The sequence below is a fragment of the Neofelis nebulosa genome, chromosome 8 (assembly GCF_028018385.1).
Source record: "Neofelis nebulosa isolate mNeoNeb1 chromosome 8, mNeoNeb1.pri, whole genome shotgun sequence".
In the NCBI taxonomy this organism is placed as follows: Eukaryota; Metazoa; Chordata; class Mammalia; order Carnivora; family Felidae; genus Neofelis; species Neofelis nebulosa.
This window is the reverse complement of record NC_080789.1, coordinates 16,903,350-16,975,438: the sequence shown is the minus strand read 5'-3', so window position 1 is coordinate 16,975,438 and position 72,089 is coordinate 16,903,350. Positions and strand designations below refer to the sequence as shown.

The following is a 72,089-nucleotide window of genomic DNA, read 5'->3' as shown; positions in this document are numbered from 1 at the left end:
TAGCTGGTGACTGGCAGGGCCAAGATGTGGTCCCAGAGCTACCTGATTTTGGAGTTATGGTGCTTCTCTCTGTAAACTCAAATGGAATGCCTTTGCTACACTTAGCTGTTGCCTTATTTAAAGAGGATCATCCTCTTTTATCTTTTTAAACCCATGTTGGCTTTTCAAGTTCTATGTGCCATCATATAGTTTCCTAGTTGTTGATTCTTGGGTATGGGTGTAGGGCTGCGGGTTTCTCAGGACAAAACTGGAGATGGTTAAGGTCTACCAGTTAGCTTCAGAGAGTTTACAATTGGTATTCTTTGCTCCATTTTCTCTTTCCATTTAACAACTTTTGTCTCAGATGGAAAAATTTATAGTTTTTTTTTAAATGGCTTTTGAAAAAAAAAATTGAGGGCTGGAGGTGATGGGTGGAAAAACAGGCAAGGGGAAGGAGAAGGTCTTTATTTTTTAGTCTGGTCTCATTTAAAAAGCTCTTTTTGCTCTGTCCTTAACATTTTGGCTTTCCAATTTCTCTCTTGTTAGTGGTTTTGCCCTGTCTCTGTTTATTTTGTGACTTGTGCCTGAAGGGATGTTTTCTCAAAAGAGAATTATCCACACTACATCTTGTTCTGGTCACGTGCTGACCATTCTCTTGGACAAGGCCTTCTTTGTGCAGGGGAATGGAGGGTTTATTCTGGTTAACGGGGATTTGCCATATAGAAGCAGCAGTTAGATGGGGCTTCCACTAGATGGGATGAGCTTCCACTAGAATAACCAGACATTTGAGCTGTAATACCCATGTCATGATGTTTTTCCTGGCACCAGAGCCCTTAGGCAGAGGTTTGGTGCACTGGATCTAATGTGGGTGACTGAAGCTCATCAGAATTCTCGTTGTTTTAGTCAGAACTCAGAACAGAAAACTTCACTCAGATGAAGGGGGATCATTCAAGGACTTCACCAGGTTATTTCACTTGGGCCTCCCAGGGCCTGGAGTTGGACATCAGGGTCACAAGTCACACTCTCTGGTTTTTGAGCCCCTTCCCCATGTCCCCCTACCCAATTTCTTGGAGCTGCAGGATCTTCCCTGGGCCTCAGTTTGCTTACCTGCCTAATGAAGTAGTCACAGAATGGTGAAGGATATAGGCTCTGAAGCACAATGCTAATCTTCATTCCTGCTGTCGCCACTTCCTAAACCTTTGGCAAATCAGTTTATGCCTCAGTTTCCTCATTGGTGAAGTCCTGCCAGACTCAGGGGTTGTCATGAGGTTTTAGTCGGTTGCTACTTGTCAAGCAAAGTGCACAGTGCCTGGTGATGGGAAGTGTTCAACCTGCGCTAGAATTGTTGTCTCTTGTGACTGGCTTCTTTTGCTCTCATGTGGCCAAGCATGGTCATAGCCAAGGGTAGTATTAACCCTGCTAGTAATATTCATGATAGCTCATAGTTATTGAACTTTTACTATAGAAGTATTTTTATAAACATTTGCACTCTATCCTTGTGAAATGCACATTGAAATAGTTACCTTTATTACTCCCACATTATCGAAAGGAGAACAGGGGTTCAAGGACACCAAAGTCACACAGGTAAACTGGAGCCAAACCTACATACATAGGTTTGTAGTTCTGTTCAGGCTGCTTTAATAGAATACCACAGACAGAGAAGCTTATAAACAACAGAAGTTTCTGGAGGCTAGAAGTCCGTGATCACGGTGCCGGCACGGTCAGGTTCTGGTGAAGACTCCCTTCCAGGCTGCAGACTGTCAACTCCTCTTTGTGCCCTCACATGGCAGAAAGAGGTGAGGGACCTCTCTGGGTCTTTTTTAAAGGCTCAAATTCCATTCACGAGGGCTCCACCTTCATGACCTAATTATGTCCTAAAGGCTGACCTTTAAACACTGTCATGTTGGGGATTTGGTTTGAGCATGAGTTTTCAGGGGACAGAAAAATTCAGTCCATTGCAATGACCTTATAAGTTCGATGCCTCTATTGTGTGATGGTGTGGTTCGCAGTTATTAATCTTGGTTTCTAAGTTTACTTGTTCCAATACTTGAGTAGGAATGCGGTGGACTAAACTCAGTCCATGAATTTTTTCCCCTTTGGGTTAGGTGTGCATTCTTGGAACAGTCAGCTGTGGCCAGAGGGGTGGGGTCCTGTGGTTCCAACATGGCGGTCTCAACCACATGGAGGCTGAGAACTTTTCCCAGAAAGAGAAGGTAGGCAACCAAACCTTTCTGTTATGTACTTCCCCATTCAATCCTAAAATTGTCTCAGTGGGTTGAGGCACAGCAGGTACTACCGTCTGCCTTTTTCCTGCCAAGCTCAACTGTAGGCATGGGGGACCTTTGCTGGCAAGCTCAGTCCCGCCCAGTTCTGGAATCAATCTACACAGTGTTGGCAGTACATTGAGTGCCCTGTGTCTGCCAGCGGGTGGGGTCTGGAAATTAGTCTGGCAGCCATAAGCAGCAAGTGTCTATGTGTCTACTATGATGATCTCCCCCCACCTCTCTCTAGGTCTTTCTGATGATGTTCCTGCCTGGTGCTTGGGACTGTACTCCAGTTTTAGTGCTGTTGTTAGAGCCCCTCAGTGAGCCTGACCATTTACCTAGTGCTTCCTTCCCACTTCCTGGAGTTCCAACCACTAGCTGAGGTCCTGCCCCAATCCAAATATAAGGCTGTGAAGCACAAACTCTTTATTGCCACAGTTTACCCACCCACCAAATCAGTTCCCTTTGAATATTTTTCTTTTAACTTTTATTGTGGAAATTTATAAACATTCGCAAAAATACTCAGATTCATATAATAAATCTTCAGATACCATCACCTGGCTTCAACGATGATCAAGTTATGGCCAAGCTGGTTTTGTCTATACTTCTACTTAATCTCCCCCAATATTATTTCGAAGCAAATTCCAGATCATATCCTTACATCTGTAAATATTTCAGTGTCCATCTCTAAAATATTAGAACTGTTTGTTTTTTAAAAAACACTTAACACAGTTAACAGATAGTTTACACAATCACAATCCTACTATCACACCTAAATATGTTGACAGTGATTCCTTAATATCATCAAATAATACACCAATGTTTATATTTCAGTTTGTCTCATAAATGTTTTACAGGTTTTTTTCATTAACTGTTCGTTTGTGTCAGAATCCAAATAAAGTCCACATATTGTGATTTGTTGATGAAATCTCTAGAATTTTGTCTCCATCTTTATTTCTTCTCCCTGGAACTTATTTCTTAAAGAAATTGGTTTGTTTGTCCTGTTGAGTTTCCCAGTTGGGCCTCCCTAATGGGATATTCCTGTATGAATTAGTTTTTGGATAAAATGTCTTGATCATGTTAGATTTGATCTCTCTTGTCAAGACTTCTTCATAGGTAGTGTTGTGTTCTTCTACCAGAGGTATATGTCTGGTTGTCTTTTTTTGTGGCTGTAGCAGCTGTTGAGGCTTCATGAGGAAGTTTATTAATTTCAGGGCTTGCAAAATGATGAGGTTTTGAATCCTATAATCCCTTCTTCACTTATTAGGTGGGATACTTTTTTAAAAAAGAGGTTTTGCCTCATCTACTATTTGGTTCCCCAGTGGCATAGTCCATATAGAAAAATTAGAATAAATGCTTGATACTTTTTCTTTATTTACCAGCTTTATGAACATGGAGTTTGTTCATTGGCATCCTCCAACAGTGAGCAATTAGGGTTTTCTGAGAAGTATCACTGAAACTCACAGATTAAATATAGGTTTCAATCCATTTCAGTTATTGTATTTATTTATGCTCAAACAGTTCCATTTTTGGGCAGAGGAAGCCTCTTTGAACTGGCTCCTGGGTCCATTTAACATCCTCTATCCCCTTGGCATGTTGACAGGAGCCCAGGTTGAGCCCAAGTTTTTCAGGCTATTTGTTTGTTTAGCACAATGTCTGGCACATAGTGAGTGGTCAACAAATGGTAGATATGAATGTTATCTTAATCTCCCCATCCAGGACCAGTACTATGACTGGGTTTCTTGAATACCTGCTTCACCCATCCCTAACTTCCGGCAGAGAAGGGAGCTCTATTTCTGTCTCTTTTGATACATCTATGTCCCAGATCTCCATTTTTTTTTTCACTAATCCCTCCCCCAGGGGGAGAAGGGACATATCTCATTGGTGAGACTGAGACCAGGGAAAGTGAACATATACAATATAGCCCTTCCTGAACTCTCTTTCTCAGAGGTGGGCTTTGTCCAAAATGTGTGTGTGTTCTGTTTGCACCTGCCTTCTCCTTGAGTGAGCAGCTCAGGACAGGTCTGGCATCTGGGAGGGGTTGCCTGCATCTGGTGGTGTTGAGGCGGGGGGGGGGGGGGTGCAAGAAAATTCACAGTTATACCTGAGACTGGGTGTGTAAACTGAATTCAGGAGGGAAGGAGTAAAGTATTGCTTTTGGCTTCATGCCTCTGCTGGTCTCTAATCCAGCTACAGCAGCCAGAAAGCCGATAACATTGGTCCTTATCAGACTCTCCTTTCTACTTCTCAAATGGCATGTCATCCAAAGAAAAAAGGAGTGTGCTAAATCAGCACCTTGGAAATGCCACCCACTGCCTTCCTTTCTCCACCAGCCAATGGCTGGTGGGGTCCTGTCCCTCCTCCTGGCAAACTTTGCCCAAGGTAACACAGAAGGCTTTTGTAAAAGTGCAGATGTCACCTGGAAGATTGGCTGTATGTAGTAAGCTGAATAAACACGTCATCTGGCACATTTCTTAAACAGGTGTGGCTAAGGCAAGTGTTTTAGTAAGGAGCAGAGAGAGACTTTCCATCTGTAAACCTTTTAGACATTTGGGGTACAGAAGACTTTGTGCAGCTTCTATAGAGCTTTCTGGTCAGCCCTGCCTGTGGGTGCATTGGGTGTGCACAGGGAGGCTGAGGTTGCTGGTGCCACATCCCTGCCATACTGGAAGCCCCAGTTCTGTTCCTTTTCGGTTGATTTGAAGTAAGCTCAGTTCTGATGGTTAGAGTATGACTTAGTCCGTTTGGGCTTCTCTAACAAAATACCATAAACTGGGTGGCTTGTCAACAGCAGAAATTTATTTTTGACAGTTCTGGAACCTGGCTGACCAAGATCAAGGTCATGGTTGAGCTCTGGTGAGGGCCCTCTTCTGGGTTCCAGACTGCCACCTTCCCTGTGTCCCTGCATGGTGGAAGAAGTGGGGGAGCTCTTTGGCTCTCTTTTATAAAGACACTGCTTCCATTCCTGAGGGTCCCATCCTTAGTAGCTAAGCACCTCTCCAAAGTCCCACCTTCTGACACCATCACACTGGGGATTAGGGTTTAATACATGAATCTGGGGAAACACAGACATTCAGTCTAAGCAGGGTATGACTTGGACTAGACATGAAATAGAACCCAAATAATGATACGTTAAATTAGGTAGACATTTATTTCTTTTCTCATGGAAAAAGTCTAAGCTGACATCGTGGCTCTGCTTCACAGAGGCATTAGGAGCCCAAACTCCTTCCGGTTTTGGGTTCCAATCTTTGGCTGCAGTAGATGAGCATTTCTTTCTATGGTGCTAAAGAGGTCCTTGTGCTTTTGTGCATAGATTTTAGTTGACTTTTACTTACTATCAGACATTCGTTGTCTTCTTTCAAAGCATACATTGTTCTCCAGCAATAGTCCTTTACTTCCATTAACTTTATAATGACAGTTTCCTCCATATTTTTCAAAAGCCTGTTAAGTGGCACCCATTAGTGCCTTTTCCTCCACCAGGATCACCACCCGTGGCAATTTTACCAGTTCCACTGCCAACTTGCATCAGGGGCGAAACACACTGCTCATGTCAACAGAAAGAGGGTTCTCATCACCTGTCAGCCAGCAGGTGACACAACCCTAGGTTTCCCTCTTTGCAGCTGCTGGGACAGAGATTAGATGGCAGTAGGTCTACTGGGGAGTGTGCTCAGGACCGACACCTGTGGTGGAAGGGGAGGGAAGGAGGATTGGGCAGAAAATGGAGTTAGGTTGCAATTTGGGTTCAACAAAAGCCAAACTGTTGGGGAGCTCTGAGGCTGACCTGACTCCTCAGACTCGTCTCATCTTTGGGCAAGGAGCTACGCTGCTGTGTCTCTGTATTGACCAGTTACCACTGCAGACTGCTTCTGGGAAGAAAGGGGAATGTCCTTGAGAGAGGTGGCTTTCTTTGGGGAAAAAGGAACAATTTCTGGGGAAGGCTGACAGTGGAGGTTCCTCAGCCTGTAAAGCTCCCAGCATCCGAGGGAATAAGAAAAAAAAAAAATGGTGGCAATATTTTGTAGACCCACCCATTAAGAAGTAGAGTCTAGGGGCGCCTGGGTGGCTCAGTCGGTTAAGCGGCCGACTTCGGCTCAGGTCATGATCTCGCGGTCCGTGAGTTTGGCCCCGAGTCAGGCTCTGTGCTGACCGCTCAGAGCCCGGAGCCTGTTTCGGATTCTGTGTCTCCCTCTCTCTGACCCTCCCCTGTTCATGCTCTGTCTCTCCCTGTCTCAAAAATAAATAAAACGTTAAAAAAAAAGAAAGAAGTAGAGTCTATTTTTGCACCCCTTGGATTTGACTTGGCTTTGGGCAACGGGACAGTAGAGTGAAAGAAGAGTCTTGAAAAGTGCTTGTCCTTTGGGACTGGCCCTCACTTGCTATTGAGAACCCTTCATATGTATGTGATGAGGCCCAGCTGTCCCCTGAGAGGAGACAGGCCCCATTCAGCATAGGTGAGTCCCAGACATATGAATGTGGGTGGCATCCTAGACAAGGCAGGCCTGGCCAAAGAGGCCCATACAACCACCCAGCAGACACAGGATCAGGATTGTGGGAAATGATGTATTTATTATTTTCAGCCACTATGTTTTCGGGTCATTTGTTACACAGCAAAAGTTTACTGATGAGTAGACCAGCATGAACCTGGCGCTTAGTCTGACCAAATGGGGGATAATGTTTTAGGATTTGGCAAACGTATATGGTTTTGTTCTCTTCCTTGCCTCCCCACTGCCCCTGCCCAGGTTTCTAGATTTCTAATAAAACTCAAGTCGAACTCATGCTTTTTCAGAGCCTTTACAAAGCAGCCTTTCAATTACTCTCCTCAGCTCAGAAACAGGAATCTAAGAGGCCTTCACTATTCATATTTGCTAAAGAAAATACATGCTTCCAGACTTTCCCGTGTTACTGAACAGAAAACACAATTACAACTGGAAAAAGCCAAGGACTGTTATTTGATCATAAATGTTCTAAAGGTAGCTGTATGCTGATTATTAGTTGAACTGAGGTTTTGAAGGACCATTTGAGGACCTGATTCAGTGAATTAAGTGGAAATGCACTAAAATGAACAAGAAAGGTCAAATCAAAAGGAAATGCAAATCAAGCACCTTCCGGTTGCTTATTGGAAAAATATTTTCATAGTACACAGTTCTTGGCCCTTGAAAGATGTTTGCTGAGTGAGCAAATGAGTACACAAATGGTAGCAATATATGCTACTGTGCTAGAAAAATGTGCTACCTTGCTGCCCAAGCCTCAAGATTGGAAGGATCTTCTGACATTAAAATGGAGGATCTGGATAGAGTCATCTTAAAGATTTCTCTTCCCAGGCCCCATAGAACTCCACTCAAATTCCATCACTTCCGATGTATGTTGAGCCCCTCTTCTTTGCTCCCCTTCCCCTTCTGAAAACAGGATCGGACCATCTAGAAAGCCTCTGTTTGGGATTCTCCACGGGGTAGTAGAATTTGCCTGGAGAAAGAGCGATTTGGGTTTACTTCCTTACTTGGCCTTTTGCCAGCTGTGTGTGGGACCTTGGGTAAGTTATGCAAACTTTCTGCCTCACTTTCCTAACCTGTAGAATGGGACAATAATAGTAATAGTACTTGCAGGGTTGTTGGGAGAATCTGGGGTAATAGATGTGAAGTTCCTGGAGTGTGGGTACCAAATGGCTGGAATTTATTTATAATGGGTGTAGATGGGCGTAGAGCAGGGAGAATACAATTTGTATATTCTAATGGGCCTTATGAAATCTGGTATTTCCGATTTTGTTCATAACTGTTAAACATGGGGGAAAGCCCTTCTGGGCCCATTCAGCTCCTCGTCTTCATTTAGAATTCTGAACTTGTTCTTTCTGACTATTCCTTCCTCCAACTCCCCCTGGGGACAAGTCACATTTCTCAAGCTGCTAAGTCAAATGACAGCTGCCTTTTATTTCATATGTTTCTCATTCCAAAATGTTGTTTCAAATACTTTCAGCTACTAAGCATAAACTCTGGTCGCCTATGTTTTGCCTTGTAATTTCTTTCTTTCTTTCTTTCTTTCTTTCTTTCTTTGAACATTTCAGATGCCTGCTTTTGGGTTTTGTATGATTCTGTGGTTTCCTACTCATTTGCTCCGCCCTTTAATCGCCCCACCAGCACTTAGTCTCCCCGCCTGCCACGGCTGTCTCCCCCTTGTCCTTATATCCCTGGCTCTCCCTGAGGGCTGTCCTTAATCCAGCGGGCTCTCGAATGCTTTGCTAAATTGAAAGTCCTCTGTTTATCCTGCCCCCTCCCCTCCATGTTCATGGCAGTTATCTCCCTTGGGCTCCCGTTTCCTGCTCTTATTCTTGGCTCCCTGCCAGGCATCACACGTTCACATGAAATCCTGCCTCTCCTCACAGAAGGAAAGGCTGGCAGTTTCCATTCATGGAATGCTCCTTCGCCACAAACATGCTACACCCTGGCCACAGTCAGGGTGTTCTGGGTTTCCTGACGTGCCCAGGGCAAAGTTGGAGGGCTCAGGCCCCAATAGTTATTTCCAGTAATGGCGAGTCAGGCTGGAGAACAGTGTGGTCTTTGTGGCAAAGAGGATAGAACATGAACTGTTGATTCTAACTGACCTGTGTGTTGGTCCAGGTACCGTACTGAGCCTCAGTTTGTTTGTCTGTGAAATGGGAAACAGAATTATCCTCACCTTATCACATTATTGCGAGGATCGTGAATGCAGAGGGCTTTGCACAGTGGAAAATGGTATTTGCTCCTAAGTCTTTTATTTTCTCTCCCTTGTATTGGTTGCTAAGCTCTTCAGTCAGCAAGAGTCCCAGCAAGAAAGAGAATGGCACCTTGAAGGAATTAATTGAAGAAAGTATAAGGAAGGGGTTATGTATAGATTTATGGAGGTGTGGGTAGGGAATGAGAAACACCCTGGGACGCTAGAGCCAGAAGCCACAGCACACACTGAAGAGCAAGGCAAGAGCCTGGGCCGTCCCTGCCTGGTGAGAGCAGAAGCCATGGCACAGGGTCAGGGAAGACTGAAGCTTGGGAAGTGGTCTGGGGTCTTGCAAACTTAGATCATATCCACCCCTATTTCCCAGGATTTTAGATTTCTAATAAAACCTAGACAAACCAAGTGTTTCCTCCCTCCTCCCTTCTTTCCTCCTTCCCTTCCTTTTCTCTCTTTTACTCCCTCCCTCTTTCTCTCCCCTTCCCTTCCCTTCCCTTCCCTTCCTCCCCTTTTCTTCCTTCCTCCCTTTCTTTTCTTTTCTTTTCTTTTCTTTTCTTTTCTTTTCTTTTCTTTTCTTTTCTTTTCTTTTCTTTTCTTTTCTTTTCTTTTCTTTTCTTTTCTTTTCTTTCTTTCTTTCTTTCTTTCTTTCTTTCTTTCTTTCTTTCTTTCTTTCTTTCTTTCGTGCTTGGATAGGGGCCATGGCTTAGGTGGAAGAATGCAGCCACTGCTAACAGTAGATCCACCAGAGAGAGAGAGAGAGAGAGAGAGAGAGAGAGAAGGGGCCTAATACCACTTTTCTGTCTTCCTTCCCATGCCTTCCATTGACTGACTGCAACCAAAGCCACAGCATGAGGGGCCTGAGTGATGAAGTCCAAGTCCAGTAGTGGTGTCTTCTAGGTGCAGAGACAGGCAGAGAAACATGGAGAATGGACCTGGAGAGGCAGAGAATTATCTTATCATTTGTCACTTATTCTCCAGTCATTTTGTGCTGGGCTCTGAGCTTCAGTTTCCTATTAAGTAGGCATTAAATGAACCTGTTTATCCATCTTACAGGACTATCGTGATGGTCAAATGAAGCACTGTGATCATTTACTTTGTAGCGTGCTCCCCTTTTCATCTGCATTATTTCCAACCTTCCAAAGGCAGAGGGAAGCTGGGTTCAGGGGTGGGTTGTCAAAGGCGGCTTGACTGAGCTTTCTCACTGTGACATTACAGGCAGGTGACCAAACTCTCTGGGTCTTGGCTGCTCTTTTATGGTGGGTTCCCCCACCCCCCAAAACAGATCCTGAGACAAGTGTTTGAGTTCAAGTACTTTATTTGGGAACTGATTCCAGGAAACAATATAGGGGAATGAGGGGTGAGGCAGGGAAGGGAGGAAAGCCCATAGGGGGGTCTTGGTCCCACAGGGGATTCTGGGAGCGTGTGTAGGATACACATCCTTGGATTGTTCTACTGCAGAGGGCGGGTGCTGGGGTGTTTATCCTCCAACTCACATCCTTCAGTGCCCGAGAGTCACTCCTCGGGCTCTACCTCCCTTCCAGGCTGCCTGTTTGTAGATAGAGAAGACTCAAGCAGCCAGAGACATACAAGAAGCCATGTAGATGCCTTCTAATGAGCCAAGAGATGGCTTGGAGACCCATGGCATATGCTTTGTTGTCCTAATTTGTATGATGGAGATGTTGCCTATCTCACAGGGCAGCTGGGGAAATGAAATGATTAATGATAAAACAGTTGAATGTCTGCCAAATGCCTGGCCCATCGTAGGTATCTGGTAAATAGGGGGTACTCCTAATAAGGTGGGTAAATATTATCGGTGTATCATGGGCTGGGGCAAATAGCATGTGCAAAGAGGTTGAGACACTTGCGCTGAATCTCACAGATAGTTTTTTAGGGGCCAAGTCAGATCTGACTCCCAATTTGTTCTCCTTCCGCTCTGCGTAACAGACTATGCATGCAGAGTACTTTTGCATCATAAAGTGTGAGAAGCTCCATAAATATAAAATGTTTGTAGTCCCAGATGTGCTAGCTCAGATCCAAGTTAAATTGACCCTGGGTAGCTCTTCCCTCGGTCCCGATTCCCACAACCTCAAATATATATTTTCTTAGTCCCTCAGGGTCTTCCATTCTGTGCCCTCACCACCCCCAGCCCTTCATTAGTGATGCCTAGGTGTCTCCACATATTTCAAAGGGTGCCAGAAAGTCTCCAGACAAAATAAAATGTGCTGTAAATCACTAAGAGCATAAAACTCTAGACACCTTGTTCTCCATGTAATGTTTCCTTTTAAAAACAAATATTTGGAAATGCCCTCTTTACTATCCTGCTGATACACACATAAAAACCAACAAAACACATAACTCTTTTTTTAAAAATTGTAGTAAAATATACATAACATAAAATTTACTGTTTTAACCGTTTTAAAATACAGTTCAGTGACATTAAGTACATTGTGGTGCAACCACCGCCACTGTCCATTTCTAGAACTTTTCCATGTCCCCAAACTGAAACTTTGCACTCATTAATAACACTAACTCCCCACTCCTTTCTTGCCCAGCCCCGGGAACTCACCATTCTACTTTGTCCCTTTGTACCTGCTTTGTGAATTTGACTACTAGGTCCCATACACAAGTGGCATCATACAGTATTTGTCCTTTTGGGACTGGCTTATTTCTCTTAGCATAAGTCTTCAAGGTTCATCTATCATGTAGCAGGTGTCAAAATTTCCTTCCTTTTTAAGGCTAAATAATATTCCAGTGAATGTATATACCATGTTTTGTTTTTCCATTCATCTGTTGATGGACACTTGGGTGGTTCCACTTTTTAGCTATTGTGAATAACGCTGCTATGAACTTGGATGTACAAATATCTGTTTGGGTCCCCACTTGCAACTCTTTTGGGTATATACCCAGAGTGGAATTGGTAATTCTATGTTTGATTTTCTGAGGAACCTCCATACTGTTTTTTTTTAAGTTTATTCATTCATTTTTTGAGAGAGAGAGAGAGAGAAATAGAGACAGAAAGCAAGCAGGGGAGGGGCAGAGAGAAGGAGAGACAGAATCCCAAGCAGGCTCCACACTGTCAGCACGGAGTCTGACGTGACTTGAATTCACAAACTGTGAGATCATGACCTGAGCCGAGATCAAGAGTCAGACGCCCAACCGACCTCGCCACCCAGGTGCCGGCATACTGTTTTCCATAGCGGATGCACCATTTTACACTTCCACCGGCATAACTGTTTTATGAAGGACAAAAAGAGGAAAGAAAGATGTACTTAAATAGCATTGGTGTTTCAGCGTGTCCTCGCTGGGCTGGGGTGCATAGAGACACAACGCAGCGATTGCACATCCGCATGAGTGCCCGTCTGCCATAAAGGCAGACCAGTGTACAGGTGTGATCCTGGAGCGCATTGAGGTTAGTGGTTTTCCAGAAACAATGAACAAGTGAAAACCACTGCCACCTGCATTTGACTTGTTACATTCTTTGTGTACAATATAGATTGAATGTATATTAAAAATGTGCAAACAGTGCCTTGGTGTGTATACCTGAAACAAAATTATAATCAGAAAATTATAAAAAGGCTTTTAATCTACATACCTTTCCAGTAGGACATTTAGAAGTCGTATGGGATGGGGATGGTTTTATTGTAAAGAACTATTCTTTGCCTCACCTAGCAATTTCCAGTAGCAAAGTTCTCCCCAACATGATAGCCAAAAATGCCCCTCCAAATCCTAAACGCTCCCTAGGGAGTGAGATACAGCCCTCGTTTAGAAATGCATTGTCACGCTCACCTAGTGTCTTGAACATGTAGATGGGTGATTTTGGTGGCTGAGATAATACAAGCGAGAATTGTTGGAGCAAAGGAATTTGAAAGTATCCAAGGAGTCCAAGATCTTGGTAAAAAAAAAAAAAAATCACCTAGAGTTTCTTTCATCCTACCGGAACTCAGTTGTTCTCAAAATCTGTTTTCGGTGCCCAGCCCACAGATCAGAAGGACAGAGGGCAGGAGCACGAGTGGCCTTGGTGGGAAGGAATGAAAAGGGCAGATATGTGGGATGTTTTCAAGGCTGACTGTCTAACACGAAAGTGACTAGATGTGGGGAGTGAGGCTCGAAGGCACACTCTGGAAGGAGAGTGTGGACCTAACTCGAGGTTTCTGCTCTACCATTCATAAGACGTGAGATTGGGACAGACTGCTCACAAGTGCCAGTTTCCTCATCTGTAAAATGGGGCTAATTCCAGCCCCAGCTTACCTCCCAAGGGCATCTGTGTGTGAGCATGGTCTTCTAGGCTTTACAGCTTTATCTGACACCTGCCACTCCTCTCCCTCATACCTGAAGTGCTCACAATTGCCCTGTGTATCAGACAGGGTCCTCCAGAGAAACAGAAGCAATAGAATGAGTGTATTATACACTAAGAGATTTATTTTAAAGAATGTGTTCACGTGATTATGGAGCTTGGCAAATTCAAAGTCTGTAGGGCAGGCTGGCATGCTTGAAACTCAGACAGGGTTTCTGTGTCAGTCCCGAAGGCTTGTGAGGTAGACATTATTAGCCCTACTTTGTTGTGTGTTCTGACCATGGCCACACAGCTAATACACGAGGGGCTTTTTATTCCTTTACTTTGTACTGTGTCCCTCTTAGAAACCCAGGACACTGGAGCACAGCGTCTGCCTGTAACTTAACTGATCGACTAGAAGTAGTGATGCTTTTCATTTACTTCTTCACTGGCTTATTTTTTTCATTTACCCTGCACGTGAATACATCCCAAGTGCAAAATTTGTTCCCTAGGGAGCGAGTTACCGGGGCCCGCCACACAGGGCGTGAAGTGGTTCTGGGCGTTTGTACATGGCATCGTCAGGAATGCGGAGCTGGGCAGGGAGGTGCAAAAAAATGCTGACCGTGGGCTCAGCATGAAACAGCCCTTCCCCATAGCTCCCAAGTAGGAACACCAGTGTCTCGGAATGTGTTACTCTTAAATTCCATCCCAGCTGCACGGCCCACATTGGCCCCACCCAGGCTGGCAGGGAAGGGGTGGGCTGGGGCCAGCCGCCATCTTTCCAGTCCCACCTCAGGGCATGGGGGTCAGGCAGATGTCTGTGAATGTTGGAAAGCGTGGTACAAATCTAAAGAGCTGTCTGGTGTGACTGTGCCTGCCTCCCGGCCTTTGGCTGCCTCTGTCTGTGTCACCCTCCCTTCTCTCTCTTGTGTAACGGAATCTGCTTCTCCTTCTCCTGGCAAGTGATTTTGGAGCTCTGGTAGCCACACTGTCGCTCTCTCTCCCTTTTCGCAGTGTCACGGATGTTTTGTGGCTTGTGCCTGTGCTATGTGCCTTGTTTCCCAGTGTGGCTATAAACTCCCTCTCAGGCTGCCCAAGGCCTGAGATATTGGAGGTGCCTCTCCTGTCTCCGCACATTCCTCTCACTGGCTTCCTTTCTCTGATTCTCTTGTTCTCACCCAACAGGGCCCTGCACTTTCGTGCATTGCTGGTCCCCACACCTGACTGCCTTCACCCTCCCGGGAGAGAGTTGTAGCCTCTGTGCAAATGCTGCCCGATGTAGCAGCCGAAGGCTGTCAGGCACCTGTGCCCCCCGGCAACGGTCTCCTGAAGGGAAAGGGGAACAGCCCACCTGCATGCATGACACCGAGAAGCCAGTGCGTTGGATCCAGAAAGATCCGACTGGCTGGTCACATGACCGCAGGTAACTAAATGAGGTTTTTTGGATTATTTCAGTTACCTCTGGCTGACAGCTGGATTAAATGAGGTAATGGATATAAGATGGCTGCCATGGTTCAGTTCCTTAAAAAGTGAGTTAACATCCCTTTTTTGGAGTCAGTATAAAATAGGGGCGAGCAGGACACATCCCGGGCACAGGGCACTTGGGTTCGAATCTCATTTCTGCTGCTTGTTAGCTGTGTGGTCTTGGACAAGTTACCGTTCTTTGGAATTCAGTATTCTCCTCTGATAAACAGAAGTCATAGTAGTTCTTAATCTCATGGGGCTGTTGTGAGAATTAAATGAGATAATCCATGTAAAAGAGTCAAAACATAGTAGCTGTTGTTACCTGCCTGAATTCTGGTCAGGCTTCCCTCTTAAAGGGCCATGCATGGCAGTGGCCTCCAGAGGGCAGCATCCCCGCAGTAATCAGGCTCTCCTCCGGGCTAACGTCCTTGGGCCATTCCAGTTTAGGGCAGGCAAAAGCAAGGTATATACAAAGCGCAGCAGACTGACCAAATGACAGAATGTATGAGAGTGATGCGATGGCGTGGGAGAAAGGGCAGAATTAAAAAAATACGTATATTTACAGGTGGGCAGGTGCAGTGAGACAGAATGGAGAAAAAGACCCAGAATTTAAATAAAAAGCCCGCGAAGAACTTTAGGTTAGCACGCAGAACAACACATGTGCTCTCTTTGGGCCTGTCTTGGGGGACCTCTGGAGTGTGGTGACCTGTCCCTAGTTTGTTCGTACAGTTTGTGCCTGGAGATCAAGACACTCTTTGAAAACACTTGGAAAGCAACTGAAAGATCAACGATCCAGAGTTGACCACACTGAGAATGGAATATCTCTGGACTTAACCCAGGGCATCCATCCGGTGTCTGGTGCCACCTCAGTTCCTAACTGGCTGGGTGACTTTAAATGACTATTGGGGCAGCTCTCTGTAGGATGAGGGCAACCTTTTGAATAGTCAGGAGAAAAGGCCAGGGTGGGGGTTATCATTATTTCGTGTTCCATGCCACCTCTCCAGAAGTCCTTGATTTGCCTCCATGTTATCTGGCAGGACATTCTTCTAGTATCTCTAGCATCTTGGATACAGGGGGGCATTTTCCTATGCTCCAAGCATGCCAGTGACTCTCTTTGCTCCTGGTGACTAATTGTAACATCTACTACCTGGCCTCTTAGGAGTCTCTTGGGACCATCATTAACCATCTTATTAAACCCAGAAATCCCCACAGCTAATTGCCATGGAGCCTTGCTTCATGTACAAAAGTACTGTTTTGTTTTATGTTGTTTGAAACCTAAATGTTTAAATACCTGCCTCATTCTGTACATAGCATTCTGCAATTCGCCCTTTTTTGCATAGCCCTGTACCTTAGAGAATTTCCCATACCACACGTAGAAGTTGACCTTGTTCTTTATAATGACTTGATGGTAATCCATTGCGTGGATATGCCAGATTTAATTTAAGAAGTCTAGTGTCAATGGACATTTAGACTCTTTTCAATTTCCCTCTTTCAAAAGCAGTGCTGCTCGAGTGTTCGGTGTGTGTCTAGTCGTCCATATCTGCAAGTTCTCCACTAGGATGGATGCCAAAAAATGGAATTGCCAGATTACAGGGGGCGAGTGTTTAAAATTTTGACAGATACTGCTGAGTTGCCTCCAAAGGCCATACCTATTTACATTCCTGTCTCTAACACGTTTTTTATTATAGCCCACATAAGACAGGTAGGTTCTAAGTCAAACACGGATGGACTTGAGTGGAAGTAAAGCCTGGTGGTCAAGTGCCAGATACTGCATTCGAATCTTAATTCTACCTCACAAAATTTATGTGAATTTGGCAAGTCACTTAACCTCTTACGATCTGGTTTCTCCAGGGTAAATGGGACTATAAATTGTACCTAAATCACAGGTGGTTGTGACCATGAAATGAGTTAATGTATGTAAATCACTGAATCTTGTTACACTGAATCTTGAGCCATTTCCAGTGTTCTCCACTCTTTTGCTTCATGCCTGTCTTTCTGGTGTGTCTTTGTCTTTTCACGTTCGTCACGTTGTAGTCAGTTACAAACCCAGTTTGTGTTCCCACAGCAGCTCCTTTTAGCAAGCTGAAGTGAAGAAGTGACTTCAGATCTTGGGTTGGTTATTAATAAACCTGTAAACTTGTACAACTTAGCTGATCTTTTGGAGCCTTGTTTACCTCAGCTAGAAAATAGGGATCATTTCTGCATCAGGTCGGAATCCTTCTGTTGCAAAGGTGAGGGAATTCATCCCAAACAGAATTTAGTGGCTCACAGTAAGTGGAAAGGCTGCAGATTCCCATTTTAGGCATATTTCTATTAATGACTAAAAGGCCATCCCAGGACCCGATTTCTTTTGCCCCCTTTTGATTCTCCAGTTTTGACTCCATCCTCAGACTTCAGGTGGTAGCGAGCTGCCTGTAGGTGGTCCATACCTTACACAACTCCGGTTTGTCGTCCCAAGGAAAGCCCGCCCGCTTCTGTCCCAGCATTCCCCGCAGCCTCACTGGGTCTCCCTGAAGCTGATTGGGTCTTGCACCTGTGCCTGAACCAATCACTAAGCGTAAGGGAGTGAGAGGTGCTGATTGGCTTAGGCTAGATCACATGATCCACACTTGCGGAAACGGAGCTGCCCTGGACGCCTTCGACTGAACGTGGGAGGAGCACACCCCATAGTGGAGATGTTGGGTGTTGTTAGAGAAACAGAAAATAGATGTTGGGAGGCAGACGACAAATGTTTGCACTCATATCTCTTCTCCAACAAGTTTGTTGTGTGGGTGGTGAGGCGTAATGATGACTGGCGCAACTCCTGGCAAAGTGACACCTGCTGTACAATTAATGTCTGTATCCTGTCCATGTCTTCTGTCTGGTGATACTTTGGGTATTGCTGCTTTCTCTTAATGGTCTATTCTTTTGAGATTTTGTTCATTTTGCAACAATCCCCCAATTTATATTTTTATCCCCAGCCCTAAACTCTCCACAGTTTTAATCCTGTATCTCTAGTTGACTTTTTATAAAAATTTACGTGTTTACTTTGAGAGAGAGAGAGAGAGAGCACACACGTATGAGCAGGGGAGGGGCTGAGAGAGAGAGAGAGAGAGAGAGACAATCCCAAGCGGGCTGGGTATCATCAGCACAGAGCCTGATGTGGGGCTTGAACTCATAAATGGTGAGATCAAATCAAGAGTGGGATCCTTAACTGACTGAGCCACCCAGGCCTCCCTCCAGTTGACTTTTGATCATTTTCACTTGGTTATCTCACTGCAGCGTACAGTTAACACATCAAAACTCAACCCATCTTCTTGATCCTTAAATCAGATCCCCATTCCCACTTCTGCTCTTGGATCCCATACATGCATTAGTAGGTGCTGGAACTGCTTCGATTTTTGTTCCTTTCCGTGTTTGCTTGATGTCTGGGTCATAAAAACAACCTCTTCTGCTATGTGCTTGCTCACCCCTCTTGTGAATCCCGGGTCACTGAAGATGAAGTGATACACAACTGCCTGGGATCATTATTTGGTTTAAAGTCTTATAAACTGCCTGAACTTGAGCAAATAAACTTTTGAAGCCTCAGTTTCCTCATCTGTAAAATCTATTTTGCTTTTTTCCGGTGTCTTTTTGACTTAAATCACATGTTTCTTTGATAATGGATCTAACTTTTAGGGCAGTCTACGGGCAGTCAGGTTTGTAGGTATGGTCTACTGGCTTGACTACCCTAAATGATCTTTCCTATCCCATTTTATTCTAGTTTATGATTCACTTCACCTTTATTATTTTTTTCCCCTTCAGCAGCAGATATTTTTGATTTAGAGAGTGTTGGCCAACCCTATAGAAATGCTACTTTCACACCTGTGGAATATCATGTTGCCTGACATTCACTTCTGTAGCACTTCTAATCCTCTCCGGCTCTGGGATATGTAATTATATACACCCCTTCCCAGCTCTGGCTGCTGCAGTCCCACTGCTGGATTGCTTGTCTGTTTCCTCTTCACCTTCCAGTGACCCCTGAAAGGGTTGTACCTGGGAGGTGGGTTTCTCCAGGCAGAGGCAGATGCACTAGACGCAAATACAGGCTCATCTACAGGAACCAGTGGGTGTGTGGGGAGTTACTCGTGGGGCTGGACTTGACCGTGAGTGGCTAAGCAACGCTACGTGAGGTGAAGTGCTGTCTGGGAGCAGAGACACAGGGAGAGCACCTGGTTGTACGTGCATTACACTTGCACTGTCCAATATGATAGTCATTAGCCACAGCCACATGTGGCGATTTAAATTAAAATTAATTAAAAATAGTTATGGGCGCCTGGGTGGCTCAGTCAGTTAAGCATCCAACTCTTGGTTGCAGCTCAGGTCATGATCTCATGGTTCATGGGTTCTAGCCCTGCGTTGAGCTCTGCACTGATGGCAGGGAGCCTGCTTGGGATTTTCTCTCTCCTTCTCTCTCTGCCCCACCCCTGCTCATGCTCTCTCTCTGTCAAAATAAATAAAGAAACAATGAAAAAAGGTTATAAATTTCTATTCCTTAGTCATACTTACCACATTTCAACTTCTCAATAGCCACTCGTGGCCACTGGCTTCCATTTTGGGCGGCACAGATCTAGAACAGTTCCATCACCCAGAAAATTCTGTTGAGTGGTCCTGCTCTGAAGTGTGGCAACAGGAGTGGGTATGCTGGGATCTCAACCAAGGTTGTCAGGAGGGAAAGTAGAACCCTGCCCCCTTGGCTGATAGGATGTGGACTGAAGAAACTGGCTTGGTTTCAGACGTCGCCGTGGACCTGGCAGTGTACAGCATCCAAGGAGCTTACAAATCCAAGTGACTCTCCAAGGCTCTGCAGGGAGGGTGGTCTAAGTGCAGTCTTGAGGGATATAGGCAGATGGGAGCTTCCCCCTCCCCCACCTCAGGAGACATGCCCTGTGCTGAGCACTTTACATAGATGATTTCATTCAACCTTAGGAGGAGATAGTATTACCTCCATTTCATAGATAAGGAAACTGGGCCACATAGAAGAGAGCCTGTGTATAAGCCCTTCTGTACTGCTCCATGCTGCCTCCAAGTCAGGCAGGAGAGACCCGAGCTCTGGGGGAGCAGGGGGTTGAGCTCTTGGCAGGAAGCCAGCTAGGATCAAGCAAGCTCAGATTGGGGTTGGGGCCAGCCCTCCTGCTGTCCAAGAGAATAAGGCAGAGAAGAGGAGGCAGGGCAAAGTTATGGCACAGGACAGACCTAACTTTGGGGGTGGTGATGTTCATGGCTTGGGGTGCATGAAGACGCTGTAGTAATGTCTTCTGTAGATCGAGAAGAGGACTGCTCGTCCTCCAGGGCTAGGACTGTGTCACAGCGCTGGCCTGACCATGGACTCTAAGCATCACACGGCCCTTCTGTAAATCCCACTTCTGCTGTTTATTTCTTTGCTGCTGCTGAGGTTGCCTCCCTGAATTTCAGCCTCCTCATCTGTAAAATGAATATGATAAGATGACATTTATTAGTATCATCATCCTTGTAGCCTCAGGTATGAATACCATACTTAGCATAACCTCAGTAAAAAATGGAATAAAATTGAATCTGGTGATGAGGGCTGGAGAATGTAAGGGCTGAAGGAAGAGTCCACTTGGATGGGAAGAAAGAGGCCTACTCAAGTCTACACTAGGGCAATAATTACAGGAAATTACAAAATCATTTCCTTCTGGCCCAACAAAGGCATTTGTTTCCTTTTGCTACTGGGAGTCTCAGAGATGTGTTCATCCATTGTAAAAATACCCATTCGGTGCCACCATTTTGTGACCATTGGCATTATCAACATTATGATCTATGTTTACCTGGTGAATTCCTTGGTTAGAAATTACCAAATTATCATTGTCCTCTAAGTGGGGATAAAATGCTGTACCTCTATGCACAGAGTGGTTTAAAACCATTTGGCTTAATTTAGTTAAGCAATAAATTATTTTGAAAGTATTCAGTTTCCAAATATTAAAGCCAAATTTCAAATTAGTTTGTCTGTGTAGTCCTAAGAATTGGTGCATGGAGGCTTCCCCAGACCCATATTCTGGCTGCCTGGTGATGCTGGTGGGCTTTTGGCTTATCCTATGTATATATCTTGGGGTTAAACTCAAGATCAGAACTATTGTGATCAAGGTCTCCAGCATTAACAACATTGTCAACAAATACAATTGTATGCCTGTCATGGATATGGATGCTAGCAACTTACCTACCAATACCACCTACCCAATACATAGGTGTAATCCTAACCCAGTTCCCAAGCTAAATACCAACTGCTTCCAGAAAACCCATTTCAGGGAGTTTAGTTATTAAATCACACAGCCTGATAAACTGAGCATTTGACCTCGCAAAAGGTGAGGATCCTTGCAACGAGTCCCTCAGTTGAGCTCTCCAGGCATAAAGCTAAAGACAGAAAATATAGATCCTGGATCTGCTGTCTGGTGTGTGTTTGTGTGTACACGTGTGTGTGAGATGTATGTGTGCATGCATGCATGTGCATTAGCAAGGGAGAGACGCACCTGTCTCAGGACTCAGGCTTGGAGTCTAACTGAGTTGCAGTTCACACAGTCCTTTTACCCTATGACTGTGTAGATAACCTTTCATGAAGAAACTGAAGAATTTAACACCAAAGGTGTTAAACTTCTTAAATATTTTCCAAATAACTTGAAAACCAAGTTTTAGTTTTCCCTCTGCCTGAAAGGATCATTTCCGTTAAGGTTTTGGGGAAAGAAGATAGGGTGAAATTGGGCTAGGCTGTCCCTTATCTGCTCTGGAATTGTCTACTAGTAACTGTATTCTTCTGCTGATTCCAGTCATGCTGGTCCCTGCCTGAGCAACAGGATCCAGGGCCCTAGCGAGGATGCTGCTGTGTTCTTGCAATGGCAGCTGAAGGGTGAAAGTGGGCAGGCCATGTATCCTATCCCTGTCTTCTGCTTCATTTTATAGAAACCTGACCATTCAAAGCTCTATCTGAGCATCAGACTGCAGTGCAGGACTGAGGGAAACTAAGAAGAACATTCTGGAAATTATGTGCTAATTTTAATGTTCCTGTCCTAAGGAAAAGTCCCCCAGGGAGTTCAAACTCTTTACATGCTGTTGATCTCTTGTGGGCATCCCTATTTCCTAACATCAATCCTTTGTCTCAGGTCAGGGCCTCTCTGTGAGTACCTTCTTCCTCTGCCATGTGCTCTCTGTTCGACTTTCAGAAAACCTCTTTCTACCCATGGAATTGATCTGTCCTCTCCAGCTGAGTCATTTCCTAAGTCTGACTTATTGAGATAAATTGGCCGGAAGTGTTGCTGCTGTGGTCAATCCACAGTTGTCCTTTGCTATTGTGTTTTTGGTACAGTCTGGGTAAGAGTGGGGTTGTAGGGTTGGCTGAGTCTGAATACTCTAGGACTCATGGTGAAGTCCTTGATGAACCCTGGGCACCTGAAGGGAAGTATTGTTGAAGTGAGTTGTAGCCTTGAGTCTTTCCTCCTGCTGACTGGCCAGCTACTAATTGTTGGGACCTCCTTCTGCCTCCAAACACTATATACAGATCCAAACACACACACACACACACACACACACACACACACACACACACACACACACACCCTTCCCAAGGACCAATGTGGATTCTCAACAATAGTATAGTCAAAACACACATGATTGCAAAACATCTCTCTCAAGATGGCATTCCTGTCCACCTCCCTCAACTTGCTTTCAAATCATGCCCCCTCCAGCTTACTGGGAATATGAAATATGCCTATCCCTGAATTGCACAAAGATCCAGGAAACTCTGGGCCCACTTATCTTCTTAGGGGCTATTTTCCAATCCTCTCTTTATGGAAAGGAAATCTGACTGGGTTCATTTCTCCAGCTACATGATTGTGTCCATTCACCACCACAAAGATCTGAGTTTTAAAGAATCCCAATTCTAGTCTTGTTAGAAATGCAGTTAGGTGTTTTGAGTTCATATTCAACCATTACTAACTTGACATAATTCTCCAAATTACCCCAATGTATTAAAACTGTTATTGCACTTACCAACAAAATAGTCCAGCTGAGTGTTAAATAACATCACCAGCACCAACCGTACTTTCACTAGATTATGATCTCATTTGACCCTTATAACAATCCTGGGAGGTGGCCAGACCATGTACCTTCGTTCTCTTTTTATAGATGAAAAACTGATGTTCAGAGGAATGGACTCTTCAGATCTCTTCGCTAGTAAAGTGACAACTTAATGGCAAATAACTGATTGAACACTTTTGCAACTATCCCAAGAAGCATTCTCTGCTTAACCTAGAGCAATGACCTTCCATTTCTTCATAAAGCAAACAGAAATGATTTTGCAGATGAGCTTAGGGAAGATTTAAAATGCAAAAAGTGTTGTGGTGGAATTTGGCTTTTATTTTTTGCCCCATAAGGACTCCCCCCCCCCAATGTTCATATTGTAAGAGAGAGAGAGAGAAAGAGAGCGAGTTCAGCTGGCTGATCTGTGAGCTATTGAAGCTTTTGCTTAAAAAGGAAATCTGATCTCTGTCTAAGTGGCACTAATGTGTGGGCTGAGAGCTGCTACTGTAAATTCAGCAAGGGATTCATTAATGCCAGGAGCCTCCTAGAGTGCTGTGGATGGGTGACCTCTGAAATAAAAGCATAACCAGCAAAGATAAGGCTTCATGCATGATCTACAGGGCTCTGTTTCTGGTGATCTTCAAGATATCTTAAGCCAGGAGTATTTAGGACCAGAAAGCCAGGAGTTTGGTGGGGAGGGGGAGACCACCCAAAAAGATTAGATGATACCACACAATAGATTCTTGGCTTTTTGAAATTCTTTGGCAAATCTCTCTCCCCCCACTCCCCCCCCCCCCCCAACTCTTCCCTTTGCTGGGAATAGTTTTTGCACTTTTCTCTTTGCTGGGAAAAATAAGCTACTGTTTTTGAAATGACTAGGATGCCGTCAATAAGGCTCACGAGCTCTTGATGGGAAGATGAGCTGGAAAACACATCAGAAGACTGCTGGGAACCTCAGTTGTTGGGGGGTGTCACACAGCTTTGTAAGATTCTAATTTTGACATGAGGTATGGGATTGGGGTGTTAGGCGGCAATGGCTCTTCTAAGACTAGCTTTTGAGAGCTTCCTCTTATGATCCCGGAGCTCTCCTGACCACAGGGCATAACTGTTTTTGTTTTTTTTTTTTGCTTTGTTTTGTTTTTAATGTTTGTTTACTTATTTTGAGAGAGAAAGAGATGGGAGAGAATGTGAGTAGGGGAGGGGCAGAGAGAGAGTGAGAGAGAGAGAACTCCAAGCAGGCTCTGAGCTGTCAGCACAGAGCCCAATGTGAGGCTTGAACTCACAAACGGTGAGATCATGACCTGAGCTGAAAACCATGAGCCAGATGCATAAGTGACCAAGCCACCCAGGCGCCCCAGGGCACGACTGTTTTCATTGCAAATCAGTACTTTGGATTTGGATTTCAAATAAGCTATTTAAAAAATTAGGCCCCCCCCTTCCCCAAAACTACTGTATAGGTTTTCTCAGGCTGCTATAACAAAATACCATAGGCTGGTGGCTTAAACAACAGAAATTTTGTTTCTTACCATTCTGGAGGCTGGAAGTCCAGATGGAAGAGCCAACAGGGTTGGTGTCTGGTGAGACCTATTTCCCTGGCTTGATGGACCATTTTCTTGTTGTGTCCTAACATGGCTCCTTTTTTGGGCAGAGAGAGAGAAAAAGGGAGAGAGCGAGAGCAAGATACCTATGGGGCTTCTTCCTCTTCTTTTAAGGACAGCAGTCCTCTTGGATTAGGTGCTCACCTTTATAACCTAATTTCACCTTAATTATCTCCCTAAAGGCCCTATCTCTAAATAGAGTCACATTGGGGTTTAGGGGTTCAACATATGAATTTGGGGGGACACAGTTTTTAGTCCACAATAAGTACAAAAGGATATACACATATTGTAAACCATTGAACAATGTTGAACCATAACAAGAAAATGTCAACTGTCTTCTCTTATTTTTGCCCGACCAGCCAGGTGACCAGTTGGTATGTATTTCTCACATCTTTCCCTTCCTGGTGCAAACACATGGCACATTGTATTTTTGTTTTTTACAGCAGTGATGTTACATTGTATTTACTACTTTGCAACTGCTTTCTATTTGACTAACATTAAACTGATTTTTAAAAATCTGTTGAAATTTCCCCTGGGCGTCTATGACTATTGAACAAGTGTTCCCAGCTGGAGTTTGGGACTTATAAAAGTCTGTGGATAGAATTCACGAGGTCTGTGAACATGACTGGGAAGAAAAAATGCATCTTGATTATCACTCACCTCTCACTGAAATTTAGTGCATCTTTTAATTAGGAATATAGACAACAAAGCATAGTTATATTTTCAAGAACCTCAGGTATTTTTATATCGCATCACGGTTTTGCAGATATCTCAGAATATCCTATCTGCTTTATATTAAAATAATTACCAGATATACTACTGGATTGTAGTAGATCTAATGGTTTATCTAATGGGTTATTTACTGGGTTACTAAAGATGCACTTACATTACTCCATTGCAAAATTTTAAATACAATCTTTTTGAAGATGTTTCAATATAATTGTTTTAAAGAAACTATCCAAAGTTATTATTTTTTTCCAAACATTTAAAAACAGGATTTTGAGAAGAGACCCATAGACCTTACCAGTTGTTGAAGGAATCCATGGCACAAAAACAGTTAAGAACCCTTGCTATAGAGATATGACAGACTGAGGATGTAATATTTTACTTGGAAGCCAAAAGAGATGTGGAATGTGGAACAAAACGAAGGTTTTAATACCCAGCCAATTTGAGAGGTTGATAAAGGATAAGAACACATCAGATGATGGGAGCACTGATTAGACCTGTCCCTGCAATGTACACAGTGATTTGTGTCCACTCATTCCTTTGAGTTTTATATAAATAATGAGAATTCCAACTGCCTTCGGTGAGTATCTACTGTTAAAGATGATTTTCAAAGAAGGTAAAATCATGACTCTCATGTAGATATGAAATAATGCATGAAAAAGATTTTATTTAACTCACAAATTAATAAGAGTGACAAGAGCAATGGGAGAACTGAGACCTTCTACCCTTAGAATTACACTGGACACTGAAAACCAAAGCCACAGGTCACTGTCTGCATTAACATGACTTTGTGTTATTTTCCTGCCTTCATTAGCATGATCTATTCCCCCAGGAGTCTGTTGCCCAAGCAAATGGTTTGATTCATTGCATGAACCTCCTTAAAAAGCCATCCTAAGATTCTTTGAATTCCTTGCATTTAAATTCTCATCTTGCTGCTTCTACCAATCCTGGACTGTTGTTTCATGATCCTTACGCAGTCCTAACCAACACTTTGAAAGATCTGTCTTAAATCAAACTTTCAAATCTCAATAAATTCTGACATCACATTTTCTTCTCCACGACACTGCTAAACTTTGTGACATGGCAGTCCCTCTTAATGCAGTAATTGCAAGCTCAACTTTGACATATCAAGAAGTTGTGTTGGTGATATTTGGGGAGACAGCTTTCGACAGATTTGGAGGTCTCACTGAGATCCAGTTGGGACCAAGATCTCACCGTCATGGCCAATGCCCTGGAATGGGAAACAGAATGTCCCTCTGAGGTCCTTTGAGCCTTCTGTTTGGAGACTTTCTGACTGTGATGACGGGGTAGGCAAATAGACCTCGCATCAGTTAGAAACTTTTATCTCTTTCATTCAACTCTGAGATGCTGAGTTTATTTCTTCTCCTAGGATTAAGAAACCCTCCTTAGGTGCCAACATTTGAAAAAGCACATATATTTTTTTTGGTGGAAATCTGTCTGCCTCTCTGTTCTTGTCATTTTTGTTGTGCATCAGTAAGAGGAAACCCATCAGGAAGAGGATGGGTGCAGACCCTGAAGTTAAGCTCTTTCCTCAAGCTGGTCCTGGGGACTGAGAAGTTTAGTTCAAATGAGGAGCAAACTTCCAACTGCCCCCATTTCTCAACTGGCATCAAGAAGCATTCCAAGACATTCAGATTCCAAAATCTCTTCCTTCCTTTCTTTTGGCCAAAGCAAAAGAAAACTGAAAGCTGTCTCTCTTTCAGATCCTCTTGAATCACAGTGTGAACCTTCCCCAGTTCTATACTCTGCCATCTCTCTCAGCTTCTGGCCTCCCTCTGATTTGCTCCTCTTCCCCACTGGCCTACCACAACCTTTTAAACTTCAATGGTCTCTTGAAGTTAAACCTCCCCCAGAACAGGCAAAATCCCTTTCTGTTGATTTCAAGCCCTGGTCTCAAGTCTGAGCTGAGAGCCCAGCCAGGATAGGAGAAATTTGCCGAAGAACTTAGAATAAGTTTATGAGGGGCGCCTGGGTGGCGCAGTCGGTTAAGCGTCCGACTTCAGCCAGGTCACGATCTCACGGCCTGTGAGTTCGAGCCCCGCGTCAGGCTCTGTGCTGACAGCTCAGAGCCTGGAGCCTGTTTCCGATTCCGTGTCTCCCTCTCTCTCTGCCCCTCCCCTGTTCATGCTCTGTCTCTCTCTGTCCCAAAGATAAATAAAAAGCGTTGGAAAAAAAAAAAAATTAAAAAAAAAAAAAAAAAAAAAAAAGAATAAGTTTATGAATATGTAATGCAGGACTCACTGGTCTATCTATATCAATGAGTGTTAGTGGGAGTCTCAGATGCTGAGAAATGGATGGAGAAAGCAGGATTGGAAGCTCTCAATAATGATTTAAAGGACCCTGAATTTCATAGGAAATCAGAGAGGTTCAGAAAAACTCTACGTGCTGGATAAGGTCTTTTGGAGTCTATCCCACAAATCTTCCCTATGAAAGTGGATCAGATGCTAATCTAGTCTCAAGTAGAGAAAGGATGAGGATTGTGGAGAACCCAGGGATAGGCCTGTTCCACCTTTAGGCAGCATTCAGCAGAAAATCTAGAAGCAGATGTGATCCCCCGCTCCTTCCTCATTTTTTATAAATTGGTATTAAGCCAGAAATTGAGTAGCAAATACATAAACATGGACTAGAATAGGAAATAACCCTACTGCCAGAACTCCAACACTTGTGGAGGACTTTGAAAATAGTTTAGAATGAAAACAAAGTAGAAACTGGAATAAATTTATAGCCTTACAGATAAAATATCTAGATGCTCCCATCTCAGTCATTCAGCTCCAATGGAAGGAGTCTCTTGATAAAGATAGTTATAGATATTGTAAACAGAAACAACTCTGGAAAAAGAATTGCCATGTCTCTGGTAAGAAAACAGAGAAAATATGTAACAGATGAGATGACTGACTGATGAGGGGCTCAGAAGGATCTGCTGAACAGAAATTTCTCTAAAGATTAAATGAGTTCTTCTGATTGCTTTATATCAAATAAGCACTGTATTGATGGAATATTAAAAAAAAATCCCAGAAATTAAGGAAATCGAACTGATAACTTTCAATATGTTAAACAGAGTAGTCTTATGGAAATTTAACTCAAAAGTGGTTTAAGAGGCCAAGTTCAAATATATTAAGTCAGCTTTTGGAAGTGAAATGAGTTTATTATTTTTGGCTTAATACAAATAATTGTCTTCCCTGATTTACCATGGTAAACATAATAGGAGTTTATGATTTTATTCTACTTGGGTATGTTCTTAAATTTATTCAGGGTTTACTGTACTAATCAAATAAACTAGCATTATTTCTACTAATGCTTATAGTTATGAAAAATAAAAATTTGTGTTGATTTATTCTGAAAATTTAATTTCAACAGAGATTATATTTTGTAATACATCAGCTGGAAGATTCATTTTCAAGAAATTTAGTACTGATATTAAATTGAGTTAATTCATGGGTATTCATTGAATGGCTAGATCCTTTCTTTCTTTCTTTCTTTCTTTCTTTCTTTCTTTCTTTCTTTCTTTCTTTCTTTCTTTCTTTCTTTCAAATTTAAATCCAAGTTATTTACCATATAGTGTAATAATGATTTCAGGAATAGAAGTCAGTGATTCGTTACTTACATATAACACCCAGTGCTCATCCCAACAAATGCCTTCCTTAATGCCCATCACCCATTTAACCCATGCCCCCACCCAACACTCCGCCAAGAACCCTCAGTTCTCTGTATTTAGTCTCTTATTGTTTGTCTCCCTCTCTGTTTTTATCTTATTTTTGCTTCCCTTCCCCTATGTTCATCTGTTTTGTTTCTAAAATTCTGCATACAAGTGAAATCATACGATATTTGTCTTTCTCTGACTGACTTACTTTGCTTAGCATAATATACTCTAGTTCCATCCATGTTGTTGCAAATGGCAAGATTTCACTCTTTTTGATTGCTGAATAATATTCCATTGCATATATATGCCACATCTTCTTTATCCATTAATTATCTGATAGACATTTAGGCTCTTTCCATACTTTAGCTATTGTTGATAGTGCTTCTATAAACATTGGGGTGCATGTGCCCCCTTGAATTAGCATTTTTGTATCCTAGATCATATATCTAAGTAAGAAAGAACAGTGAAACTGATTACTAAGCATAATTTCAAATTTATATACTTTTGCTTCTTATTTTTATATACTATCTTTGGGCCTGTTCATTAATGTGCTCATTTTTGCCATGTTGAGAAGTTGTATAAGGGATATGTGTGGCTGTAGAAAGTTGTGTTGTGTGTATTCATGGGCTCTTCTGGTCTGCTAAAATGCTGATTTGGGGTTATCAGCAATTATCCACAGTCCTCTTTCTGCTCTCACCAGTTTTCTCTGTGAAATAGAAATTTCTTTGATTAAAAGTTGTAATTAAATATACCTGATGTGTCTTTACTACAGCACTCTTGGCAGAGAGGTCCACATCTGTATGCAAGATAATGAGGTGTGATTTTGTTAAGGGAAAAAGGATATAATCTGCGCAAATGAGTCTGAAAAGCTTTAAGATATGTTAAAATCCTAACAAAATTTGCTCAATTTTGTTTCCTTGTTTTACTGTTTATTGCTTTTACTTACAATATAAAGGCTTATTTATTTATTGGCCCATTGGCTTGTCCTTTAGGAGAAAGAGATCAGTAGATCCCTCTCTACTCCAGGGGAATTCTGAATTTGACTTGCCTTAGGCCTCTTCATTTCATGCTTCATAAGAAGCTTGGAAAGTTGGGGGAAATCCTGCATGCTGTGGTTGAGAGAACTGCAGACAATTTAGACAATGCCACTAATGCCACTTAAAGGGTTCGGAATATGCTACCCCAAAATATGCCACTTTGGCACAAGAATAATTTTGAGCTGAAGGCAATTGAGAAATAGCAGACACAGGAAGAACTCTCTGCCCTTTCTCATTCTGCCTAAAAGCAGTGCATATATTTCTCATTGTGAAGGGGACACAAATTTTCATTTGTGAAAGTGTTCCCTCTTCCGTGCCAAGAAGAGGAGACTGACTCTTATCTGCATACCTTACTAAGGAAGTCTTATTTACCATGCATTTCTTAGTTACATTTTCACAACTTACCACTCTCTAGAGCCCAAACCCCTTTCCCTTTGTTCTGTCACTTCTCCATAACCTATCACCTTTTGTTAGGAGGATATATAAGCTCCCAGGTCTAACCACTTTTTTGAGGTCTTCATTTCTTTTCTATGATAGCATTTTTTTGAGGTCTTCATTTTCTTTTCTATAAAGAACTCCATGCATGGAAAAATAGACATATTAACATCAAATCACATTTGTATGCTTTTTCTCTTCTTAATTTGTCTTTTGTCAGTTTAATGAGCAGGCCCCAGATGCTAAACATGAGAGAGTAGAAAAAAAGGGTTTGTTTCCCCTACATCATAGATCTCATCCAAGAGGATTATGAAAGTGGACACGTGGTTGTTCAAAACAAAGCTACCTCGAGGAGGGATATCTTCTGTTTTAGAGGAAGAATATCATACTTAGATCTCTGCAGACTTCTCTTAGAGCTTTAATGTTACTACAGAAAATCTTGGAAATAAATAAAGAAGTCAGATCATTAGGTAATTCAGAGGTAATTCTTCCCGGAGTTTGCTGCCCAACAAAATAGTGTGATTGTCCATTCCCAGAGCTTCCTGGAGAATCTTTGAATCTTTTGCCTTGAGGTCCTCACCTTTCTGTGCCCACCAATCCTGGACTTTTGTACCACAATCTTTACCCAATACTAATCAAACCCGTGCTTTGAAAAGCTGCTTTACATAAAACTCCAATTCTTAATAAATGCTGACTTTCCCCTCCTTCCCCAGAGACACTGCCACAGATTTGCCAGGTGGTATTCTCCTTTACTGCAGCAAGCAATAAACTCAACTTTGTCTTATCAAGAGGTTGTGTGTGTCGGTGAAATATGGGGAGGCAGCTTTTGATGGATGTGACAATTGCTTTAAAGGAGAAGTCAAAATGCAGACACTTTTACAGATTAGAAATAATGAAATGAATTTGCAAATGACCGCAAAACTGTCTTTTTAAAGGGAAGGGCTGGTTATCCCTCCACCAGACAGAATTTATTTGCATGTCTATAGACAAAAATTACTTGCATTGCTATCAGTTATGTACAATTTACAGAGCCATTGAAAAAAAAAAAAAAGAACTCAAAGGCAATGAAAGCTGCAGAGCCCTCATAGAATCAGAATCAGATGACCCGGAAGGATGTGCTGTAGACAATGCACAGTGCTCTACTAAAGCACAAATTCTTCCCTAACCTACTAGGTGCCAGGTATCTAGTGAGGTTCTAGGACATTTCCCAGACATTATTGCGTTTCATCTTTACCACACCCTACAAAATCGAATATTACAGTTTCCTCTTTTCTACTGAGGAAACTAAGGCTCAGTGAAGTTTTTCAAAAACCACAAAAATGCTCAAATAACATGTGCAATAGATATTTGGTTAGTGAAAACGTCATATGCAGAGAGGAAATCTTGCACAAATCTTTGAATGGTGGAGAGAGAGAGAGGGATTCCTGAGTATCCTATGAGATGCTGGGCACTATCCAGTTCTCGAACTTGAGTCCCTTAATTTTATAGTGGTCTGCACCTTTCATTGTCTTTGAGCTATTTCATAACTCTGTGAGTTGAAAAAAAACCTCATAGTAATGTCAATGATTCTTGTCCACATTCAGCGCAAATGAATGTTTGGCAGAGGAAGTCACCACTGCATCTATTAGCAAATGCATTTCAGCATTTCTGAAATGTAGTCAGCACTTCTGATTGCCTACATATGTGTCTGCTCTTTGACTTCTCCTATGAACCAGTGTAAGAACTTAGGCTTCCCTCATTAAATGATGAAAAACATAGAATCTTTGACATGGGTTCATTTTATATATGTGTGAGAGTCATGATTTTTATCTCTTCAAAAATGCCTGTTAGCAGTTGGAAATGAGTTTAGCCTTTCATTAGTTGGCTTTGGGGGTACTTACTGTTTCAGGCCATGGAGATGATTAGCGGCTCATCTGAGGCTCTCCTTGCTCTGAAATTATTCGATTTTATGACTACATACCTGGCATTCCTAGAGTTGCATGTTAAGCCTTCTGTTGTTTTCTTTCTAGAGCTATCTGATAGCACAGGCTGTCCATTAAATACAGTCTGAGCAATTAGGCCTAGCTAATGTCTTCCTGACTAGGATGCCAGGACAAATATCTAATGGTAGCAAGTGAGTGAAAATAAATAGGGGCCAATTAACAAGGACTAATTTGGTGTTACAATGGAAACAGGGGCAACTGTATGCTTTCTAATTCCAGTAAGTGTGAGTTCACTCCAAGGATGTTAGAATTTCAGATACATTTAACTGTTTGAGTCCTTGGAAACTTTTGCAGACATCACTAGAACCTTGGGTTGCAAAGTTGTCTGGATTTTCACATGTCACCTTTGTTAACTTGTTTGTGAACTTTGTAAACTTGTAAACTCCTGCTATGGTGTCCTGAGATGTGCATCATTCATTACTCAGAATAATGTATGAAAATTGGAGTTCTCAGCTTCCAAGCATGTGTTTAGAAGAAAGAGTTTTAGTCATGGCCCTCTTTGCTATAAGTGACAGAAAACCCAATTCAAGCTACTTTAAGCAAAAAACAAAAAAACAAGAAAACGCTCACCCCCCAACAAGCAAACAACCCCCCCTCCCCCACCACCACCAAAAAAGAACCACTTCAACACCAAAAAACCCCAAATACACTGTTGGGTCACATGGAAAAAGTCCTGGTGCAAGGTGAGTTCAGGTACAGTTAGATAGATCTAGGGGTCCAAAAATGTTACCAAAACCTGGTCTTTCTCCTTCTTTTGGTTCTTCTTCCTCTGGGTTCACTTCAACTGTCAGAAACCCTTCCTTCTGATGGCCTCAGATGATTCCTGTCTTACAACTTCACTTCCCCAAAACCAATGGAAAAGAGTCCAGCTCTCAGTAGTTCTTTCTTGGTTGTTCAAACCAAAGTGTCAGGATGATCACTGATTGGACCGATTGCCACAGCTTGGGTCATACACCCATCTCTGAACCAATGAGCATGCCTAAGAGGGTGTGATGTTTTGATTGGCTAGGTTGGGGTCACATGTCCAGTGTTGTAGCCACCAGTGGACACCCACCTCCATATTCCAGGGGAGCACAAAGAGTGAGAGTGGAGTAGGAGAGACATCCTAGAGGAAAGTCAGGGAATTTGGCTACTGGGAGCCCAAAACACCAACACAGGAATATTATTACATGTTGACTGATGTCCTCAGGTTAAAATGCTTGTCAAGTGGCAATACTTCTTGTGGGCTCTGACTGTGGAACAGCTATGTTAACTGGTATCTAAAATATCCAGTCATTCTACCAATAAACACTTATTGAACATTTACTCTATTTACTGGCTCTAAACTAGATGTTGGGGTTACAGAAATAAAAATAGTCATTGCTGGCCGGGAGAGTCTAACATTATTGTTATTTTATCGTCAGGGTCCTTGGTCATTACACATCTGCTGAGAGTATAATTTGGAGGAAAATCTGCTGATGGGAGTCTCTGGAGAACTTGATGGAGATGATGGGTGTTTAAAGCTCTTGTATACAATCTATTCATATCCCATATTTGCATTTGCCTTGTATTTTCAAATTTCTCTCTCACTTAGTATGTCTCTACTGTCTCTTGACCATTAGTAAGTCACAGGTAGTCCATTAGGATATTGTTGCAGAGAAATACTTCAGAGAGTTATTTCTGATCTGTACATTGTGACACACACCGTCTGTTTATGTGGTAAACAGCGAGCTGCTATGACATCATCTGTGGTGCAACATCATAGTGGAGGCTACCAGCCATCCACTCTGTTGTCAGATGGATGGATCACTCTGTTGTCATTCACTTCGCAGATTTTTCTCAATGTATTTATCATACCATCAAAAAAATGGATGGTCATAAAAAAATCTTATGAGAAAAAATTCCAGGTTTGCGTGATTTTGGCATTGGATAAGGAATTGCTTTGGTAAGGTACAGGTCATGAGTGGTAAACTCAAGACTGATGGCAGTAAAGTGTAGGGATGAGAACACGGGGCCATGCAGTTCTCCAACAGAGCACTGCACACTGGTTTGGTGGTTGAGGAAGGCTTCTTGTAGAAACTGGAGGTAATGTTTGAAGGATGAAGTGGAATGAACCAAGAGTGCAGAGATTAGTGGATGTAGTAAATTCCTTAAATTGGGAAGGGGCAAAGTTTTAGAAGATAATGTTCATATTTTAGAATGTACCTGATGCTATGCAAATGACTTAAGTGAGTTTGGTCACTTCATATTTATAGCAGTTTTGTAAATTCCAAATTGTGTTATCACCATATTCAGATGAAGAAATGGACCACCCCCTGAACTTCTCCTCCTGTCTCACCACACACACAGAAATATTAGGTAAGTTGCTCTAAGCCACACCACTAGAACAGGCTAAACTGGGATTTGAATTCAGGGAGTTCACTACACAATCTCTTAACTGCTGCATACAGAAGTTTCTGGAAAGAAAATTGCTACTATGGCTGAAGCTCAGGGAGCTAATAGAAAATAGTATGAGATATGGCTGGAAAAGTAGTTGGGGGCCGGGCAGTGGAGGACCTTATAGGCTGAGGTGAGAATTGGACCATATGAAGACTTTGAGAGGTTTTAGCAAGACCACGATGTGAGTTAATTTATTTTTTGAGAAGATTACTCTAGCTGGTGGGCTGAGAGCGAATTGTAGCGGGCAGTACTTGAAGCAGGGAGATGTGTTGGGAGGCTGCTTCAGTGGTCCAGGTGAGAGCTGATGGCTCACTGAACTGAAGTGATGGCAGTAAAAGCAGCCATAAATGGGTGTATACAATAGATAAATAAGGTATAAAATTGCCTGGGTTTGGAGATTGATTAGGGGGAGAAGATAGAGGGCAGGGTCACTGGTGTCTGGCTTATGGAACTGGATTGATATTGGCACTGTCTACTGAGTTGGGGCCACAAAAGGAGACTAAGTTGTGGTGCTATGGCGTGCCTGATATGTGTTCCCCCCTACCCAAATTCATATGTTGAAATCCTCACCTCCAAAAGTGATGGTATTAGTAGTCGGTGAGGCCTTTGTATATGATACTTTCAAACATTTCCGGGAAACTAAGGAATATAATGCTGTTGGTTGGTTGCTCCTAATGTTGCTGTCAAAGTAGTGATAAGAAAGGATGATCTCAGGGATTTGAATTCCCTGAGAGCCTGCAGGTTTGCCTTGAGGGAGAGCCTGATCTCCTGCAGGAGGGCTAAAATCAGCCAAATTTTTTCTTCCTTTTTCCTATGACTTTATGCTCTGCTGGCTTAGAGGACTTAGTTCCAGAGAGAGGAATGCTTCCACAGGGAGACGCAACAATGATTCCATTGAACTGGAAGTTATAATTGCCACTTGGCTGTTCTGGACTCCTAGTGCCTCTGAATCTACAGGCCAGGAAGAGAATTATGTGCTGACTTGGTGATTGATCCCAACTACCAAGGGAAGATTGGATTACTATTCCACAGTGAAGCTAAGGAAGAGTATGTTTGGATTATAGGAAATCCCTTAAGGGATTTCTTGGTATCACTGTGTCCTATGATTAAGGTCCATGGAAAACTACAACCCAATCCAGGCAGACCTAGTAGTGGCCCAGATTCTCCAAGAGTAAAGGTTTGGGTCATCCAGCCAGGTAAAGAACCACAGCTAGCTGAGGTACTTGCTGAAAACAAAGGGGATATAGTATGGATAGTAGAAGAAGATAGTTATAAATACGAGGAGTGTAATTGTCATGAAAATTTCCTCCTTATTTTGTGTCTATATACATATATTAAGTAACTGTCTTTGATCTCTTTCCTTTCTTGTTCCCTTATCATGTAACTTAAGATATACTGACTTTATATCATAGTATTTAAGTGTTAACTTATGCCATACTATTTTAAGTTTATAGGATACCAACAACAACAACAAAAAAAGCAGTAAATGTCACTCAAGGATTTACCTTCTCTTCTGGAGAAGGGGTTAGTGCAGTTTTGGCTGTACACAGGATATTTGCATCATGTTAGGCAGAATTATGACTTTGTTAATGTCTTTGTTTGGAACTTAAAAATGGTTTAAGGAGATGCATATAGGGGTTACGTTGACAAGGGGTTGCAATGGTTAATTTTGTGGGCTAACTTGACTGGGCTGAGGGATGCCCAGGTAGCTGGTAAAGAATTATTTCTAAGTGTGTCTGTGAAGGTGTTTCTGTAAGAGATTAGCATTTGATTCAGTAAACTGAGTAAAGAGATCTGTTTTCCCCAAGGTGGGTGAGAGCTGTTTGGGGCCTGAATGGATTAAAGAGGCAAGGGAAGGGCAATTCCTCTCTCTCTCTTCTTGAACTGGGTGGGATGTCCATCTTCTCCTGACCTTGAGCTTTGAAGCTTCTGGTTCTCAGGTCTTCAGCCTTGGGCATTTATACCAGTTTACCCATTGTCCTCCCCCCCAACTCCAGATCTTAGGCCTTTGGACTCAGACTGAATTATTTCACCAGCTTTCCTGGTTCTCTAGCTTGAGACAGCAGATTGTAGAACTTCTTGGCCTCCATAACCGTGGGAGCCAATTCCTATAATAAACCTCCTCATATATCTCTATATATGGTTGACCCTTGAAAAACTTAGGAGTCAGGGGTGCTGACCTCTCGTGCAGTCAAAAATCCGTGTGTAACTTTTGACTCTCAAAAACTTAACTACTGATAGCTTACTGTTGACTGGAAGCTTTACAGATAACATAAACTGTCAATTAACACATATTTTGTATGTTATAGATATACTGCATTCTTACAATAAAGTAAGCTAGAGGAAAGCAGATGTTATTAAGAAAATCATAAGGAAGAGAAAATTCACTTACAGTACAGTAGGTATTTGTAAACGAAAAATCCACGTATAAGTGGACCCGTGCAGTTCAAACCCATGTTGTTCAAGGATCAACTGTATATCCTGTTGGTTCTATTTCTCTGGAGAGCCCTGACTAATACAGGTAGATAAGATGTTGGATTACATCAGGGACATGTTGAGTTCAGGTTCCTCTGAGATGTAAAATTCGCAGTTACAGGTATTTGTCTGGAACTCAGGGCAAGGCCAGAGAGCTAAACTGCACATTTGGGCGCTATGTTAGTTTTTAGGCCTGCTGTAACAAATTACTACACACTTGGCTGCTTAAACAACAGAAACGTATTCTCTCATAGTTCTGGAGGCCAGAAGTCCAGAGTCAAGGGGTCAGCAGAGTTGGTTCCCTCTGGAGGCTCCGAGGCAGAATCTATTCCATGGCTCTCTTCTAGCTTCTGGTGACTGCTGGTGATCCTTGGCTTAGGGCTTCATAACTACAATCTCTGTCTTCAAATGGCTTTCCCCTCTGGATGTCTCTGTATCTTCTCCTTCTCTGTCACTTATAACGTCACCTATCACTGGATTTAGGATCCAAACTAAATACAGGATGATCTCATCTTGAAATCTTTAACTTGATTACATTTGCCAAGAGTCTATTTCCAAATAAGGTTACATTCATAGATACTGGTTAGGATTGGACATATCTCTTTGGACTCCTCTTCAATCCACTATAAGTGCTATCAATTTAGAGATGTTATTCATACCTTGGAGCATGCATGCCATCGCTTCAAGGGAGAATTACACAGGAAGAAGAAAAGAGGGTCCAGAGCAGAGGCTTAAAGATCTCCGTTATATAATGGGTGGGTAGAAACGGATGAGCCTACAAAGTAGAATAAAAGGAAGGGGCCAGAGGAGTAGAAGGAACACCAGGAGGTAGAAGGCAGAAGAGTGCATTTCAAGAAGGAGGGAGGGAACAATGCTTATAAATGGTCACCAAAGAAGTGCTAGGTACTGGGCTTAACGTAATATTCATTATTGGCCTTTGATGTTGCTAATCTTTTAAGAGCTAATGTTATACATTAGTTCTAGGTTGTTTTTGTTTGTTTGAACTTTAACCAGAACATTAAATAGAATGTTAACTTTATAGCAAGTTTATTCAAACAAACACATATACGTTCATAGAGAAATTTTCTGTACTCTTTGTTTTTCTTTTTGGTAGAGACGTTCCAAATAGCTCATCACCTGAATCTTCCTGACTAAGATTTAATTTTTATGTAGTAAGTCAACTTTATCCTTCAACGTTGGAGTGCACTACAGTATAGCCCTGAGTCTTGCTTGCAGTGACATTTTTGAAACAACCCCCTTCTTTCAGTGCCTTTGTTGTAGAATGATTTTACCAGAAAGAAGATGCATTTCAAAATATATAGGGGAGTGCCTGGGTGGCTCAGTCAATTGAGTGTCCAACTCTTGATCTCAGCTCAGGTCATGATCTTAGGGTTATGAGATCAAGCTGTGTGTCAGTCTCCACTCTGGGCATGGAGTCTGCTTGGGATTCTCTTTCTCCCTCTCTCTCTGTCCCTATTCTCTCTCTCTCTCTCTCTCTCTCTCTATATATATATATATATATATATATATATATATATATATATTTTTTTTTTTTTTTTTTTTTCTCTCTCTCTCTCTCTCTCTCTCTCTCTATATATATATATATATCTATATATATCTATATCTATATATATATCTATATATATATATCTCCACCAATTTCTAGCAATATCATTGAACTCTTAATAAGACTTAACATCATGTTTCTTTTGAGATAGTGCATGAAACAAAAATGCTTTGGCAAAAAATACTCCCCGGTATTTACCAAATGAAATTCCTGGTTACTGGGTGGATGGAAAACTGGGTCTAGTTTTGTGGGGGAACACTACCTCTTTACAGGTATATTGGTGCTTCCTGCTTTTTACTGAAGCTTCTTCCTGGATGTGGAGGGACCCAATGAGGGTGAAGGAGCAAAGATGGGAGCTGGGGTCTCCATAGGCATGCATGAGGGACAAAATCTGTTTGGCAGTGTTTGTGTAGGGAGTGACAGGGAAGAAGTTGAGAGAATCATGTCAAATTATGGAGAACCTTGGATGCCAAGCCAAGTTCAGGACCTCCCAGTGGAAACAGTGAGGTCTGTCCCAGAGCAGAAGAATCCTTTCTCCACTTCTATAGTTGTGATGCATTGTGGGTTTTCAGTGCACGTATAGTAATCCAGGGTGTAATTATTTGCGTTCTCTCTGGGCTAATTTGAGAGTTTCTCCGGACTGAGGTCAGATTTTCATAGATCAACATGGGATTCCTATGCTAAGAACAGAGGAGAGTGGTTCAGGTAAAGGCAGCTGGTTCTGAGGTCTCGTGATGCTGCAGGCACTGTGACCTCCCAACCCTCGCACCCATGGGCTTCACATAACACAGTGTGGCCCAGATCAAAGGGGCCACGATGGTGGAGGCCCCTGGAAGCCAATCAGAAGTGACCAGAGGGGTCATATTCATCCTCTGTGTATTTTTATTTCCCTACTTCTTTCAGTTCAGAGAAGCTCTGGAGAGATGTGTTCCTTCTGTTTTTATTAAGTTCTTCTGGTTTGAGGAGTGAAAGAGAAGGGGAACAGGGAGGGGGCTGTAGATGAGATGGCCTCCAGGCTGGGATTTATAAGAACATCCTTCCACTGGGTGATGTCTGCAAGAGGTAGAGGTATGGTTTCAATTCTGCTCTGGCAAGGCGGGCCAGCCCACGTTGCCAGCACATAGTTCTCTTGCAAGTCTCACACTGATTCGAGAGTTTGTAGACAACTTTGTACTTTGGGTCTCTGCCAGCTGTCCTGAAGAAACAACTCCCCTTGGCTTCACATTTTCTATCTCGCCCTCCCCACTCCTAACCAAAGTTAGAGAATAATAATTGTTTTCTTAGCAAGCACTACTCCTAAGTAAACCCAAGAAGGACCCGAGCAACGGTGCTTTTGGGACCAGCAGAGTCTTTTTCGCCTCTTTGTGACTTTTCTTCCTTTGATGGCAGAAGAACACGGCCCCCAGATTTGTACTGCTGCAGAGACTGTCGGTGAGGAGAGGGTCATTGCACAAGTAGACGTCAGGCCTGGGGGATGGCATTTTGGTTTTTGTTTTGTTTTAAACTACTAACTGACTCTAGATTTTAAGTTTGTTTATTTTGTGAGAGAGAATAAGCGTGAGTCGGGGAGGGACAGAGAGCGGGAGAGAGAGAATCCCAAGCAGGCTCTGCACCATCAGTGCAGAGCCCAAGGTGGGGCTGGAACCCACCAACTGTGAGATCATGATCTGAGCCAAGATCAAGAGTCAGATGCTTAACTGACTGAGCCACCCACATGCCCCTAACTCCAGGGTTTTTTTGTATTTAACTTGCCACCATATTGTCTGATGTATTAACAACAGAAGGAAAATAACGTATTTCTATTTTGTCTCTCTTATTCTCCAAAATATTTATTGAAAATGTAGCCAACTCCTGTAGAATCTGATTTACTTGTCCATGGACCACCCAAACCATCAGCCCCGCTCCTCCCTCTCCCCCTAATATCTCTTACATAAGGACAGCTGAGTGTTGGCCCCAGATGGGGTATAAGGAAGGGAAAGGTGGCCGCCTCTCTGCCCCTGTGTCAGCACATTCTCAATCTGCATCCAGAATCTGTGTAGAGCAGGTGTGAGCATAGAACCCATTCGCTTAAAACAGAGACTGGCAACTTCTTCTGTAAAGAGTCAGATGGTCAATGTCTTAGTCTTCACAGGCTATGCTGTCTCTGTTACAACTGCTCAGCTCTGCATTTGCATCGTAAAAGGAGCCCTCTGTGTACGTGAGTGGCTCTGGCTATGTTCCAATAAAGACGTGTTTACCAAAATGGGCAGAAGGCAGATTTGACTCAGAGCTGTGGTTTGTCAGCCTCTGACTTAAAACCCGTCAGCGTTGCGCCTGTGCCCTCAAATTGAATCCCAACTCCTACCTGGTGTGCAAGGAGCATACTTTGGTCCCTCTCACGTGTCATGTACTTTCTGCTCCCTGCGCTGCACTCCAGCCACATTGCTTTGTTTCTGGCCCTCAGACGTGTCTTACTTCCTCTCATCTCGAGAAATCCGAGCTATTGTGCAAGTTGTTCCTTTGGCCTTACACCGTCTTCCAACCCTCTCTCTCCTCCACGCATTTACATCTGCCTTACTCTCCAGATCTCAGTTGGATCTTTTCTAGCACATCTCCCTTAATCCCTGTGCATAAGTTAGGACTCTTGACAGCAAATGACAGAAACTAAATTTAGTTAAACTGAGGAATTGATATGGTATAGTTTGGCTGAAACAAATGATATTGTTTGGCTGAAATCAACAAACCCTGGGCAGGGCTAAGAGGAAGTGAACTTAGGCATGACTAAAATCACAGACGCAATGAGTAACACAGTTGATGTAGAATGTTCTCATCTCACGGTAGACATGTGGGGGTGTCTCCTACATCGAGTGGCCTTCCAGACTACAGCGTACTTGAGAAACTGGAACAATGAGGGCCTTTGGGGGTCAAAAAGGATGCCCGAAGGATTTACATTCTTCAGTAGGTACCAAGGGCATCACTGGTTTCTAATAATATCTAATAGCAAAACATATATGATATTTATTATATGCCAGGCCCTGTTCTAAGCACTTCATGCGAATTATTTAACCTTGCAATAACTCTATCAATGAATGCTAATATCATTACCACTTTATGGGTTATCTTAGTTATCTAATTAATTGTGCAGCCAAAATTTAGTGGCTTAATACAACAAACATTTATTTTCTCACAGTTTTTGTGGATCAAGCAGCCAGGTGTGGCTTAGCTGGTCTTTGGGCTCAGTGTCTCTTGTAAGTCTGTGATCAAGGCGTTGGCCAGGCTGCAGGGACCTTGAGGCTTGACTAGAGAAGAACTTACTTCCAAGCAAAGTCATGTGGCTGTTAGCAGAATAGACTCAGGGCCCCAGTTCCTTGTTGGGTGTTGACCAGAGTTCCTTGCCATGAAGCAAGTTGCCATATTGTGAACTTTCCTATGGAGAAACCCAGTTCTTTGCCATGTGGGGCTCTTCATAGGAAAGCTCACAATATGGCAACTTGCTTCACCAAAGTGAGTGCATGAGAAGAGTCAGAGACTGAGAAAGATGGGAGTCATAGGCTTTTGTCACCAAAACTTGGTGATGATGTCCTATTGCTCTTGCTGTATTCTGTCCATAGAAACAAGTCATGAAGCCCTAGCCCACACTCCAAGGGAGGGGATTACAGAAGTGCATGAATACCAGGAGACAGGAACCTTTGGGAACCAGGTCAGTAGCTGCCTACCACATAGATGAAGAAACCAAGGCACCAAAAGTAATGGATCTGCCCTAAGGTAACACAGTTAATCAACCAGAGAACCCAGAAATGAGACCTAGGACTTGTGCTTGTAACCACCAAGCCATCCTGGGCAATGAGATTTGTATAAGCTCCCAGGTGATTCTAACGTGTAACTGAGACTGTGAATCACAAGCCTAGCCTTCATAAGCTTCGGTGTGCACACAAATCATCTGTGTTCTGGTTAAAATGCTTATTCTGATTTGGTGGGCTTGGGATGGGGCCTGAGGTTCTGAATTTCTAACAAGTTCTGGGTGATGCTGATGTCACTAGCCTGTGGACCACACTTTGAGTAGCAAGGGCCTGAAGGAACAACTCTGGGCTGAAAGTCAGGCAATTGTTTTTCCACTTGTGATTTTTCCTCACATTGGTGGTAAGTGGGCCAGTCATTTGATCTTTCTGATTTTTAAAAATCTTACATTTATTTTTTCATTCATTCATTCACATTCAATGTTCAATAGCCAGTCATCCAATAACAGCCAATACTAATTTTTAAGCACTTTTTTTTTTATCCTGGCTCTAAATATAACAGCAATTCTTTCTTTCAGGTTTGATGGAAATGTTACTTCCTATGGAAAGCTTCTCCCATTCCCAAAGACCTTACCTTCAGACCTGCTTACATGATATCTTTTGTGTTTCTGTCACTACTTTTATATTGCATTACAATTGTTCATGGATACTCCTCCCCCATTTGATGGTTTTTTTTAAAAAGATTTTTTGGGGCGCCTGGGTGGCTCAGTCGGTTGGGCGTCTGACTTCGGCTCAGGTCACGATCTCGCGGTCCGTGAGTTCGAGCCCCGCGTCGGGCTCTGGGCTGATGGCTCAGAGCCTGGAGCCTGCTTCCAATTCTGTGTCTCCCTCTCTCTCTCTGCCCCTCCCCCGTTCATGCTCTGTCTCTCTCTGTCTCAAAAATAAATAAAACGTTAAAAAAAAAAGATTTTTAAAGTAATCTTTACACCCAATGTGAGGCTCAAACTCACAACTCTGAGATCAAGAGTTGCATGCTCTACCGACTGAGCCAGCCAGGTGCACCACCCTGCAGCCCCTATTTGATAGTTTTATGTGAATTTTAAAAAGACATCCTTTTTTCTTTTTTAAAAAAATTTTTTAATGTTTATTTATTTTTGAGAGAACAAGAGAATATGAATGGGGGAGGGGTGGAGAGCAAGGGAGGGGCAGAGAGAGAGGGAGACACAGAATCTGAAGCAGGCTCCAGGCTTTGAGCTGTCAGCACAGAGCACAATGCGGGGCTTGAACTCATGAACTGAGATCATGACCTGAACCAGAGTCTGGCACTTAACTGACTGAGCCACCCAGGTGCCCCATAAAGACATCCTTTTTTCAAAACTCTGTATGTTCATCTGCAGGAAAACTCAACTAAATATTCAGGTCTGGGATGTATATGATGTTGATGATGGCCTTGAAGCTGTGCATTGTTTCTCACCTTTGTCCTTATCTGTCCCCCACGCTGGATATCGACTCTGCAGCTGGGACTGTGTCTGTTCCATCTTTATATCCCCCAGTGCCTAGCACAATGCCTAATATGTAGGAATCATGCAAAAAGTATTTGTTGAACGAAGAAACATTTATTTTAGAAAATATTGAAAGGCAAAAAATAAAAAAATGAAGTGCCATCCTATTTCACAGTGGTAACCTTTGCCAATGTTTTGTTGTACCTCCTTTGGTCTTTTTTCCATTCATAAATAGGTGTGGCATCCATATCTCCATTTGCCTTGATAATATGTAACTTTTCCTGTCTTTCTTTTGAGTGATAGCAGCCAGCATTTACTGACACTGTGCAGAGTGCTTGGTAAAATCCATTGTAATAAGCTCCACTTGCTGCCACTAAGCTCCTGGGAACTTATAGTCTGGGGACAGAGTTAGAGTCATGGCTAACAAGGCACAGCTGTCATGAGGCTTGATGTTTTGAGATCTAGCCTGACATCTTCAAAATGATGTGGGGGGAGCAGGTGGTTTGAGAATTGCCAGGAGGGGTGGGACAGACCCTCGGACTTGACCCTGAGGGCCACCCTTCCTGAGACTGTTTGACAGTTAACATAGTTCTCCACTTGATAAGAGCAATTCTACTCCGAAAATCCCTCAGAACAGGGCACATCATCTGAAGTTGAAACACACTATAACTTTTAGTGAGAAAGAAATTTTTTCATTGCAAGCCCTCAGATTGACCTCCATTCTGCTAAAAAACATGACAGAAACAAATAAGAACAACCACCAAATCCCATTAAAATGTATGAAATCACTTCATTTGTTAATGTAGCCTGACAAAGCATTGCCTTTCATCAATTACTATATATAATATGGCTGTTTACTTGCTCTCATTAATCCATTACACAGAGCACAATTAAGACTTGGCTTTTTTTTTTTTTTTTAATTTTTTTTTCCCAACGTTTTTTATTTTTATTTTTGGGACAGAGAGAGACAGAGCATGAACGGGGGAGGGGCAGAGAGAGAGGGAGACGCAGAATCGGAAACAGGCTCCAGGCTCCGAGCCATCAGCCCAGAGCCTGACGCGGGGCTCGAACTCACGGACCGCGAGATCGTGACCTGGCTGAAGTCGGACGCTTAACCGACTGCGCCACCCAGGCGCCCCTAAGACTTGGCTTTTGGCTTACAGCTATGATAGCAAATTTTTAAACAATTCAGCCTTTAGCACAAACAAATAAAGAAACTCAGGGCAGTAGGGATGAGAGAAACCCATTGAAACCAAAAATCATACTACACTTTCTGGAGAGGTTGTGTGTCATCCTTGTGCAGAGAGCCATGAGAATCTTCTCTGATTCATTCCAATTTTCTCCTATGTGCTGCTGAAGCGAGTGCTACGCTCTCTGGAGAGGTTGATATCACTGGGCTTAAAGGCACAAGATTGTCCTTTATTAATGAGCAGACCACCGGGATTCTGAGAGGAGAATTCGGTGAAATGGGTGCTAACCATACAATTGCCAAAATGGCCCCGTAACTTTGGACTGTGGCACCCAGCTGCATGCAAGGTGAGCAAAGGACAGGTGGATCTTGCACAGTGCCAAGATCCAAGGAGCTGAAAGAGGGCTACTGAATAAAACTGGGTTGATAAGGTGAATCTAATGTCGTGTCTGTATGAATATACCCATGTTGTACCAAAGGCTCCCGAATGTAATAAAAACTGGGAGATGAGCTACTCTTTCTCTTTTGATTCTGTTACTTCCAAACCTATTTCTCTGTGTTTTCTCCATCTCAGTGAATGGCACCGCCTTCCACCCAGTTACTTTAACTGAAAACCTAGGTGTTGTCTTTGTGATAGTGAAGTTTATGTGTCAACTTGACTGGGCTGCAGTATACAAAGTCATCTGGTAGACATGATTTCTGGATGTTTCTATGAGGGTGTTTCCAAAAGCGATCAGCATTTGAATTGGTGTTGACTTGAGTGAAGTAGCTGGCTCTCCCCAATGTGGGTGGGCACCATCCCATCCACCGAGGGCCCGAATATTACAAAAAGTATAGGAAGGTTGAGTCTGTGCTGTGCCTGGGTACTTGAGTGGGACATTGACCTTCTCCTACCAAATTACCCAGGGCTCACATAAATGATAGCCATCAACATTTAATGCCTCACACAGTGTCTGTGGGTCAGGAGCTGAGAAATGACTTAGCTGGGTGGTTCCAGTTCAGGGTGTCTCTCGTGAGTCTGTATTGATGTGGAGGGTTAACTGGAGGACCTGCTTCCAAGGTGGCTCATTCACTTTGTTTTTTGCAGGAGGCCTCAGTTCCTTGCCATGTGGATCACTCCGTAGTGCTGCTTGAGTGATCCAAGACAGCACAACAGAATCTGCAATGTCCTCTGTGACGTAGGCTTGAAAGTCCCATTCCTTAACTTTTGCAACATTTTATTGGTTACATAGACCAGTCCTATTCAGCGCGAGAGGGAGATACATAAGGGTGTGAGTATCAGGAGGTGAGACTCACTTGGGGCCATCTTGGGGGCTGTCTTTCACACACCATGACATTGTGGTTGCTGGCCACTCTAGTCTCCTCCCTACACACTTTCCCCAGCCTGGCTTTTCCCTCATCCTCTATATCTGAGCTTAAGTATCTCTTTCTTGGAGGACTCTTCCCTAACAACTGTATCTGGAGGAGATACTCTACCACCCTGTATTTAGTTCATAGCACTCATGATAATCCATAATGATATTATATATGCACTCATTTATTTAGTGACTTACTGTCTCCCTTCCTTCCCACTTGGATGTAAACTCCTAAAATTGCTGGAGTCTATTGTGACCCCGTCCCCTAGCATAGTATATGACAAATATGAAAAAATCAATTTATATCTGTTGAAGGAATGATTTTTTAAAATTAAAGCTAAGGTAAGATGGCTCCTTTTCTCTCCTTGGCTTGATCCAAAGTTTTCTCTTGCAATTTGGAAGGGGCTTGGGGAGAGGGTGGGAACAAAGGAAGGAAACTAAGAGGTCCTGGTTGGAAGCAGATTGAGGGCTGGGCTGAGGGAAGAGGATACTGGAATGTGGCTCCCCCTATAACATCCCCCACTGGACCCCACAAAGGCAGTACTCAGAGACAGCTGACCATTACCACAAGCCCCACTGGGCAACACTAAAGTTTTATTCTGACCCCGGTAAGAGGCATTTTCATTTGGACTCTGAAGGAGGTAAAAGACTAATTCCAGCTTTTGCCAGAAAGTAGCAGAATGAGAAGGTGAGACAAGGTCACATTCATCTTGAGTGATTGGGAGGTAAAAGTGGGAATGACTGGGACATGTGGAGGGGGAGACCCAAGTTCTCCACCCTTCTCCCGATACTTATCTCTAGAGTAAACCATCTGGGAGCATTTAGAGACAGGCAGAACAATGTGAGGAAATTTGCACAAAATGTTATCTCTGCACTTTGCCAAATAGTTGGTGAGCTCTAGGGGGCTGGTATAGCCTCTGCTCTGACCTGGAACCTCATTTCGAAGCAGGGGAGGAAAGCTACTCAGTGGAGCTGGGGCATGAAGTCCTAACACTCCCACACTGTCTGTGCCTGAGGCAGGGGGCCAGGTCCAGCGCTGCTCAGTGGCCAACTCAAATTTGAAAGGTGTTGCTGGGAAGTTTCTGTTCAGCCAGGAATCACGTGGCTTCCTTAAGGGCCTCATTTGGGTCCCCAGAGAAAGCCTTGTCTCTGTGCATGGTGTTAAAATATAATTTTCAGAAGGTTAAAAAAGCATGACTCTAAAAACAACAAAAAAGACTCATGCAAATACAAAAGGCATACATGTCAAAGATTTTATTCAACTCATTAATTAAAGAACCAGTACTATGTTGAAACCTGTCCAAAGAGCATTTGAAAAGCCAGGGATATATACATACGTGTGTATGTATAAAATATATATATGTATAATATACATATATAGTTATAGATGTACATATGTATATATTACATATAATTTTATGATATAACTATAACATAATTATATGTTATAATGTGTTATATAATTACAATTATTATATAATATATAATATGCTGCATATAATTATGTTATGTAACATATAATAAATATATATGTATACATACACACATTATATACAATTATATGTAATTATACTGTATCTACTATATATGGATATATATTATATATAATTATGATTATAATTTGAGAAGCTGGGGATATATACATACATGCAATCATATATATATACATACATATATATGTATATATACGTGTGTGTGTATATATATATATATATATATATATATATATATATATATATATACACACATACACACACACACACACACACACACATATTGCTGGGTTCAAGTTCAGTAGGGCCATGCATTGCAATCTATGGAGTATCTGCTTCCCTGGATTAAAATTACTTGTATCTCTATCAGTCAAAATTCTACAAGCCAACCTGTGCCCTTACAGAGTTATAAAATAGCTCAGGAAACAGAAAGTCAAGACCAGAATGGCATCAAAAGAAAACTCAGAAATCTCTTTTGTCTATTTCCAGGATTCAGATAACTTTTCTGATAATAGATTCTGATGAAAGCTCCCTTCTCAGGGTGATTTGATGGCAGCTGAAAGATGTCCCCCACTGAAAGTTTATCATGACAGTTGGTCCTTTCTGTGATGTGATGATTTCAAGTCTGTACTACATGCAGTAATAGTTAACATTTATTAAGCACCTACTCTGGGCCAAACACATTGCTAAGAACATTACACAGATAAATTTATTTCATCCTCACAACAAATCGATTATTCTTATCTGTATTTTTCAGATGACAAAATGAAGCTTAGGAAAATTCGGTAATTTGCTCAAGGTCACACAGCCATCCAGGAAATGGTGGATCCAGGATTTGGAGGCATGGAGTCTGACTTTTGAATTACAAGAAGTTGTCCTAGACACTGGGAGTTCTAGAAAGATTAGTTATACGCCGTCCCTGTCCAAAATAATCTTGGAAAGTTTAGTTTCCCACCAAGACAAAGTCTCATGCTCTCCCTACAAAAAATGAGGTCTTACTGATGTCTTCGCCAAGCTTACTATGAGGATAAATGAAATGATATAGAAGTACCATATAGACCTTACATCAGTGGACAGGCTGATGTTATTATTAAGGAACTGTCATTATCAGAGCTGTCCTTTATGTTCATGGGGAAGATAGAATTTGGGTTTTTGATGAACTAGAGTCAACGACGAGCTGTTTCTAGTTATCGCCAGGGCCGGGGCTAGGATGTACAAAATTTAAATTGCTGCCAAGAAGCTCAGTAATCAAGATAAAAAAAACATTTTAATGCAACTTTTAAAAAGAAATAAAAATGAAGGTATAAAACTATATGATGAACAAAATACAATTTTAATTTAATTTGATAAAGTCAAGATAAGTATGACTGATTTTTCCTTTTGCCTTGGGCTTCAATATGACTCAGCTTGGCACAGGTTTCTAGCCTATTTCCTTACAGAATTTACCAAAAGGCAGTATTGTGGAATGTATTTCCACTCTTGTTCTGGGGTGTTGCTCTTTTTTTTAAAATTTTAATTCATATTTTTTAAAATTTACATCCAAATTAGCATATAGTGCAACAATGATTTCAGGAGTGGATTCCTTAGTGCCCCTTACCCATTTAGCCCATCCCTCCCCCACAACCCTTCCAGTAACCCTCAGTTTGTTCTCCATATTTATGAGTCTCTTCTGTTTTGTCCCTCTTCCTGTTTTTATATTATTTTTCCCTTCCCTTATGTTCATCTGTTTTGTCTCTTAAAGTCCTCATATGAGTGAAGTCATATGATTTTTGTCTTTCTCTGACTAATTTGGCTTAGCATAATACCGTCTAGTTCCATCCACATAGTGGCAGATGGCAAGATTTCATTCTTTTGATTGCCGAGTAATACTCCATTGTATATATATACCACTTCTTCTTTATCCATTCATCCATTGATGGACATTTGGGCTCTTTCCATACTTTGACTCTTGTCGATAGTGCTGCTATAACATGGGGGTGCATGTGTCCCTTCAAAACAGCACACCTGTATTCCTTGGATAAATGCCTAATAGTGCAATTGCTGGGTCGTAGGGTAGTTCTATTCTTAGTTTTTTGAGGAACCTCCATACTGTTTTCCAGAGTGACTGCACCAGCTTGCATTGCCACCAACCATGCAAAAGAGATCCTCTTTCTCTGCATCCTCGCCAACATCTGTTGTTGCCTGAGTTGTTAATGTTAGCCATTCTGACAGGTGTGAGGTGGTATCTCATTGTGGTTTTGATCTGTATTTCCCTGATGATGAGTGATGTTGAACATTTTTTTATGTGTTGGTTGGCCATCTGGATGTGTTCTTTGGAGAAGTGTCTATTCATGTCTTTTGCCCATTTCTTCACTGGATTATTTGTTTTTTGGGTGTTGAGTTTGGTAAGTTCTTTATAGATTTTGGATACTAACCCTTTATCTGATATGTCGTTTGCAAATATCTTCCCTCATTCTGTAGGTTGCCTTTTAGTTTTGCTGATTGTTTCCTTCACCATGCAGAAGCTTTTTATTTTGATGAAGTCCTAGTAGTTCATTTTTACTTTTGTTTCCCTTGCCTCCGGAGACGTGTTGAGTAAGAAGTTGCTGCGGCCAAGATCAAAGAAGTTTTTGCCTGTTTTCTCCTCGAGGATTCTGATGGTTTCCTGCCTTACATTGAGGTCTTTCATCCATTTTGAGTTTATTTTTGTGTATGGTGTAAGAAAGTGGTCCAGGTTCATTCTTCTGCATGTCGCTGTCCAGTTTTCCCAGCACCACTTGCGGAAGAGACTGTCTTTATTCCATTGGGTATTTTTTCCTGCTTTGTCAAAGATTAGTTGGCCATACGTTTGTGGGTCCATTTCTGGGTTCTCTATTCTGTTCCATTGATCTGAGTGTCTGTTTTTGTGCCTGTGTACCATACTGTCTTGATGATTACAGCTTTGTAGTATAGCTTGAAGTCTGGGATTGTGATGCCTCCTGCTTTGGTTTTCTTTTTCAAGATTGCTTTGGCTATTCGGGGTCTTTTCTGGTTCCTTACAAATTTTAGGATTATTTGTTCTAGCTCTGTGAAGAATGCTGGTGTTATTTTGATAGGGATTGCATTGAATATGTAGATTGCTTTGGGTAGTATTGACATTTTAACTATATTTGTTCTTCTAATCCATGAGCATGGAATCTTTTTCCATTTTTTTGTGTCTTCAATTTCTTTCATAAGCTTTCTATAGTTTTCAGTGTATAGATTTTTTACCTCCTTGGTATTTATTCCTAGGTATTTTATGGTTTTTTGTACAACTGTAAATGGCATTGATTCCTTGATTTCTCTTTCTGTCGCTTCATTGTTAGGGTATAGGAATGCAACCGATTTCTGTGCGTTGAGTTTATATACCGCAACTTTACTGAATGCATGAATCAATTCTAGCAGTTTTTTGGTGGAATCTTTTGGGTTTTCCATATAGAGTATCATGTCATCTGTGGAGAGTGAAAGTTTGACCTCCTCCTGGCTGATTTGGATACCTTTTATTTCTTTGTGTTTTCCGATGGCTGACGCTAAGACTTCCAATACTATGTTGATTAACAGTGGTGACAGTGGACATCCCTGTCTTGTTCCTGACCTTAGGGGGAAAGCTCTCAGTTTTTCTCCATTGAGGATGATATTAGCATTGGGTCGCTCATATATGGCTTTTATGATCTCGAGGTATGCTCCTTCTATCCCTACTTTCTTGAGGGTTTTTATGAAGAAAGGATGCTGTATTTTGTCAAATGCTCTCTGTGCATCTATTGAGAGGATCATATGGTTCTTGTCCTTTCTTTTATTGATGTGATGAATCATGTTAATTGTTTTGCAGATATTGAACCAGCCCTGCATCTCAGGTATAAATCCCACTTGGTCTTGGTGAATATATTTTTTTCATGTATTGTTGGATCTGGTTGGCTAATATCTTGTTGAGGATTTTTGCATCCGTGTTCATCAGGAAAATTGGTCTATGGTTCTCCTTTTTAGTGGGGTCTCTGTCTGGTTTTGGAATCAAGGTAATGCTGCCTTCATAGAAAGAGCTTGGAAATTTCCCTTCCATTTCTGTTTTTTGGAACACCTTCAAGAGAACAGGTGTTAACTCTTCCTTAAATGTTTGGTAGAATTCCCGTGGAAAGCCATCTGGCCCTGGACTCTTGTTTTTTGGGAGATTTTTGATTACTAATTCGATTTCCTTACCGGTTATGGGTCTGTTCAAATTTTCTATTTCTTCCTGTTTCAGTTTTGGTGGTGTATATGTTTCTAGGAATTTTTCCATTTCTTCCAGATTTCCCATTTTATTGGCATATAATTGCTCATAATATTCTCTTATTATTGTTTTTATTTCTGCTGTGTTGGTTGTGATCTCTCCTCTTTCATTCCTGATTTTATTCATTTGGGTCCTTTCCTTTTTCTTTTTGATCAAACCAGCTTCTGGTTTCATTAATCTGTTCTACTGTTTTTGTTTGCTTGTTTGTTTTGATAGCATTAATTTGTGCTCTAATCTTTATTATTCCTTGTCTTCTTCTGGTTTTGGGTTTTATTTGCTGTTCTTTTTCCAGCTCCTTAAGGCATAAGGTTAGATTGTGTATCTGAGATCTTTCTTCCTTCTTTGGGAGGCCTGGATTGCTATATACTTTCCTCTTATGACTGCCTTTGCTGTGTCCCAGAAGCTTTGGGTTGTGGTGTTATCATTTTCATTGACTTCCACATACTTTTGAATTGCCTCTTTAACTGCTTGGTTAGCCCATTCATTCCTTAGTAGGATGTTCTTCAGTCTCCAAGTATTTGTTACCTTTCCAAATTTTTTTCTTGTGGTTGATTTCGAGTTTCATAGCATTGTGGTCTGAAAATATGCACGATATGATCTCGATCTTTTTGTGCTTGTTGAGGGCTGATTTGTGTCCCAGTATATGGTCTATTCTGGAGAACGTTCCAAGTGCACTGGAGAAGAATGTATATTCTGCTGCTTTAGGATGAAATGTTCTGAATATATCTGTTAAGTCCATGTGGTCCAGTGTGTCATTCAAAGCCATTGTTTCCCTGTTGATTTTTTGCTTAGATGATCTGTCCATTGCTGTGAGTGGGGTGTTGAAGTCTCCTACTCTTATGGTATTACTATCGATGGGTTTCTTTATGTTTGTGAATAATGGATTTATATATTTGGGTGCTGCCACATTTGGTGCATAAATGTTTACAATTGTTAGGTCTTCTTGGTGGATAGACCCCTTGATTATGATATAATGCCCTTCTGCATCTCTTGATACAGTCTTCATTTTGAAGTCTAGATTGTCGATATAAGTATGGCTACTGTGGCTTTCTTTTGTTGACGATTAGCATGATAGATGGTTCTCCATCCCCTTATTTTCAATCTGAAGGTGTCTTCAGATTGAAAGTGGGTTTCTTGTAAACAGCATCTAGATGGATCTTATTTTCTTATCCATTCTGTTACCCTATGTCTTTTGATTGGAGCATTGAGTCTATTGACGTTTAGAGTGAGTACTGAAAGATAGGAATTTATTGCCATTATGATGCTTGTAGAGTTAGAGTTTCTGGTGGTGTTCTCTGGTCCTTTCTAATCTTTGTTGCTTTTGGGATTCATGTATATATACTTTTTTTTTCTTTTCATATGTTCTTCCCTCAGAGAGCCCCCCTTAAAATTTCTTGCAGGGCTGGTTTAGTGGTCACAAACTCCTTTAATTTGTGTTTGTCTGTGAAACTTTTTATCTCTCCTATTTTGAATGACAGCCTTGCTGGATAAAGAATTCTTGGCTGCATATTTTTCTGATTCAGCGCACTGAATATATCCTGCCACTCCTTTCCGGCCTGCCACGGTACTGTGGATAGGTCTGGGCAAACCTGATGTGTCTTCCCTTGTAGGTTAGGGACTTTTTCTCCCTTTCTGCTTTCATGATTCTCTCTTTGCCTGAGTATTTTGTGAATTTGACTATGATATGCCTTGTTGATGGTTGGTTTCTGTTGAATCTAATGGAGGTCCTCTGTGCTTCCTGGATTTTGATGTCTGTGTCTTTCCCCAGGTTAGGAAAGTTTTCTGCTATGATTTTGCTCACATAACCCTTCTACCCCTATTTCTCTCTCTTTCTGTTCTGGGACCCCTATGATTCTGATTTTGTTCCTTTTTAGTGAGTCACTGATTTCTCTAATTCTTAAATTGTGCTCTTTTGCCTTAATGTCCCTCTTTTTTTCTGCTTCATTATTCTCTATAAGTTTGTCCTCTATATCACTGATTCTCTGTTCTGCCTCATCCATCCTTGCCACCAGTGTATCCACCCGTGATTTTAGCTCAGTTATACCATTTTTAATTTCATTCTATTTTTTACTTCTTTTATCTCTGCAGAAAGGGATTCTAATCTATTTTTGACTCCAGCTAGTATTCTTATTATCATGATTCTAAATTCTGGTTCAGACATCTTGCTTGTATCTGTGTTGGTTAAATCCCTGGCTGTCGTTTCTTCGTGCTCTTTCTTTTGGGGTGAATTCCTTCGTTTCGTCATTTTGAATGGAGTAAAAGAATTAATGAAGTAGAAAAATTGAAATTAAAAAAATATTAAAATTAAAAAATATTAAAATTAAAAATTAAACACACACAAATCGAATAAAGGATGCTAGATTCTAGGTGTGTTTTGGTCTGGGTGTTAAAAGTGGTTTGACAAATTAGAGGAAAAAAAGGGGGGCAGTAAGAAGAAAAAAAAGGATATCGTTTGAGAATTTGAAAAAATGAATACACTGATGGAGACTAAAATGAGATGATGGGGTTAAAATATAATTTGCAAAAATATACACAAAAGTAAAGAATATAGTAGAAAAAAATTAAAATATTTTTAATAAAAATTAAAAGTAAAAAAGAATTTTTTCTCTTTCTGTATTCAAGAAAAAGAAAAGAAATGAAAAAGAGAAAAGATAAGGAAAGGAAAAAAGAAAAAAAGGAAATCATTTGAAAATTTGAAAAAGTGAATATACTCTAGTAGACTAAAATAAAATGATGGAAGTAAAATAGAATTTGAAGAAATTTACATAAAAGCAAAAAATATATTAAAAAATTAAAAATAATTTTAATAGAAACTGAAAGTAAAAATTAAGTTTTCCTCTTGCTGTATTCAAGAAAAAGAGATGAAATGAAAAGAAAAAAGAAAAAGAAAGGAAAGTGAAAATTTGAAAAGGTGAATACATTGATGTATACTAAAATGATGGAAGTAAAATAGAATTTGAAAAGAATTACACAAAAGTAAAAAATATAGTAATAAAAATAAAAAAAACCATTTTTGTTAAAAATTGAAAATAAAAATGATTTTTTTCTCTTTCTGTATTCAAGAAAAAGAAAAGTGTAAAAGAGAAAAAGGAAAATAAAAGAAAAAAAAAGAAAATGAAATAGATGGACCTGCTAACAGATTGAAGTAGGAATGAAATTACTTTGTTTTCCCCTAGAAGTCAGTGTCTGTAGCGCTTTATCGTCCATAAACTAAGCTGGTGGTGAGACTTGTGTTCTTGAAGAGCGAAGTTGGCCCACTTGGGCGGGGCTCAGTGTAACAGCTCCGCTCTCCAGTAGATGGTGCTGCTAGCCTACTGGGGTGGATTGCTGCGGCGCTCGTAGGTGCATATGCGCATGCGCGGGAGTGGTGAAATGGCGCCACCCGGCTACCCAGTCTGTTTTCCCGGATCAGCAATCGCGCAACTGTCCTCTGTCTTCGGCTTTTGTCCACTCCCCTCTTTTTCACTCTCCGTGACCATGCCCCAGGCAGTACCTCTCTCCCGAGTTTTGTCTCAGATGCGGCTGTTTTTCCCGGCCCCTTATTTCTGAAGGACTGCGACTTTGACCCATTCTGCCCCTCTGCAGGAGGGTCTCACTGAGTAATGGCTGAATGAGCAATTGCCGAATATTGGCTGCACCCAGGAATGCTTGCTGGCCCCTGCTGCTGCTGGTGCCCTGAGACTGCAGCTGGGTGCCAGCCCACCCCAGAAAAAGTTCTCGAGATAATGTAGCAGCAGCTTTTCAGGGATTATGGAAAATCACAACACACATCTGGCACCAGCCTTCACCCTTAACGACCTTGTTCTGGCACCAGTGAATGTGGCCATTTTCTTGGATCTGCTGGGACCAGGTGGCTTCAACAGTCTCTACCAAATGTCCTTCCAGTAGTGGAACCTCTTTTCCCCATGTGGCCTGAGAACCTCCCAGACTCCACTCTGTTTCTGGGGATTGGCCCTTCCCACCAGAGCACTGCCAGGTATCAAGCTGTGGAGTTGCAGCCCCTGCGCTCCCCTTGTTTACAGTCTTAATGGAGTTTAAACCCTCTCCTTTCTCCTTTCTCTCTTTTTAGTTTAGTCCCTGCGGCAGTTTCCAATTTTCCACTTTCTCTCCTGCTGCTTTTGGGGAGGGGTGCTTTTCCCGTATTCCCCCCCCGCCCAGTCTCCATCCTCTCTCTGCCCACAAAAGTGGTTCCCTATCTTCTGCAGCTTCTCACTCCCCAAGTTCACTTTTCTGTGCCATGTACCTGCTGAATTCTGTGGTTCAGGTTGTACAGACTGTTGTGTTAATCCTTCGATCAGTTTTCTAGGTGTGCAGGATGGTTTAGTGTTGGTCTGGCTGTATTTCATGGACGCGAGACACACAAAAAGCTTCCATGCTGTTCCGCCATCTTGGCTCCTCTGGAGTGTTGCTCTTAAATACACTTATGGATCCACTGGATCTTAGTATAGGGAGAGCAATTAAAAAAATGCCTTTTCTATTCTTTGAAAAAGATAATACACACAGACAAGTATATCATGAGTGTATAGTTCATGGACTTTTCATAAAGTGAACCTATCCAAGTAACCAGCACCAGATGAAGAAAAGGAACGTGTCAGCCCTGCAGGGAACCCTTTCCTTCTTGTGATCCTTTCCAGCCATAACTTAAGAGCAATTTTCCTTGTGGGAATTCATTCACTGAGTAGTAATTTTTGCCTTCTGGAAATAGAGGTATAGCTGACCTAGGAGTGCAAACTAGATTCATTCTAATTCTTGGTCATGACACACTTTCATGGTTGGCCCATGTGCCAGTTCCCTCTTTTTATTAAGTTAGTAATTTATTTTAATTTTTTAAATGTTTTTTATTTTTGAGAGGAGGGGGAAGGGGAAGAGAGAGAGAGGGAGACACAGGATCTGAAGCAGGCTCCAGGTTCTGAGCTGTCAGCTCAGAGCCTGATGTGGGACTTGAACTCAAATTGTGAGATCATGACCTGAGCTGAAGTCAGATGCTTAACCAACTGAGCCACCCAGGTGCCCCAGGTAGTAATTTATTTTAAATAAGACTACAAGCATGGAGAATAGAACACTGACAACAGCTGACAGCCACCTCTATGGGCATCCCGTTCCCCTGCCTCCCTTTATTGGAAGTAACTACTTCCAATATACTATAGGCTTATATACTGTAGGCTGTTCTGTTTGCTGAATTTCTGTCATGAGACAGTCATAGCCCTGGCCATTATAGATCATCTGACCATGACTTCAGAGGTCTCCTCTCCACTTGGGCTCCCTTGTTCTGCTTTGCCCTTGGGTAGAGGTGGTCCAAGAGTAGGCTGGTCCAGCCAGACAGGCAGTGTTGAGAGAAACCTAGGGTCAGATCTGCCCAGGGTGGGATTCCAGCATGGCCCTCATGAGATGTGGAGACGATTTGTCAAGGGAGCCTGAAGGAGAGGGAGGCTTCAGCAGTTGGAACTGGGACCTACTGGGCCACAGTTGGAGGGTTCAAGTATTAAAATCTCATATAACACTTTGACCAACACTTCTTGGACTGAGGTCATACAGGAGGATGGGTCAACTAACAATTGCAATCTCTTCTTTCCTGCCTCTGAGGGGAGAATGGGCATTTGGAAGGCAACTCACCATCTCTTTCATACTTTTCATCCCAGGTTTTCTGGAAGAATCCTATTTCAACATTCTGCCTCATGGTTTCACAAGCCATTGAAATATCCTAGAATATTCTCTATTGCAGTCCAAGTTACGCCTCTTAGACTGCCTTTTGTAATAAAAGTACTTTGCCTAAACATGTGTCTGAATTTTTGGTCTTTATACCTTGATCTCTAAAACTTGACCCTCATCAAATAGATTACATAGACAGAAAAGTATTTGGTAAATTTTAAAAAGACCAAGAAGTCAAACCAGGCAATGCCTCTGCAATGAATGGCTTAATGGCCATGGGCAGATTTCACTCCTTGGGCATTTCATTCCTTGATATCTGAGCAAATAATACATCTAGGAGATGGGAAGGAACATCCAGGGCAGTTCCTAGGAGGAGGAAGGGACACATGAAGTGATGACAGAACTTTTTTTTTTTTTTTTTTTTTTTAATTTTAAAAAAAATTTTTTTTTTTCAACGTTTTTTTTTATTTTTTATTTTTGGGACAGAGAGAGACAGAGCATGAACGGGGGAGGGGCAGAGAGAGAGGGAGACACAGAATCGGAAACAGGCTCCAGGCTCCGAGCCATCAGCCCAGAGCCTGACGCGGGGCTCGAACTCACGGACCGCGAGATCGTGACCTGGCTGAAGTCGGACGCTTAACCGACTGCGCCACCCAGGCGCCCCATGACAGAACTTTTATTTATTTATTTATTTATTTATTTATTTATTTATTTATTTATTTATTTTTTAATATATGAAATTTACTGTCAAATTGGTTTCCATACAACACCCAGTGCTCATCCCAAAAGGTGCCCTCCTCAATACCCATCACCCACCCTGCCCTCCCTCCCACCCCCCATCAACCCTCAGTTTGTTCTCAGTTTTTAACAGTCTCTTATGCTTTGGCTCTCTCCCACTCTAACCTCTTTTTTTTTCCCTTCCCCTCCCCCATGGGTTTCTGTTACGTTTCTCAGGATCCACATAAGAGTGAAACCATATGGTATCTGTCTTTCTCTGTATGGCTTATTTCACTTAGCATCACACTCTCCAGTTCCATCCACGTTGCTACAAAAGGCCATATTTCATTTTTTCTCATTGCCACGTAGTATTCCATTGTGTATATAAACCACAATTTCTTTATCCATTCATCAGTTGATGGACATTTAGGCTCTTTCCATAATTTGGCTATTGTTGAGAGTGCTGCTATAAACATTGGGGTACAAGTGCCCCTATGCATCAGTACTCCTGTATCCCTTGGATAAATTCCTAGCAGTGCTATTGCTGGGTCATAGGGTAGGTCTATTTTTAATTTTCTGAGGAACCTCCACACTGCTTTCCAGAGTGGCTGCACCAATTTGCATTCCCACCAACAGTGCAAGAGGGTTCCCGTCTCTCCACATCCTCTCCAGCATCTATAGTCTCCTGATTTCTTCATTTTGGCCACTCTGACTGGCGTGAGGTGGTATCTGAGTGTGGTTTTGATTTGTATTTCCCTGATGAGGAGCGACGTTGAACATCTTTTCATGTGCCTGTTGGCCATCCAGATGTCTTCTTTAGAGAAGTGTCTATTCATGTTTTCTGCCCATTTCTTCACTGGGTTATTTGTTTTTCGGGTGTGGAGTTTGATGAGCTCTTTATAGATTTTGGATACTAGCCCTTTGTCCGATGTGTCATTTGCAAATATCTTTTCCCATTCCGTTGGTTGCCTTTTAGTTTTGTTGGTTGTTTCCTTTGCTGTGCAGAAGCTTTTTATCTTCATAAGGTCCCAGTAATTCACTTTTGCTTTTAATTCCCTTGCCTTTGGGGATGTGCCGAGTAAGAGATTGCTACGGCTGAGGTCAGAGAGGTCTTTTCCTGCTTTCTCCTCTAAAGTTTTGATGGTTTCCTGTCTCACATTCAGGTCCTTTATCCATTTTGAGTTTATTTTTGTGAATGGTGTGAGAAAGTGGTCTAGTTTCAACCTTCTGCATGTTGCTGTCCAGTTCTCCCAGCACCATTTGTTAAAGAGACTGTCTTTTTTCCATTGGATGTTCTTTCCTGCTTTGTCAAAAATGAGTTGGCCATACGTTTGTGGGTCTAGTTCTGGGGTTTCTATTCGATTCCATTGGTCTATGTGTCTGTTTTTATGCCAATACCATGCTGTCTTGATGATAACAGCTTTGTAGTAGAGGCTAAAGTCTGGGATTGTGATGCCTCCTGCTTTGGTCTTCTTCTTCAAAATTACTTTGGCTATTCGGGGCCTTTTGTGGTTCCATATGAATTTTAGGATTGCTTGTTCTAGTTTCGAGAAGAATGCTGGTGCAATTTTGACTGGGATTGCATTGAATGTGTAGATAGCTTTGGGTAGTATTGACATTTTGACAATATTTATTCTTCCAATCCATGAGCAGGGAATGTCTTTCCATTTCTTTATATCTTCTTCAATTACCTGCATAAGCTTTCTATAGTTTTCAGCATACAGATCTTTTACATCTTTGGTTAGATTTATTCCTAGGTATTTTATGCTTCTTGGTGCAATTGTGAATGGGATCAGTTTCTTTATTTGTCTTTCTGTTGCTTCATTGTTAGTGTATAAGAATGCAACTGATTTCTGTACATTGATTTTGTATCCTGCAACTTTGCTGAATTCATGTATCAGTTCTAGCAGACTTTTGGTGGAGTCTATCGGATTTTCCATGTATAATATCATGTCATCTGCAAAAAGCGAAAGCTTGACTTCATCTTTGCCAATTTGGATGCCTTTGATTTCCTTTTGTTGTCTGATTGCTGATGCTAGAACTTCCAGCACTATATTAAACAACAGCGGTGAGAGTGGGCATCCCTGTCGTGTTCCTGATCTCAGGGAAAAAGCTCTCAGTTTTTCCCCATTGAGGATGATGTTAGCTGTGGGCTTTTCATAAATGGCTTTTATGATCTTTAAGTATGTTCCTTCTATCCCGACTTTCTCAAGGGTTTTTATTAAGAAAGGGTGCCGGATTTTGTCAAAGGCCTTTTCTGCATCGATTGACAGGATCATATGGTTCTTCTCTTTTTTTTTGTTAATGTGATGTATCACGTTGATCGATTTGCGAATGTTGAACCAGCCCTGCATCCCAGGAATGAATCCCACTTGATCATGGTGAATAATTCTTTTTATATGCTGTTGAATTCGATTTGCTAGTATCTTATTGAGAATTTTTGCATCCATATTCATCAGGGATATTGGCCTGTAGTTCTCTTTTTTTACTGGGTCTCTGTCTGGTTTAGGAATCAAAGTAATACTGGCTTCATAGAATGAGTCTGGAAGTTTTCCTTCCCTTTCTATTTCTTGGAATAGCTTGAGAAGGATAGGTATTATCTCTGCTTTAAACGTCTGGTAGAACTCCCCTGGGAAGCCATCTGGTCCTGGTGTCTTATTTGTTGGGAGATTTTTGATAACCGATTCAATTTCTTCGCTGGTTATGGGTCTGTTCAAGCTTTCTATTTCCTCCTGATTGAGTTTTGGAAGAGTGTGGGTGTTTAGGAATTTGTCCATTTCTTCCAGGTTGTCCAATTTGTTGGCATATAATTTTTCATAGTATTCCCTGATAATTGTTTGTATCTCTGAGGGATTGGTTGTAATATTTCCATTTTCATTCATGATTTTATCTATTTGGGTCATCTCCCTTTTCTTTTTGAGAAGCCTGGCTAGAGGTTTGTCAATTTTGTTTATTTTTTCAAAAAACCAACTCTTGGTTTCGTTGATCTGCTCTACAGTTTTTTTAGATTCTATATTGTTTATTTCTGCTCTGATCTTTATGATTTCTCTTCTTCTGCTGGGTTTAGGCTGCCTTTGCTGTTTTGCTTCTATTTCCTTTAGGTGTGCTGTTAGATTTTGTATTTGGGATTTTTGTTGTTTCTTGAGATAGGCCTGGATTGCAATGTATTTTCCTCTCAGGACTGCCTTCGCTGCGTCCCAAAGCGTTTGGATTGTTGTATTTTCATTTTCGTTTGTTTCCATATATTTTTTAATTTCTTCTCTAATTGCCTGGTTGACCCACTCATTCGTTAGTAGGGTGTTCTTTAACCTCCACGCTTTTGGAGGTTTTCCAGACTTTTTCCTGTGGTTGATTTCAAGCTTCATAGCATTGTGGTCTGAAAGTATGCATGGTATAATTTCAATTCCTGTAAACTTATGAAGGGCTGTTTTGTGACCCAGTATATGATCTATCTTGGAGAATGTTCCATGTGCACTCGAGAAGAAAGTATATTCTGTTGCTTTGGGATGCAGAGTTCTAAATATATCTGTCAAGTCCATCTGATCCAATGTATCATTCAGGGCCCTTGTTTCTTTATTGACTGTGTGTCTAGATGATCTATCCATTTCTGTAAGTGGGGTGTTAAAGTCCCCTGCAATGACCACATTCTTATCAATAAGGTTGCTTATGTTTATGAGTAACTGTTTTATATATCTGGGGGCTCCAGTATTTGGCGCATAGACATTTATAATTGTTAGCTCTTCCTGATGGATAGACCCTGTAATTATTATATAATGCCCTTCTTCATCTCTTGTTACAGCCTTTAATTTAAAGTCTAGTTTGTCTGATATAAGTATGGCTACTCCAGCTTTCTTTTGGCTTCCAGTAGCATGATAAATAGTTCTCCATCCCCTCACTCTCAATCTAAAGGTGTCCTCAGATCTCAAATGAGTCTCTTGTAGACAGCAAATAGATGGGTCTTGTTTTTTTATCCATTCTGATACCCTATGTCTTTTGGTTGGCGCATTTAATCCATTTACATTCAGTGTTATTATAGAAAGATACGGGTTTAGAGTCATTGTGATGTCTGTATGTTTTATGCTTGTAGTGATGTCTCTGGTACTTTGTCTCACAGGATCCCCCTTAGGATCTCTTGTAGGGCTGGTTTCATGGTGACAAATTCCTTCAGTTTTTGTTTGTTTGGGAAGACCTTTATCTCTCCTTCTATTCTAAATGACAGACTTGCTGGATAAAGGATTCTCGGCTGCATATTTTTTCTGTTTAGCACACTGAAGATATCGTGCCAAGCCTTTCTGGCCTGCCAAGTTTCAAAGGAGAGATCAGTCACGAGTCTTATAGGTCTCCCTTTATATGTGAGGGCACGTTTATCCCTTGCTGCTTTCAGAATTTTCTCTTTATCCTTGTATTTTGCCAGTTTCACTATGATATGTCGTGCAGAAGATCGATTCAAGTTACGTCTGAAGGGAGTTCTCTGTGCCTCTTGCATTTCAATGCCTTTTTCCTTCCCCAGTTCAGGGAAGTTCTCAGCTATAATTTCTTCAAGTACCCCTTCAGCACCTTTCCCTCTCTCTTCCTCCTCTGGGATACCAATTATGCGTATATTATTTCTTTTTAGTGTATCACTTAGTTCTCTAATTTTCCCCTCATACTCCTGGATTTTTTTATCTCTCTTTCTTTCAGCTTCCTCCTTCTCCATAACTTTATCTTCTAGTTCACCTATTCTCTCCTCTGCCTCTTCAATCCGAGCCGTCGTGGTTTCCATTTTGTTTTGCATTTCGTTTAAAGCGTTTTTCAGCTCCTCGTGACTGTTCCTTAGTCCCTTGATCTCTGTCGCAAGAGATTCTCTGCTGTCCTGTATACTGTTTTCAAGCCCAGCGATTAATTTTATGACTATTATTCTAAATTCACTTTCTGTTATATTATTTCAATCCTTTTTGATCAGTTCATTAGCTGTTGTTATTTCCTGGAGATTCTTCTGAGGGGAATTCTTCCCCCCTTTGGTCATTTTGGATAGTCCCTGGAGTGGTGAGGACCTGCAGGGCACTTCCCCTGTGCTGTGGTGTATAACTGGAGTTGGTGGGCGGGGCCGCAGTCCGACCTGATGTCTGCCCCCAGCCCACCGCTGGGGCCACAGTCAGACTGGTGTGTGCCTTCTCTTCCCCTCTCCTAGGGGCGGGATTCACTGTGGGGTGGTGTGGCCCGTCTGGTCTACTTGCACACTGCCAGGCTTGTGGTGCTGGGGATCTGGCGTATTAGCTGGGGTGGGTAGGCAAGGTGCACGGGGGCGGGAGGGGCAGGCTTAGCTCGCTTCTCCTTAGGTGATCCACTTCAGGAGGGGCCCTGTGGCAGCGGGAGGGAGTCAGATCCGCTGCCGGAGGTTTGGCTCCGCAGAAGCACAGAGTTGGGTGTTTGCGCGGAGCGAGCAAGTTCCCTGGCTGGAACTGGTTCTCTTTGGGATTTTGGCTGGGGGATGGGCGGGGGAGATGGCGCTGGCGAGCGCCTTTGTTCCCCGCCAACCTGAGCTCTGCCGTCCGGGGGCTCAGCAGCTCTCCCTCCCTTTGTCCTCCAGCCTTCCCGCTTTCTGAGCAGAGCTGTTAACTTATGACCTCCCAGACGCTAAGTCGCGCTTGCTGTCGGAACACAGTCCGTCCGGCCCCTCCGCTTTTGCCAGCCAGACTCGGGGGCTCAGCTTGGCCGGCGAGCCGCCCCTCCGCCCCGGCTCCCTCCCGCCAGTCCGTGGAGCGCGCACCGCCTCGCCGCCCTTCCTACCCTCTTCCGTGGGCCTCTCGTCTGCGCTTGGCTCCGGAGACTCCGTTCTGCTAATCCTCTGGCGGTTTTCTGGGTTCTTTAGGCAGGTGTAGGTGGAATCTAAGTGATCGGCAGGACGCGCGGTGAGCCCAGCATCCTCCTACGCCGCCATCTTCCCATGACAGAACTTTTTAAGATGGCTGAGATGATGGAAGTGAAGAATGTTTTTCCAGAATTAATGGTGACAAGTGAGGAACTGAGAAATGACTCAGTTTGATTCCACTGGTAGCTGTGTAAATTGGTGAACACCAGTAAAAGCTGGCATGAATTTTTAGTCTTTCTCTCCTCCATTATCTGATTCCCACTTGGATTCTGAACACTGGGGTTTCTTTTTCTTTTTGTGGGCTCCATACTTGACCAGCCTTCATGACTTTCTTTCCCTTGCACGTACCTGGCTCCTTGCTTCTATGCTCTTGCTCATGCTATTGTTAGAGCAGGTAAGCCTAGTGGTCTCATTTCTACAAGTCCACATATGATAACGAGGCTTAAGAGCATGGCTGCTTTAGGTCAGACACTGCATGACTGCTGTTCACTTGACTCCCCATCAGTGACTGGACTTGATTAGAGACTGGACCTTGATTAGAGTCCAGTGACTGGACTTGACTAGAGACCTCAGGCTACCTAAAGTTGCCTTATAACCTCTCAAAGGTCAAGAGGAGCCTGGGCCACTTCCATATTTTTGAGACACCTGGTTTATTAAAAAGAAAGAGATTCCCACATGTTGGTGGAATTAAATGTTTACCTAAGTTCACATCCTATGCCAATGGCTCTCTGTGTTTCTGTGCATAAACTCAGTTGGAAGTAATATCAAAAGTGTAAACTTGAGGCCTTTTTGATAGTGATATTTGGGCCAAAGGACCTTCTTGTTCCCCTATGAGAGGCTCTCCTTGCCTTGATAATGGCTTTACTCCCTGTGACTTGGATTCTGGGAAGTGTTCTTTCTAAGTTATCTCGTTCAGCATGGTACTTTTGGGAGCAGATCAAAACTTCTGATTGTATACCTGTGACCCAGGCTTTCTTCCCCTGTCAGGCAAGACTTTACATCTGTCAGCCATCTTTTACAGTTCTCATGATCACCATCTTTTGAAAAACTAATTATGGGGTAACATTTCTTGAGCACTTTCTATGCCAAGAATTTTTCATTAATTCCCCCATTTAATCCTTTCATTGATCCCTAAGAGGTAAATATTATTGGCCCCAATTCACAGATGAGAAAAACTGAGGCTCAGAAACATAAGTACGCTTGTTGATGGGGTGGCGGTGGAGACTGTGCTTAAACCCAGGCATCCTGGTTCTAGCACTCATGTTTTTCACCACCTCACCTCCCTCCCTCATTTCTGAGAGAAACCCACTCTGAGGAGCCAATCCTTCCATCCCTAACTCGACTGCCATCTTCTCCACGGGGTCTTTTTGGGTTACGTCAGCTGGAAGCTTGTTCCCCTCTTAACTCATGGTCCTGAGCACTTTCTCTAAATCTGTCTTATAACTCCTACCACATTTTTCCATTTCCTAGAGTTATTTGTGTATATTTCAGAAAATAGGGCCCTTGTCTAATAGAGCTTCTTTTTCCAAAGCACAATGCCTTGCTTATAGAAAGGAGTCATTCTGTTGAATGAAGGGAATTTGCTTGTTGCCCTCGGGGGCCAAGCCTTCAGCTCCTCTGTCTGTGCCTTGCTCAGTGTGGTGCAGAGAGAAAGCCATGCGGTCAGCACACCCTGCTGACTGACTGACCAAAGCTGAGGTGCCTCCTGAGGATGGTTTTCCATCTTTCATGTATAAACGGCCCTGTTTTTATTGGTATTAAATTTCTAAATACAGAAGCTAAGAATTTTTCCTTTTGTAACGTAGGAAATACCTGATGGAAGGAAAACTGAATCTTGCCAAACCTTAAGAAAGGTCTCAGCAAAGCTCCCAGGAGTCTGTTGAAGCCCAGAGACCTCGGGTTGAAACTCTAACTGTCCAAAGAGGTCTTTCTGTGGGGTCTCAGTGGGTCAAATTCCCCTGCTGTGTGTGTGTATGTATTTTTTCAATAAAGAAAGCTATTGTATCTCTGATGAAGAGGCAGCAAGTTAACATCTTTTTAACAGGCCACCCCAGTAGTGGTTATTTTCAACACCAATGGGTTACATGGGGACGTGGCAGAAACATGCTGAGAGATTGGGAATCTGGAGCTGTTTCTCAATAAAATGGAGACATAAGTGCCACCTGACTGTCTCATCTGGGCTTCTTTCAGATCTCTTGGCCAGGGATGCCCCTTCCTCATCTAGCCTACTGTCCGTTGTCACCTCATTGACCCCTGTTTTCAGAACACCACACCGAGGCACCAGACTCTTTCCTCTCATCAGGCATTTTCTTTCTTTCTTTTAAAAAATTTTTTTAAATATATTTTTTAATGTTTATTTATTTTGAGAGAGAGAGAACACTCAAGCAGGGGAAGGGCAGAGAGAGGGGGGAAAAAGAGAATCCCAAGCAAGCTCTGTACTGTCGGTGCAGAGCCTGATGCGGGGCTCATATCCATGAATGGTGAGATCATGACCTGAGCTGAAATCAAGAGTCAGATGCTTAACCAACTGAGCCATCCAGGCTCCCCTTGTCTGGCCTTTTCTGACCTTCTTCCCTCCCTGTAGAAATGTGCACATCCTGTCCGTGTTTCCCTGGGGCCTGCTCTTGGAGTCTAATCTGTTAATGTGATAATGGGAATGCATGCCTTTCTTCCCACCCCAGATAACATACTTGCATTTTGTTTTTACTCAGACTTAGACAAGCAGGGAGGTTGTAGGAGCAGGGCCAAATGCTATCAGATAGCATCAAAGTTACTGCAGTTCAGCCTTCTTGTTATTGTTTTTGTTTGAAAAAGCAAAGAACAGGCCAACCAACAAACAAAACAGAAGCTGTTTTTTACATTCAGGTCCAATTCATGGTTCACTGTGGCTTTGGAAAAAAAAATTTTTTTTTTTTTTTTGGTTGGACTCTTCTTTAATAAGGCTTTCCCCAGCTTGTAGGTTGTACTCCAGGTCTGTAGTGGGGGTGTGGGGGGTGGTGGGAGGAAAGCATGGCAATGCAAGTTACCTCTCGCTAGAGCCTGAGCCCTTGTTCTTCCCTGGCTTCTTTCTGACTGGGAAGCTGGGATGTGAGTCTGGAGAATTCCCTTTGCTCATGTTCCCAGAGCCACCCATGTCTTGTCTTCCACCTCCCCCGCCTTTGTCCTCAGAGATGCAGGATGCCCCCATCTAAGGGGGTTATCTCATTTCCTCAGTTATGAAGGAAAGAGAGGAAGAGCCCATCCCATGGAAGAGAACCAGCTGTGCTTCAACTTCCCACCCAAGCTACACTACCTACTACAGCAGTGCCAGTGTCACCATCGTGTGGGAATTCCGTTCCTACTAGCGGGGAGCCTGGATCTTGCCCTGGAGGTTGACAAAAACAAGGTGAACACTCTACAATCTCCTTTCCGGGTACATGGCAGACATGACTAATCAACTGTAATTTTCAGGCACCTAGCAGACATCACTAATCAATCGTAATTTTCCACTGAGCCGCAGGGAAGGCTGCTTCCCCTCAGGCACTATCAATCTACTGGAGTTTGCATCATAGAGCAAACACATTTGCCTTTCCTTGCATAGTGACCCTTCTGTGGTTCACGCAGGAGGGTGGGAGTAGGCACAGTTCTTCGGCTGCCTAACAAGACGTGGAAACTGGGGAGGGAGGAAGAAGCTCTTTTCTTAGGTTTCATGTGATTTTAGTTTTGAGTCCAAAAGCTTTACCTGGTTTACTGGCTCTGGGCCTAATTGTGGCATCTCCACTCATTTTCTCTGCCTAATAGGAAGCAAAAGTGCAAGAAACCGCTTATCCTGAGGTTAGCAGTAGACTTACTCCTTGGGGGAGGAATGCGATATATTATAGTGACTCAGGCAGCCAGAAGGTCTTTGGAAGGGGGAGGGGTGTCAGAGGCTGGGGACAGAGGGCCAAGCTGGAGGTATCAAGTTCCCTGGCAGCCCAGGCGATCCTACAGAACAACACACATTCTCCTCGTCCACCGCTGGTGTTTAGACGCCACTGGAATGTCCTGGCAGGACTGTCTGTCCAAATCCATTCAAAATTGATTTTTGTGTCTTCGATGGGGAATTTTGGCCAGGATCCCTGTTGCCCCCCATTCAGTTAGACATTCTCCTTTCCCTTTAGCTTATTAGCTGCCTCTCTGTGGGAGTCTGGGCCTTCACATTCCCTCTTGAGCTGCTTCAAATGATCTGAAGCTGTAACAAGGATCGAGGTGGGTCTGTGTTGCAAGTCTGAAATGCCCAGATGCATTTATTTAAAGCAGCAGCCTCTCAGCAGGGTTGACACAGCCCAATGCTGAGAAATTGGGTTCTGGGCCAGGATCTCCCCACTTTGCCGGAGAGCCAGGAAATGGGTAGGAATGTCCAGTGCCAGAGCAGAGGAAAAGGAAGAATCAGAGAAGAAAAGCCAAAGATGTATAGGAAAATCCTTGTAGGATTTTCTGTGAGACCAGCTCCTCCACTCCAAGTGCCTGCCTGCCTTCAGGCCTGCTGCTTGCTCACGCAGTCAGCAGCTGGCTGAGCGTCAGTACACGCCAGGTGCTCTTAGGTGCTCACGGAGTGGAGGAAGAAAAATCCTATCCTCCGGGAATTTACGATCAGAAGAGATGACAAGTACAAACTGAATGAAAATTAAAATGTGGAGAAGAAGGTGGGTAGCTAAGGTATGTTAAGAGGAGTTCAGATGAAGCGGGACTACACACCTCTGTGGGCTCTAAGAGCTAGATTTTGAAGTGTGTGTGTGTGTGTGTGCGTGTGTGTGTGTGTGTGTGAATCAAGAGTTGTCCATCCTCCAGACAAGTGGCTGTCATTCTCAATTGCAGCTTCTTGGCTGTGCATTGGAATCAACTGACGAGCTCTAAGAAATACAGATGCCAGGTTCTACCTGAGGTTCTGATGCAATTTACCCTGAGTCCGCTGGGGGGAGGGTCCCATGGGGATGGGCAATGTCAAGCTGTACAGTGATTGGCCAGGCTCTGGTGCTCATTGGCTTTGATTGACAAGCTGGAAAATAGTGATGGTGGTGGGGTAGAGGGTGGTTTCTATGCGTCACATGGGAGACACTGTCCTTTTCTCTGGGGGTACGTTAGGAAGGAGATGGTCTCCTTGTTTGAAAAGTGGAACATGGGCCCGCAAGAGGCAGGGCTCATAGTGGAAAGAAACATATCCTTCTATTTTTTTTAAATACCAACATACATTCCTGGGAGGACTTTCCTCATTCCCTCTCTCCCTCTCCCTTCTAGTCTCCCCTTCTTCCATCTCCCCCTTCCCTGCCTTTATCCACAAATATTTATTAAGCTTATGCCACATCCTAGTCGCAGTTCTGGGGGGCCAGCATTGACCAGTGCACAATAGTTTTTGATTTCAAGGAGTTGACACCTTAGGTATTATCATAAAGCAGAGACACGGGTGGTGGTGGGAATGTGTATGTGTTCTGTACAGCAGGACTTTTCCTGAAGAGTCAACAGTTGGTGACTTGGTGCTGTATTTTGTGGCTGTCCCAGCATCTTTGGTAAGCCCAGCAACCCATTATCCCTGTGCAGGCACCAGATATGCAGGCGAGCCCTTTTGGATGGGCTAGTCCAGTAGAGGTCCCAGAGGACTGAAGCCTGACCTGACATCACTGTGAGCAGAAGACCCTCCCAGCTTGCTGTGTAACTTTCATATTCAACAAGGAATGCCCTCCCCCGCAACTGGAAAATATGGTGAGGTGACTATGATGAGTTGGGGAAAGAATTATTTAGGTCATGGAAGAGGTGGGTTCAAATCTAGACTCTCTCATTTACTAGCTAGGATACTTGGGGCAAACTACTTAGCCAGGTTCTTTCAGGTTCAATTAACACTAATTGTCATAACAAAATACTTTCTGAGAGCTTGCTACTTACTACATTGAGAACTTTATACATAACCTTTTGTTTTAATCCTCATTTTATTCCCACAAGATAGATGCTGTTATTACAGGACTCAGAGGTTAAAAAGGATGTCCGAGGACACATGACTGGTAAGTAGCAATGAAAACCCAGGCTGTGTGACTTCATGGCCTGAGCTCTTGCCATATATTGGAATAATATTTCCTCACTAGCTTGTTCTGAAGGCTACCTTATTTATCATGTGAAAGCAGAAAGCAGCTGGAGTGGTGACTGACACACAGGATTGTTTTCAATCATTGATTGATGATTTTTCAACTCAGGTGCTTTATGACTCCAGATCAATCCTTTCCTAAATCCTGACACTGTGCTGACAGGAACACAAAAGAGACAAAATGTCTAACAGTGTTCTGCAATGTTCCCAGTCATACTTAAGCAGTGATGATAACGAATAAATATGTATACAGTGTCATAATAAGATGTGCGTCCTATGACCTGAGCTTGCTTCCTAGAATCACCATGAAGTTGGGCATTCTACAGCTGTTTATAGAAAGATGCAAAAAGTTACATCAGATAACACTACTCTTCACCACTGTTACCGTAAGATTGCTCAGATCTCACCGGAGAACTTAGTAATAATGTGGTTAATAGTCACGACAACCAAAATGGCGCTTAATATTTCTGCAGTATGTTTTCATGGGGAAATCTTCAAGCCAGATCCTTGTAATCACCCTTGTATTCAGCTTCACTGTTCAGAGTTTATCTTGCTCTGCTTCTGGTGGCATTTGACATTGCTGGGTCCTTCCACCCACCTGCCTTCCAGGATATCAGCTCTCCCAGTTTGTTCACCCTGGAAAAAGGTCTTCTTGATCCGACTGGTTTTTCAGTCTCTGCCCAGCCCTTAAAAGTTGAAGCTGCTACTTTTGAGGCAAAGCACCACTCATTCATTAATTCATTCACCCATTCATTGAGGACGTCTCAAATACCTACTAGGTGCTGTGGATACAGCTGTGAATGGATCAGACTTTATGGAACTTCCCTGCTTTTTAAAGGCGAGACAGATAATGAAATAAATCTGTAAATTATATAGTGTGATAGATGATGGTAAGTAGTAGGAAGAAAAGTAAAGTGGGAAAGGAGGAAGGGTAATTACTAGAGTTTGATCCTAAATAGGTGGTCAGGGCAGTTCCCACTAAGAAGATATTTACCCAAGGACTTGAAACCATGGAGGGAGTGTGCCCTGTCGCATCTGGGGGAAAAACGTTAAAAGTAGAGGAAACAGTGAGTACAAAGGCTCTGAGGAGGAGCCTGCCTGGGGGAGTTTGAGGACTATCGGAGAGGCACATGTGGCATCTGACTTCGGCTCAGGTCATGATCTTTCGGTCCGTGGGTTCAAGCCCCAGAGCCTGGAGCCTGCTTTGGATTCTCTTTCTCTGCCCCAACTCTGCTCACACTCTGTCTCTCTGTCTCTCTCTCAAAAATAAATAAACATTTAAAAAGAAAAAGAAAAAGAGAGGCATGTGTGGAGTTGGTGAGTGAGTGAGCGAGTGAGTGAGCGAGTGAGTGAGCAGGAGTGTGTGGAAAAGGAGTTCAGAGGAGGGCACCTCCTCACACTGTTGTGAGGACATTGGCTTTTAACCATTTTGGGGCTTTGAGTAGAGGGGTTGTATCTGACTTATGTTTTAAAAGGATCACTTTAGGTGATCACCTTTTTAAAAAAATGTTTATTTATTTATTTTTGAGAGAACACAAGCGGGGTGGGGGGAGGAGGCAGAGAGGGGGGGGGGGGAGACAGAGAATCCAAAGCAGGTTCCACATTGCCAGCACGGAGCCCGACGTGGGGCTTGAA

At 42.5% G+C, this 72,089-nt stretch overlaps 2 long non-coding RNA genes and 1 other non-coding gene across 4 annotated transcripts; 1 reads left to right on the top strand and 2 right to left on the bottom strand.

Annotated features, from left to right (window-relative positions):
• Nucleotides 1–19,170: 19,170 nt before the first annotated feature.
• LOC131518970 (uncharacterized) lies at nucleotides 19,171–23,064 on the bottom strand. Its single transcript, XR_009265392.1, has 2 exons — nucleotides 22,699–23,064; nucleotides 19,171–20,121 (listed from the first exon to the last, which is right to left on the bottom strand). It is a non-coding gene; the product is annotated as an uncharacterized LOC131518970 (long non-coding RNA).
• A 10,857-nt stretch (nucleotides 23,065–33,921) lies between these two features.
• On the top strand, nucleotides 33,922–71,688 carry LOC131518969 (uncharacterized). Of its 2 annotated transcripts, XR_009265391.1 has the most exons (6): nucleotides 33,922–33,990; nucleotides 34,442–34,504; nucleotides 42,218–42,306; nucleotides 67,574–67,745; nucleotides 69,917–70,078; nucleotides 70,320–71,688. It is a non-coding gene; the product is annotated as an uncharacterized LOC131518969 (long non-coding RNA). The 2 variants fall into 2 exon arrangements; XR_009265390.1 differs by having other exon boundaries at nucleotides 69,917–71,688.
• On the bottom strand, nucleotides 45,101–45,211 carry LOC131484170 (U6 spliceosomal RNA). The gene has a single exon (XR_009248076.1). It is a non-coding gene; the product is annotated as a U6 spliceosomal RNA (small nuclear RNA).
• Nucleotides 71,689–72,089: the final 401 nt, after the last annotated feature.